Here is a 60,948-nt window from a genome sequence, read left to right as displayed (position 1 = left end):
AGATTAGGAATTTTAGATTTTCTTTTTCTTCTGATGGTTTGGAACTTTTTTTTTGTATTATTATTATTTTTAAATGTGACTTGACCGTTTCAATTTATTAAAAATTAATATAATTTAAATAGAAACACACGTGCATATGAATGTGTTTATGTGTTTATTTAGGTAGATCCTATATATCGCACAAACGTACATATACAAGACATCATTTTGTTCTCATAGCAATAGTAACTTCAGCAGATTATTGGGAAACCAGGCAGTGAAACTCGTCAGTAACAGAAAGCAGAGACCCATTCTATCCTCCTCTTAATGACTAATATCTGGCAAGCCACCTGAACTTTTTTTTTTTTTAATTATTATTATTTTTTAATTTCCTTTCACCTCCTGCTCTTTGTCTTGTTCGTCTTTTTTTAGGCCTTCTTCCTTCAGAGGCTTACAATGTTCTGTATACATAACCATGCATTTCAATATTTTCAGAGTAGGGATTTAGACTTGCCTACCAAGAGGGTATTATTCTGAATTAACTATACTGATTTAGAAACTGATTTAGTTAAATCAGTGCAACTCTCCTGAGCGCTTTATATAACTTCAGTTTAAGTCATGAGTCAGTGAATAACAAATCAATTCTGTTGGCAGAGAGTGAGAAAGATTAGACTGGATCTTCAGCCCTTCTATCTCAGTATTTATTAGGCTAAGGACTCTTCAGGGCTTTTTGCTGTTCTCTTTAATTTTCTCTGCCTAATGGACCTGATCCATCTCTTGATGGCGTAAATGAGGGTTTTTCCATGACCTCCAGCTGGGAGCTGAAGATGGCAATAACTTTATTAAAAACCTGGAGAAGCTTAGAATGACAAATAACTCAAAACTGCCTCCTTGCTGTGTATACAGTTCTCAGATTGAGGCTCATAGTGCAGAAATCACCTCTGCTCTGAAAAATGTAATGTTCTACATTCAGTTCAAGAGAATTCAGTCCCTAAGCATACCAGTCTCTCCTAACATTGTGCTGAGAATATCATCATGCAAAGAGCCATAATCTGATTCAATTTTCCTAACAACAGCTAACAGCTAAAATCTCACATACATTTTGAAATAGGATGAAAATAATCCCTGTGTCAATCTACAAAGATTTTGTGCATTCAGGCTGAATAGACTTGGGACTCAGGCTGTTCCTGGCTTTGTATCTGCTTAACCAGAACATAGACTGATGTTACACTTACAAATTAAAAAGCATGGCTTTTTCAAAACCTATTTGGTAAAGCATCTGCTTTTTTGTTGTTCTCTTTCTGCATTTTTCTTCACACTTCTACAGACTACTAAATAAGAAAGTTATCTGAGAATATGCTGATCAAGAATATTCTGAGTTCCACTAATTGAAAATTTTGCTTACTGTTACCAAGGTTTCTTACTGCTGGCTGTAGAGAGTACAGTGCAGAAACAGTTGTGCTTTTGGATGGTCTCACTAGTCCTGAAAAGAGTAACTAGGTTGTTTACAAACCTAATATTTTGGTTTATTGCAAAGCCTTTTTTCTCTTTCAGAACTGGATGTTCATAAAGCTCTACACTGTGTAACCAATAATGTTCTGACATGCTCTTACAATTCACCTGCAGTTAGTTCCTAGAAGCCTTTATATTGTAAGTAGTGGTGCCCCCTTCCATTTTCATCTGTGTTACAAGTGTGATTTCTTGCTCATTTTACAGGTTTATGATGGAACTCACATCTTTGCCTAAATTCCTGTGGACAAATGACAACAAACTTCTGCATCACCATTTTCCGGATGTATTGGCTACTGTTCACACCACACAAGACATTCCCAAAGAAGCTGTTTTTGGACCATGTATGCTCCAGAACACCCTAGTGGACACTGTAGCTTTTATTGCCCTCAAGTGTTCTGAAAGACGAAACATCCACTACGTATTCAAGGTAAGAGAACGCAGCATTTAATGCAAGTCATGTCAGACAGGGTCACACCATCTCTCAGGCGGTGGCTATGTCAGGGGGGAGATTTTTGTTCTGTTCAGCACAACTAACAGCTCCTCCAAAAGGGAGAAGTAGCCAGCATGTTTCTGATTATGAGCTGTAGACTGGAGGGACCTGAGTGAAAACTGGCTCCTTTGCAGGAAGAGTACAAAGTTCCACTTCTGTGCTGACTATTGATGACTTGGCTTTTAAGTTTAGTCCAAAAAGGGGCCCTGTATTTTTTCTCTCATCTTCCTGGGGACCCTAATTTGAGCTTCTTGGTCCATTTTGTATGCTTGGGCAAAGACAATGGCCACCATTGGCACAGGTGGTTCTTCCCAGCCAGCCGTTTACCCCAGCAAAGCAAACCTGCACCTTATAAAGCTGTCCTTCCCATTGAGTTCCTCTGAGCCTTACACCCTCTCGTGGGGTTAGCTTCCTGGATCCAAGGAACAGCCTTATCCTCACCCTTCTCCTCCGGCTCCTGTCAAGGAAGCCAGACCACGTCCATTGCACAGCTCTGACTGAGCCTGTTGGGCAGTAAAGCCCTTCCCTCATTTATGGATGCAAAAGATTCATCTGAGGGATTTCCATCCCAGGAAGAGGGTGGATTTGCATTACTTGTAGTGTCTCTGCATGTGTGGAAAAAGTGAAGCAGGCTCATGCTTGCAGTTGAGTGTACCCAGGTCTTCTGTTCTGCCCTGTATTCCTCCCCAGCTCCTCCAAACTCTCTCAGCTCCTTCCCTGCAGGCCTGGTTCCTGGAGAAGCTGTGTTCCCTTTGACTTTGCTTAGAGCTTCGGGTGGGTACTTGGTATTTCTGAAACACTGAAACTAATAAATGACAGCCTCTGTCAAAGCTATTAGTTGCAACCACTGTGTGTGTGGGTGGGTGTGCTTGTGTTTCTGTCAGACTTTTGGATTTCTCAATCATTGTTAATTACCATGGCGTTTAGAGAGAACCAGTTACAGGGCATGCTAATTTATTTTCTCCTTTATAATAATTGACTCTTATACTAATGGCCCCTTAATATTTTATTCTTTTATTCAAGCTCCTACCGTGGTCATACTTTTCATGGTAGGTAATAGTCAGACTGAGCTAAACACAGAGAAAGAAAACCAAAGTACTGTTTCTGATACAAAACACCAATGAATGGCTGCCCTGCAATTAGTGGAAGTGGAAAACAAAGAGCTATACATTGCTTGGGGTGAAATTTGGATCATACTTGTCATTAGACATTTTTCATTTCCAAATTTCTTCCTTTCAAAACAATGACTTAGTGCTTCAAAAATTAGTTGAGGCTTTTTATGTGTATAAGTGTTGCCCTTGATCGCCCTGTGTTTCAGCCTCCGAGCTATGAAAATCTTCCCCATCCTTCAAATACTGCCGAGGACATAGATCTGCTGTGGTAAACACCAAGGAAAAAACCTATAAATAAATAAATCATACCCTATTCAAAGCAAATGCAATCAATTAAATAAGATGGGAGCCACACACTGAATGAGGAAGACAAAACCAAATGTTTTACAGTTATATTATTTCCAGAGCATGGTCAACCTGTGACTAAATGACTCAGGAGTCCTGTGGAGAAAGGCATTTATGCGACTGAGGACTATGTTGTAACATGTACACAGAAGGGAGATTTAATCTGAGCAGCAGGCTGAATATTATGTTTTTAACTTTTGAGTGCCTGACCTTCCAACCTAAGTGAAATTTTTAAATTAAGCTGTTTGGTATTTCTGAATGCACACACTGAAAGTAAATCAATTCCTCACTACACTCAGAAGTAATTTAATGAAAAGTATTAATCAGATGAGTTTTTGTCTGTTCGTATACCCTGAAATGAATTTAAGCTATTTATCAAAGGGAGAAAGGGGAATATGTCACTTTATTTCTGAAAAAGGAAAGGGATAATATAAGCGCTTCCTAGCTGTACTTGTTAAAAACTTATATTTACATAATTTAGCTGCTAGTATATGCGGAAGTTGTCTCCTTGGGATTTTGACTCAAATAACCAATATTATTCCTAATTTACCCCTCTCCTGACACATCCCATTTTCCCATGGGATTGAGACCCCTACTTACAGAGGAGCACGCCATCTGTACCTCTGAGATCCACACCCAACGCAGCCTCAGGAGACAACCAGCGTCAGCAGAGGACAGCACCCTTGCCACGAGGGGGCCGGAGACGGGCCAAGGGACCAGCCCTGGCACTGCTGGCCCAGAGCAGGTTCACGTGAACAACGGTGTCCCCTTCTGGTCCCACTCAGTGCTCCCAGAGCTCTCAGCACTCACACCAGGGAAGCCTTCTCCCTCCCGTGACTTTGGGTTTGATCACAGCTGTGTGTGGTTTGGGCTCGCAGCTTTGGCATAGGCTCTGTGTGAGGCAGAAAATAGGCTTTTTCTTGAATTTCATGGAAATCTATTTGGGGTTGCAGGACTTTAAACTTCCCTTTTTGTGTGTCCTGTCTCACAGGTGGATGTTACGTCTGTGCACAGTCCTACAGGGCTGCCTTGGATGAGACTTGTACAAGCGGCTGTCAATAGCAAGGAGCAAAACTTGGAAGCTTACTTAGAAAATAGTCAGTTATATTATCGCTCTACCAGGAAAATCAACAAAAATGAGGAGCTGCTTGTCTGGTATGATGAGGAGCTTTCCAGACTCTTGGGTTTCAATGAGATAAAAGCTCAAAGTCCCCCAAATGGTAAGTACCAGACTGCTGGCTCTGCAGGAGTCACTGAGGACTGAAGTGAGTCTGCAACTTCTTTAGCATGGGTGATGCTGTAATGCAGGAAATAAAACCAGTCTAAATCCTTAGCAGTCAGCTAAGAAAAGAGACATTCTCTTTTGGGGATTGAGCTGGAGGCATACAGTGAGAAGAAATTTGTAGTTCTCAATGCCATTTTAGTTGTTACTGTCCAGCAGAGGACAGTGCACTAGGGAGCAGTGCTGAGGTTTTTAAGCTGTGCAATGGACATCTATGCACCTGACTACCTCGGACTCCTAAAAGCCTAAAATATCAATTTGAAATATGCCCTTAAAATAAAAAGATGCCTTTAAAATAACAATTTTATCTAATACAAGCATGGCTGGAGAGTCTAAATGAGAACATTTCTGCAAGGAGCACATGGAGGTAAATACAAGTGAACAATTTTCCATAACAGCAAAGGACCTGACTCTGCACTGGCATTAACTTTACCATGTATAGTCTTGTATGACATAAGAGATGTTTCTGGGTTTGTTTTTTGTTTGTTTGTTTGTGTCAACAGCAGGGTCAGGATCTGCATCCATCCATGATTCTGACTTTGCAAAACTCATCATTTGTTGTCTGTTTCTGCAGAGCTGAGATGCCAGGAATGCAACCGAGCCTTTAAATGTGAGCATTCGTATCTCTCCCATGTCCGCTTCCTATGCGTCCCAGAGAAGAGTGCCCTGCTATGGAGAAACTTCCAGGATGGCAAGACTGAAAAAGGCAACTTAGAGGACCAGACCACAAATTTCCACAGCCTGGCAAGGGATCTAGAGGTCAAAATGACAGCTCGTAAAGATGACGCACGTGGTCTCACTGGAGAAAAGAGAGCAAAATTAGAAGAGGCTGAGAACAACAGGAGCAGGAAAACAGTGTTGTTGGAGAAAACAAATAACCTGAGTGAGGGACATAACTGTGGGGGCAAGGAAGAGGTTGGGGGAGAGCATGCACTGGCAGGTTCTTTCTGGAAGCCTAGTTCAGGGAGGCAATCAGCTAGGAAGGATGCTTTCGAGCAGAAGCAGAGTGCTTTCACTGAGGTCAGGAGGGTAAAAGAGAAGCTGAGGAATGAGAAACCCAAGGAATCAGAAGAGGAGGATGACACGGTCCCAGCTGGTAAGGAGCAGGTATCAAAGGAAGTGTTGCTGAACTCCTCTGGCAGTGCATTCTCCTTCGTGTGGCCCACCAGAGCCCGAGGAGAGCAGAAGAGTGCTTTCAGCAAGCCCAGTAAATGTCTAGCAGAAAGAGCTGCAATAAACTCTTCTCATCCCATGAGTGAGTCACCAAAGAGCCTGGGGGAGCTGTCCGGCTTCATTGCCACCACAGACATCATGTGCTGCAGCACTCTTCTCAATTCCAAGTTCTTCGTCAGTGATTTGTGTAATGCTCAGATGCTGCAGACTAGCATCACTCGGAGCAATGTTTTCCCGTATTCCTCAGAACTGTGGCCCAAACAAGCAGGAGGACAGTTACAAAACACAAGTACCACTTCTTCCTCCTCCTCCTCCTCCTTGACTCTTCTTCCCCCTACCTTCACGTCATTTGGAGTGGCTGCCCAGAACTGGTGTGCCAAATGCAATCTGTCCTTTCGCATGACATCTGATTTAGTCTTCCACATGCGGTCACATCACAAAAAAGAATACTCCTCAACTGAATCCCAGAGCAAGAGGAGACGAGAGGAGAAGCTAACATGTCCAATTTGTCATGAGTACTTCCGAGAACGCCATCATTTATCCCGGCACATGACCTCTCACAATTAGAGCTGTGCAGATAGATCTCACCAAGGGACTGGGCAGGTTGGGTAAAGAAGGGAAATGTTATTCAATTGTATCAATTTCTTTTTGCAGTTACTTAATTTCTTACAGGAGATCACTGCTTACAGTAATTTATAATAGATGCTTTGCAAAAAATATAAAATGTTTACGAAAGTCTGAGTGGGTTGTAAGATCTGAAAACTCAGCCTAGCCCTTGTCAATCTATTTTTGAGGAAATAAAGTAGTGAAATTTATGCACATGCAGTACTAATTTGCAATGAGTTGGGAACAAAGGTATCATTTTGCAGATAGAGTTTGCTTTGCTTGTATCTGATTTGCTGGTTTATGTGCAGTACAATGTAAATACAGAAGTAACACACTCTTTACTGAATGTGGAATCTTTAAAGACTTAAAAAAAAAAAAAGCATTTATATGCTTAAAGAAAATAAGTTACTTTTCCTAGCAGCTTTGGTGGACTCACTCCTTTGTGTTAGCTGAATCAGCTCTCTTATCAGATTCATCTCACTGTCTCCTTGGCTTTGGAAGGGACTACTTAAAGTTAAGACTACCTGAAAATAGTGGTTGTCAAAAAGTGACCAACACACAGCCAAAGAGGATGTGAGTTGTAAATCAGTACACCTGAGTTCTGTTCTATGCTCTGCCACTTTTGAAATATCTTACACAAAACCAAGTCAAGCTGGATCTGCATCAGAATGTGACCTGTTGTCAACACGATCATGTAGACAGGGAGAGCAAATTCTTCCCTGGGTGTGCTTGCAGAATCTGTGTGACTTTGGTAGGCATATAGATCGGATAGGGGCAGAGTTTGGCCTGTGGTTTTCAGTTTTTGGATATACTAAAGAAAGTAGCTGGGATTTCTGAGTTACTGCTTCTGATAGACAGAACCTGCACCCTTTAAGTCTGGATGATAGGCTCCATTCTGCTGACAGCTAGAAGAGGAATGTCCTTCAGAAAATGACAGAGGCATTAATTGCATTGGATGAGACCATCTCTATCATCTGGTTTCTACATTGGCCAATCCATCCATTTTAAAGAAGATGCCAAAGTCTCTCTGTAGCCAGTCTATATGAGACAGTTTTCTGTTGCCTTCTTTGGTTTGTGCTCTGCTTAGTCTCAATCAGTTTGTATTGCTTGGAGAGGAGGGGAGGGAAAGCAAGAACCCTGCCTGTTGTTACTGCAGCTCATCTAATTAGCCTTTCATTACTTTCTAAATCCACTTAGGGACTTGCTCTTGATAGGTTATGACAACATGTTATTCAAGTGAGCATTTATGTCTCTCTTGAATGGGATTTTTTTAAGGTTGTCTCCTGTTTTTGTGGCCTGTCTCTGAGCCTTATCTGCAGTTATTCCCTTTCAGATAGAGAACTGTTAAAAAGTGCTTATTCCCCAGATAAGAGTACCCCTGAGATTTGTATAGAACATTGCAATATACTCCTTATTATTTAACTTCATGCTGATGATACAGTCCAGTATTTGTCTGGAGCACACTGGACAGAAGTTTTCATTGAGTTCCCATGATGATGCTTAGGTTGATAATGCAAGTATCGGACATCCAAGTGACAAGAGACAGCCCTAGAGTCTTAGGCTGTCAATTGGGATCAATATATTACCCTCATTGTCATCTCTTGGGAGATTTCTCTGAGTCAGAGACCATATTCTTACCAGTATATTGCTGTTTATTATTAATACATGGCTGTTTCCTGTTAGCATAAACATTTGACTTATTGTAGGCCAGCCACTGGCTCTGCACTCCAGCTTTATTTTCCCAACATAAAGTGATTAAACCTTTACATTATGCCTTTGAGTTTAGAGGACATAAATTGAGACTGGAGGTCTGATTGGACTGTAACACAGCTTTCCCAGGTCAGTTGTGCAACTTCTTTCATTGGAGTCATTAAAAACCAAAGTGAACAAAAGCTTTGATACATGCAGCACAGGGAACAACCTTGCATTGAGTAGGGGATGATGTGGTTTCCTCCTAATCTTTCCATCTCTATTTTGTGTCCAATAACATTTACTGTGTAAGGAATATATTTATGGCAAGGTTTTACAGGCCAAATTTCACTCCATCTGGTTTTATCTGGGTGCCAGCCAGTTTACTGTGAAGTCAGTGTCCATAAAGCATAATAAAGGACTCCATGGTGTAACTGCATTCATATGTGGTCAGGGTTATAGTTCCCATTAGTAGTTTAGGCCAGATTGTGATCTCACTTATTCCAGTGCAAATCCAGAATAATTCCATGTTGCTACTCCTGATTTACATCAATAATATTCAGATCAGTCTGGCCCTGTATGAATAAGACTAAAGATATTTTTTTTTTCGTACCATTACTGCCAAGTATTCTCCTCTATGCTTTCTATAATATGCTGTTTTCTTAACAGTTGTATGTTAGAAACTTAGTTTCAGATTTTTTCTGGAAAAAGACAGGAGCAGCTATGTAATGCTTCCCCGTATTATGTTGGTACATCGCTTCAACACTGTCTGCTCCAAGGGCCTGTTTTTCCAGTGCGCTACACTTGGTTATCATTTAGGTCAGAATGAAGCAGTATCTAACTGGCTACATGGTTTCGCTGATTTTGTGTTGGTGTAAGTGATACTGAGAAAGTGTGGAAAACCAGCCATGGATAAAAAGCTGCTAAATCTCCAGATTTCTTCCGATGGTGTGTTAGATCTACATCCTCAGAGCTCTCATCAGTAATTAAACTTCATTCTGCCCATCATACGAGGTTTCAGTAAGCAGCAAGACTACGGGGAGAGATAGCTTTCCTTTATATCATGAAGTCGTTTTCTTTGGTGAAAGAAAAAAAAAAAAAAACAAAAACAAACCCAAAAAAACCTCTAACCCAGTTTCTTTGTGGGCATACCTCAGCCACATCAACTTGGATACTGTGATGACAAGCCCTGTATAAATGCCTTCTGTGCATAGAAAGGCAAGAGAACCAGTTATGAAGAGTGTCAGAACTAATTCAAAATACAAAAATGAAGAGGAGAGATTTTTAATTAGCTTTCCCTATGACATTGTCCTTACCTCCTCCAGTTGCAGGAGCAGCACGGTTTTACGCTAGCATGTAAAGACTGGGGGGTTTCCTTGTGCAAAACAGAAATCCCACTGCAGGGAAGTGTGTGCTATGCTGTCCTTACCCCCTTTCAGATGGCCACCGGCACAAAGATTGAATGAACAAGTTGCTTTTTACACTGAAGACTACAGAGTTTTGTGAACTAAGACCTGTTTACTTACACTACTGTCCAGTATCACATTCTGTTGCCAGCTACACCTGTGCTGACATCAGAGCAAAATAGCATTGGTGCCAACAGAATCAGAACTTGATTCCCTATGTGTAAAATAAGCTTTTGTGCAAATCCCCTCATGCAGTTGGGGGGAATGTCTTTTATGTGTCTCATGTTTAACTGAGTGTCTCATCTAAGTTGGGTTACATAAACCCTTGGACTTAGCCAAAATTTTGGGAGATTTTATTTCTTTATATGAAAATATTCATATTAAAGCTGAGTGAACCAAGGCAGCACAGGCAGAAGGAAGCCTAACGAGACAAAGAAAAACAAACTTCCTGTAACTGAGTCATGCTGGAAGCTTTTTTTCCTTATGTCTGGAAGTCTGAACATTTAAATTGGTGCAGATGAAAGGAAATCCTGCTGTAAGAAAGGCACTCCACTAGATGAAGAAATTTCTTGAAGAAATTTCTTGAAGAAATGAAGGGACTTAAGGAATTCATGAAGGACTGCATCCAGTCCCAGCGCAATACTGTGATTTTACAGCAGGGATCTGTGTCTTTTTTATGACTAGAGATACTTGGAGGAAAAAAAATGAAGATGTGTTTCTCTATCAAAACCACACTCAGATTTTTGAAAAGTATGCATGTGCTTGTTTTTAAGAGTAAATTTTCACTAATTCCTTAGATACAGTCTGTGGGCTCCCTACAGACCATAGTTTGAAAATCACTGGACTAGGGCAGTTTTTGTGGTGTGATCAGGGAAGACTGCATTAGAAACACTCTCTAGACAGCAAGAATGCACCATTCTGTAGAAAAAAAAAAAAAAAAAAACACAAGTAAGCTGGCTGCCATTTCTTGGTCGGAGTCCTGTGAACTCTAAAAGGAGAAGGATCATACTGCTAGGAGGGCTGGTACACCAACTTCTTTCTTCCTTTCTTCGAAAGGAACATTATTAGAATTAACCATTAGGAAGTTGTTCTAAGTTGGAAGGTAAGGAAATTGTGCTACAAACTGTTGAATGTCCATGTCAGCTCTGGAACCAGAAGAGAGAAGGGTGATGGTTTCAATGTGTTTCCTGTTGTATAAAGAGCTGGAAAGGCACTTCAGTATTTACTAAGTCCATCCCTAAGACAACATCTGTCTAACTTTCTCATTTAAACCATAAATCATGGATTGTCCATAACTGATTTTCATTTGTAATTTGGTGATGTTCTAGTCTTTCACTGCAGTGTAATTTTCTAAACAATTACTCTCTATTGAGAGAGTATTACAGCACTATTGATATCAAATGGACTCACCAGCAAATGCATTTTCTTTTTTGTTTTTTGTTTTTCTGACTGTATCCCAACTGTTAAACATTTATTATTCATAAGTACTTATCATATTACTCAGGCGAAGAAATTATTTATTATTTGTGCCCATTTGGCATAGTTTTTGGTCCTTGAATGGATGGCTGAAGTTTTTAAATGTTGGGTTTGACAACCACTGTTGTTTGTACATGACAGCACAACAGACTGTGTTTAGAAAAAAGGAAGAAGTATATCTGGTCATTTAGATATTAAAGACGCTTAAAAGACATTAGAAGAAATACATTAGTGTTGTTTACTCATTCATGACTAACCCAGTCTTTTCCATATTAAGTATCTTTAATATTCTTCATACATATATCACTTTACACAATATACTGTATGAGTTTTAATCCATTTAAATGGTTCTGCAAAACTGAGAAATTCAACAACTGGCTACTGCATAAAAATCAGAATACGAAAATGACTCAAAAGAGCCCAGGTTAGTGATCACACCAAACGTAACTGGAAAGATAAACAAGTAGTAAAAAAGATGGAAAGTCTACTTTGTTGTTAATGTTATTTCCTGTAAATACTGAAAGAGATTCTCTGCAGCTAGATGTTTAAACATGATTTATAAAAAATGGCGGTTACTTACAAATGAACAAGCAAACAGCAATGTGTAACTACTACAGTCTCTAACTGACAAAATTTGGGGGGACCATTTTCCTAAGCTTAATGCCTTACAGCTGGTATTTTGCTGAGACAAAGAATGTTGAGATCTAGATTAGAATTATATGTATTTCTAAATCATTACAAAGACATATGGTTAGATAAGAATTGTAAGGATGACAAGGAATGTAGGGCATTGATTAGGTTCATGTGAATAATATGAACTGTTAGTTCACATTATCAACTCTGTTATTTGCCCTGAAATACACTATCAGTTAATAACTATCTTGTTATCATGGTGCAAAGGATATTTCTTTGCTTTCCTCTGGTCTGTGGAGTAGGGCATACAACCATCCGTTTTTAGCCTTAAGTAAAAACATGATTCTTTTTCCTGAGTGTTGATCTGAGCACTGGGTTAGTCAATGTACTGCCCTTTCCTTCCTAATTTCCCATCCCTCTGCCAGATACCAGGGGAGAAACAGACATGCACCAGGAATCTGGTCAACCCTGACAAACTGGGAAAGATTATTTTTGGTACATCTAATGATGAAATGGAGAAGACACTTAGCTCTTGCAGTTTGGAAAACAGACCCTCACAACTACTGTTAATTCTGCTTTAAGATGTGTAAATGGGAATGTGCACATTTTCCAGAGGAGCAGATGTGCATTTTCTGTCTTTGCATGAATGCTTTGAGGTGGCCCACATGCCTTCAATACTGAGCTGGGATTTTCTAAGGAACCAAAGGAAATCTCTGTGATCTGGAGCTAAATCTAAGACAGACAGTGCAACAACTAACATTTACATTTCAAGCCAGGAGAGAAATCCAGAAACCCCACTGAATTATCCAAGTATCTCAACCATGCTGAGAAGGAGTTGGATTGCTCAGAATGGGGTGAAAATGCAACATGTTGAAAAGGGAGTCACTTAGAGCTATGTACAGGGAACCACTGACTATAGAGACTGAACCCAAGTTCCTACTCCTTTTTGTCTGGGGAGGTGGCTTTCTTCTCCAAGACACTTGGTTACTAGAAAATTAACACACAAAAAATGAGACTTTGGTGTGAAGCCTCCCTTCTCTGTTAAGAACTCAAATCCACTTCTACTACCCAGAACAGTGCCATTCCTGAGGCTTGGGAATTATTCTGTGTAGCAGAAGGGCCTTAAAATAATTTCTCCTGTTGGAACTGAGCTCTTGTGCAGTAAACAACCCATCATTTATTAAGCCAGACAGATAACGCATAGAAAAACACCCATACCCTGCACATTCCCTCACATGGAAATGCACACACACACACACACAGTGAGATTTTTGGGATCTTGTTTTTGCATTAGTTACCTAAATTATGGCTAAATACTCTTCTGGGCTCCCCAAACCGTTATTGGTTCAGCTCCTGGGAGTGTAAGTCCCTCAGGCTTCTTTGAAAATTACAGCCTACCTTTTTTCTAGGAGCACATGCCCCTGCTGGGCTATCTAGAGCTGTGCAGGTGAGCACTGAGCATCTCCTTTGCTTTGATGAGTGCTGTTACAGCTGGTGTTTCCACGTGAGGAGGCACCCCTTTCCCTTCCCAAGAAGTGCTCTCTGCAGAGATGACTGATCTGGAGGTGGGGATGATGATGTAGAAGTTGGTATCATCTACTTGGTATGTCTGTGGGGAATGGGAGCCACCACTCGTCTGTTCCCCAATGATGAGAGCTCTGCCCAGCCTCTTCATTATGGATACAAACTCCTCAGCAGCTCCAGATGTCACAGCACTGGTGAGGATTATCAGACCTTTCTGAGACCCATACCTCTCCCCTGCCAGAAAGGACAAAAAACATCACAAAATGCGTCCATTTTCAGAGATTCATTTGCATAACTGAGCCAAGATACAATTCTTTCCTTACTTGCTATTATAAACCAAACAGATTTTTAAATATACTTTGCAACTATGATGTTATTAGAGCACTTCTTTTTTTTTTTTTTCTCCCTAGCCCAGCCTTTGTACTGTAAAAAAGACTGTCACCCTATGCAGTACTCTTGAGCCATCAGTTTCTGGATATGAGTTCCAACAGCTGATGGTTACTACTGCTGGATCTCTGTGGCTTTTACTTCTACAGCAGCTCCTGGAGCAGTAGGATAGACAGGTGAGGAAAGCAACCTTTTCCATTGCTCCAGCAGGGTTACTCAAAGCTCAGCCAGCAGCACCTTCAGTTTCATTCTCATCCCTGCTCTAGGAACATGGCTGTCATAGTACTTGGCCTGCAGACTATGCAGGCGGCATATTATGAAATTATAATTGTAGTGGTTTCCCACAGGCTTTTTGTAGTCTATAAATGGAAGATGTTGTATGGCCTTTGTCCCAAGCCCTTCAACAAATACCCTCATATTTTTGGGATGCCATCCAAGTTATCTCATTCTCTTACATAAACCAGCTGACAGGAGTAGGAGTTTTCTTGCACCTTATTTTCAGTATATCTGAACACACTGGATACTTTTGAGGGCTTAGTTCCCTTGAAAATGAAGCCAGTGTGTCATAACTGGGACCTGATAACATGAAAGATACTCTAAACTGCTTTAAAAATGCCATTCTTTAAGTAAGTTGCAGGATGACATCTAATTCTCATACTAAATCATAAGAGAGGGGCCAATAGCATGGTAATTAATTTTCACACCATCTTTGGTCTTCTCAGTTCATTGTAGATGTAATATCCATTAGAAGACCCTTTTCACAGTAGATATATGTAATACAGGACCAGATCCAACTCCTTTGAAGTTAATATGAGTCTGCCTGTTCTCTTTGATGGGAACTGGAATGTGTCCATAGTAATCATACTCCCTTAGCACAGCCCACCTCTAACTGCTTGGGAAAATAGATGGACCCTGCAGCCTGCCACTGAGTTTAACCATTTCAGCATGCTCCAAGCCAATAACTGCAGACACCACGGTGGCACCTCTTTCAGTAGCTTTAAAGGGGAGAAGAATTAAAACCATTGTTTAAGGCTGTTTAGTACTCCTTCTGCACTTTATGAGCACCAAAGAGCTTTGTTTCTGCATGTTTGCAGCATCTCTTCAACTTCCATGGACAGCAGGGTAGGGAGTGACACACTGCCAAGTGCTCCAAACTCACTCAGATGTGCAGAATTTAGTGCTTCCCTTTGCTTTTGCATTCTCTGGACAAACTGGGCTATTGAGGGTGTTTTCATTTATTGAAATAGCATCTGATGGATTGCACAGGTAGGAAGTGAAGTGCTACATGTAAAACTATAAGTGAGTTTTGGAAGAGGTGTTACTAGAGTTTTAAGCAGCATGGGATTTATTTCTAATCTTAGCAACTTCTATAAGCAGTCATAATTGCTGTGTACTGTATTCAGCTAAACTTCTGGGAACCAGTTTACAAACCTGTGTGCCCAGTCTACCCCATTCCTAGGAGTTATTTATAAATGGCATTAAGGACAGGGCTGAGATGCACATTTTTGTTTTTATATTCTCTGCACAGCTTGAGCTAATTGTGGCAGGCGCTTTCACCAAATGAGTTATGGTGTCTAATGGTTCACTTTAAAATACACAAAGAGGAACCTCTGAAATGAAAAACTATTCTCAAAAGAAATTGTCTTTTTACCTTTGAGCTGGGGCTGGGTCCATATTTCCTTTACTGAGTCACTGGGTCTGTCGTAAACTTTGTCCAGGAGAATTTGTTGTCCTTCATCAAAGAAGTATGAGCATAGGATTGGTATTGAAGTGGTGTAGCCTCCAATATTGTACCTTTTCAGAAATTTAAGGTATTAATAAAACAAGTAAAAATTTGTGGCAGATGACAAATCTTCCTTCCAAATGTTTTTTCTTAACATCACTGCTGAAAGGGCTTAAAGCTACATTTTGATGCATTTACATTCATTCTCCCCTATCAATATTGGCACATCTATCAGAGAAACAAAATCCCATCTAACAGGCTGGGACTGTTATTGCCCACAGTTGGCTACAAAAGCAAACAGAACTCTGAATGGAATGTTTTTCTCTTGATTCAACCTGAAAAAAAAAAATCAGAAAGTACACAAAGGCTTTTATTTGTAGAGAAACATCAGATTCTTTTTCTTCTTCTGATTTGAATATTGTTATATATTTGAATATTAGGGTTACATATGTACTCATACTTCCTACGTCATTAGTGATATTTAAAGGTAGACCCCAGTTTAAGCAACATCCATCTGTAGAGCTGACATGGGTTCTCATTTCCTGCTGCACACAGTAAGAACAACTGGAATTTGGCACCTTATAAGAGGAGGCATTTGTTTTTGTGCCTAAAGACTTTTTTTAGCTGCTTCATTTAGGGCCATCATGTTTGAAAACGTTGGTTGTAATTTTATTTCATATCCATGTCTGAAGATTGAAGTCACAGAAGTGCCTAAATGTCAAGGGAGAACCCCTGCTATGTATACACACAGTGGAGTACCAAATTATTTTTTGTCTGTCACTTCTCTCTGATAATAGAGCACATATGACACTGAAGTATTTGCACTTTGTTGACTATTGGGAGATAGCATGCAGTGATCTCCTGTGGTTGATGTTAGGAGTGCCTGGCACAGACATTCCAGCACAGACCTACTAGAAAAGGGTGTTTTGTCCAGTCCATAATTAAGTTCTTTTCATCTCTAAGAAAGGATTAGCAACCCAGGAGATCTCTGTCCCAAACAGTGAAGATCCCTCATTTTTCTGCAGCATTTGGGAGCTGTGTGCTGGACTCACACTGTGACTGCCCAGAGCTGCAATGAGCCTCTTTAGTGTGTCCCAGGGAGCGCTGTGCTGCAATGAGGTGCTGCTGCTGCAGGGCCCAGGAGGCAGCTGGAGCCAGCAGAGCCCAGTTCCTGCAGCTGCCATCCCAGCTGGAGAGAGTGGCCAGCAGCCAGCCAGCTAGCTGGTTGGCTGAGGACAAAGCAGCTGTCTCTGCACAAGGGTAAGAGGCAGTGTTCTGCTGAGTTGTTGCCAAAAAAGCTGAGTCCTTCCACCTCTGTTGGTGGCATCAGACAGGGCAAGGTGGATGAGCACTGAAATTCGTTGTGTTCTTGCTGCAGTCACCCATCTCCAGGAGGATTTATTTGTCTGCTAGATGTAGCCTAGAACACAATATCTCCTCATGCACTTGGAAGAAAGGAAGGAGGTCTTTAAGGTACATTCCTGGGTCCCCATCTAGCCCCAGTTATGTTGCAGTGCCAATCTCAGACAGCTGGCTAGGCAGCAGAGAGACAAAACTATGCAGCAGGAGTGAAGCCAGGCAGCAAGATGGCAGAGCAGCTGCCTGCCCTACAGTGCGTGTCTCACACAGACTTGAGCTGAAGAAGTCTACAAGATTTTGAGGGAAAAGCAAACATCAAATATCTCCCTCCTTTGTGAACATCAATTTAGAGGCTTCTCTGATTATCAAACTTCTTGTCAAGAGAAAGAGACAGGGCGGATGACAAAGACAAGAAACATTTTGACAAGACAATAGAAATAGAGCAATGCTGGAGAGCTCTTCCTGGGACTCTCTAGGGCAGGGAAACTGCAGAAACTTTATTCAGTAATAACAACGGAGCAATTGTTAGAATTTTAGCTTAACCCTTGGAGGCAAGTTCTTCATTCACTACAGACTTCTTGTGTGACATTAGGGAAGCTGTTTAGTTTACCAATGTCTCTCTTCTCTAAACTGTGATATTTAAAAATAAGAAGTTTGTGATTGGCCAGGGAAGGGAACTTGTAAGGTGAGAGACATTATGCATTATGGTTAGTCCAAGCAAAATGGAAGTTATCAGCCTCCCCTTAAAATCATTGGATTGGTTCAGGTAGAATTTGAAAACATAAAATGCTTATGTTTCTTTTTACATGACTTCAGAGACTGAGTCTTTTAAGTGCTCTCAACTCTGCTTTCTCAAAGGGCTAGAAATAAGAAAAAGATTAAAGAAAAAAAAGAAGCAAGGAAAGGACTATAATGACACCATTTGGTACCTAGGGCATGATGTTACCTTTGCTGCTTTGTTACCCTGGCCCTGGTTTGAGTTCTGACTTGAGAGAAAACTAGGGCAAGAAAGAGGAAAGTGCTGGTGCCATCTCAAGTGTATTGGAAGATGGCGGTGTTAAGAGCAGGCATATGGTGCTGCAGCTTGCTGCAGCAGGAGTGCCACAGTATCTTGAGGCAATAGTGCCTTTAAGCCACCTTCATGTTCTGCACAAGGACCATTCTGTACAGGGCTGATTGCCCAGCATAATTTGGCACCAAGGATATGGCAGACTAGATGCTGTAACACAGACTTACGCATGGTCTGTTCTTTGGACCATTCAATCACTTGACCACTGCCAGCAGTGAAGGAATTAATTAAAACAAACATATAATTAATACAAGACACATGCAGAGTCAGATTAGAAAGAAATCAGAAAAAGAAAACAGATGTGATGTCCAGGATTGCGTCCTGCAGTGTAAACCCTAAATTTGCTTATTTAGTTTTAAACATGTCAAGTGATGGTACAATTTCTCTTGAGATATATTTCCCGACTGTTATTGTTTTCCTTGGCTGTTTTCCTTTTCTCATTTAATCCCAGCAATGTTAGGCTGTAAACAGGATAGCAAGCCATGTAAAGATAATTCACTGTTACAAATAAAATGCTGTTTTGAAAGAGGTTTGGTTATTTGCCATTCAAAGGTTTACCTCATGTCTATGATTAATGCATCTGTACGAATAATTTTCTTCCAAACATGCTCTACCAGTAGGTCGGACACCTGGGTTAGAAGTTCGCAGTCTCCAAACATATCAAATCTCAGATAGCCGATGTTGTTTTCAAATACGTTTGTGTGGAATGAAAATTTAATCAGATCTTCAAATACTTCTGGAGAACGGATCTGAAAGAGTTTGGAAAAAACAGAACAAATCATTTGCTGGCACCGACAGCTTGGCACAAGTTTTAAAAGGAATTATGTGGGTCAAGTTTAGTTCAGGTGGGACATATGTGAGAAATATGACCAAGTCTGAAGTACAATAATGTAATGATATTAAGACTTCTGCATACTAAACTTAGGTTAGCATGGGCTGCCGACCAGTACTGTTTGCCCAGTATTGGATGCTTTAATAGCATGCTCAGAATCCAGATCAGGCCCCCATTTGTCAAGGCTTAGCTTATTTATCAAAAATACAAGGGAAATCCTTGTGCCAGAGAGACTGAGAAGGCTACAAGAACAAGCCCAAGCCTGTAGCACAAGTCATTATTCCAGATCTGCCACCCAAAACTGCTTACATCCTTTCTAAAAGAGGCACTTGAGGCTTTTATAGTCTCATTGATTGGGTTTAGCTGACAAACAGCTGCTGGCTACAGGTGAGGCTGGTCTCAGCCGGTTAATGGGCCAGTCCCTGTGACAAGGAGGAATCTCCTGTGTTGGGTATGTGCTGAGATACTCATGAAGTAAACGTGTTAGATCTCTTATATGGTGGCTATGTGCCTGGAATTTCATGTGTTAAGCTGTGATTAATTTCATTTTGTTTATCTGGATGTTAGCAGACATTTTTTCATAGCAATGTGTAGCCAAATAATAAAGTTGTCCTAATAACCCCTATATGCTTTGGAGACAGAATCTGCTCCCTTTGCCAAACTTATGTTTTGCATGCATATGTCTGAAAATGGAAGACCTTCCAGCTTAAGGAGATAAGGCTTTCAGATATAAGGGTGACCTAGAAGGGTGACCTTCTGCAATGTGGGCTTTTCTCCTCAAGGTTGCTGTGAAACTGATTTTATACTTGCATTTTAATCAATTTCCCTCTGCCATATCTCAGCCCCAGACAATCCACGGTTTAATAGTGAAAAGAACAAAGAATCAGCAGTGTCATGTGCTAAAAGGTGCTCTCCCAATCCACAGTATGACCCAGAACTTGGGAGACATCTGTATCTTCTGCAGCTGAAGGACGTCAGGCAACCTCCTGCCCTTCAGGCAGTGCCCTGGCCTGGGGTCTGTGCTCCTGCCAAAAGCACCTCTGTCGCTGCAGGCAGAGGGTTTCCAAGCTGTGTGAATGCAATTGTACTTGACATAGCTCAAGCACATTCCCTTTACCTGAGGGAATATTAGCTACCATATCACACTTCTGGCTGCCCTGGGCTTCTTCATCATTCAGTGCCATCTGTATGCCAAAATTTCAAGAATTAATTCAAAAGCTCTGTTGGCCAGTAGTTGTTGATCTAGCGGTGAGAGCAAACTTGCCTCGGCCCTTTCCTGTACTTTCTTTCTCACTGTACCTTGTGAAAATAACCACTGTATCTGGACTGTAAACATAACAGTCCAAGCTGCTGAGTTTGTCATTTCCAATCCACTTCCCAGTGACAGCAATGCTACTTGATCTGCCCACTGTACTTTGATTAACAAATCGCAGTTTTGAAGAATACATCCAGCATGCATTGCGTTGTTCTGACAGAGCTTATTTCTAGTTCAGAGGTACTGGTCCCCCCAGGAGAAAAACTCATCACTCATTTGTAACATACAAATAAAACTGATGTGGTACTTTCAGCCACTTACCAATGATATTTTAATTAAACGCGCACATTTCTTTCCTCTTTCTCATACAATAATTGCTAGATGCACACCCAGAAGCATGTTGATTAGCAATAACCTCTCGGTCTATGCCTGGTAATATTTTTTTTTCTACTTTTTTTTTTACTGTGCTGTATCACATCTTGCGTTGCTAACTCTCACAAATTCATTACAGATTTCAAGGTGAGTAGGTTTCCCTTAGAGCTTCACATCTCCTGGGCTAAAATGAATATGCAATGATCTCAAAAAAAAAAAAAAGAGAGAATAAAAGGAGAAAGTATGAAAATACATCTATTCCAAAGGCTCTGACTGAAAGTCAGACAAGAAGCGCTCACAAAGCTGTTTCCTTAAAAAATAAAAAACACAAAACAACAAAAACAACCACCACAACAACAACAACAAAAACCATTTTAAGTAAAAGAGGGGAGGAGGCTGGGACTGACAGTAGAGAGTAATGGTCCTGGAAAACCCCAGGTTCATGACACTGGCTGATGGGCCACGTGCTGCTGGTACTTACGGAGGTGAGTCTAGCTTCAGAGACCAACCGCGTACTCCCCTTTGGAAGGCAAGGCTCTGCTTGCAGGTCAAGAACAAGCTGGGACAGGATGCAGCTGAGACTAAGATCCTGCTGGTCAGTTAGGCAGTGTTTACATACAAATGGCTTGATGGCTAAATATAAACCCTCAGGTGCCTTAGTAAGAACACTATAAGCAATGTGGCTAGACTAAAGGACCTCCAAGCTAACACCACTTAAGCCAAGAAGAATTTCTTTTGGTTAACTATATAGAGTCTCCAGCTCTGTTCTGCAATTGCCTTCCACATGTGTGTGGCCTAACTGTAACAAGTAGTGGGACACAGAATAGGACTTAGATTGCTGCCCTGCGACTCGTGCATGGAGTTTTATCACTGGCTCTGCTGCAGATACATACCCCAGCCATGGGCAAACTACTTTTCCAGACGCACCTCTTTCCCCTCTTTTCTCCCCTTTCACCTCTCCCCTAAATTGTTTTGTTTGTTTTGATGGAAACTGTATTTTCACAGCTAATTATATACTGACCACTGTAGTGTAACTCTTCTCTGTTACGGTTGCTAGTGCTGTCAGCCTCCCGGTTAGAATACCATCAGCCAACACACCTGGGCCATTGCAAATCCGGAGGCTGGTTTAAGAACCACGAGATTTTGGGGAAGTAGGGGGGTGTTGCTCCTTTCTTTCTCAGAATAGCAATGGGTATCTTTGTTCACCCCCACAGGCTGAAATGGTACCATCCATTTTAGTAGGTTCCCTAGCAAAAGTGCTGAGCAGGACCACCAATATCCCTGACAGCTGCCTCTCAGTTGCTCTTAAAAACAACCAGTGATTGAGATTACATGTTCTTCTCCAGGCAATCCAGTCTAGCACGTCACTAGCCTCACTATTATAAAGATGTTCCTAACATCTTGTGTAAACAGTGTAAGTTTGCTACTTTCTACAGTTTAAGTGCATTACTTCTTGGCCTATTCAACATGGGTAAGGAAACAGATTATTCTCTTCATATTTGAAACAGCCTCTTATGTATCTGAAAACTGTTTTCATATATCCTCTCAGTTTTCTTTTCTCCTGAATAAACAACTCAAATCCTTTAAGCTTTTTCAAGATAACTGTTACTCAACTCTTCTCTTTACTCCTTTTCCTCTTCCCTGGGCCTTCCCCACCAGAGACACAACTTTCCAAAAAAGCATTGCCCAAGACTGGGCACAGTGCACTCCAGCTGAGCCTTCTTTAGAGCTGAATGTAGCAGAAGACTTCATGCATCTCACTGATTATATTCCTGCTTATCCAACCCATTTTGATGATCATTATTTTTTACTGTGACAACTTGACTCTGTGAACTTGTGTTCACATTGTGAACTCTGAAGGACCCATATACTTTTGTACAGGACTCCTCCTAAACAAGCCATTTTCCTCCCAGAGTTGTGCAGTCAATTATTCCCACTCTAGAATCTGTGCAAAAACCTTGCTTGTGCTCCTCATCCTGCTTTTCACAGATAATTTATCCAGTTTTTCCAGAACCATAGCTTTGAATCCTTATTCTGTTCTCTGTTGCACCCGGACAGCCAGGATGGAGAGGTTACCGTAAGCAAAAGCTGAAATGCTCTGGGAAGGATTAAATGAGGTTATTTAAGGCTCTCAGTCCACACTGAGGAGCTCAGGGCAGAGGGAAAAGCTCTCACAGCAGACGGCGCTGCACAGCGACATGTCAGCCTGCTCTGACAACATACGGCTCCTAACAAACTCATTGCAAGTCAGTGACCAAGAGTGTAAAGCCTTGTTTTCTTGCCTGGAATAACCTGGAAGATTACATTGTAAAACATGATTCATGGATAAGTTTTGATTTTTCATCTAAAGCGCATTGAAAATCCATAAAACTAATGGGCAAATCTACTGTAACACTGATGGCAATGGCAAAAAATGAGCATAAACAGGTCTCTTTGGTGGGATTATTGTAACTGCAAATGTAGCTGTATTGAGCTTTATTATCAGGGTCAAAAGATGAAAGGTGCTAGAAAAAGAACAAAAATGATTAACAAAATGCCATTTTCTTCTCTGCACCAAATATAAGAGGCAAGCAAAAGGTGAAAAGTCAAGGAGAGTTAAACAGGAGACTTTTTTTTTGGCTTATATAAACTTCTTTAGTTCCACTGACTTTACTGTGGTTATGTTATAAATCAGCATCAGAAAGGCCCACAACATTTTTTTCTACCTGTTAGTGACAGATGTAGCAATTTGTTTACCTATCTTGACACTCTGAGGCTATTTTGTTTTACTTGTTAATAGAGGCATATAAGCAAGCATACTCATTTCTGGGGGAATGTCTGTAACTATTACCTCCATCAGCAAAGCAGAATCTCTGCTATAGGTATTATTTATCCATGAAAAGTGATTCTTCAAATGAAGGAACAGCTTCTCCTTATAAAAGATTCCCTTTTTTTATATATATATATATATAAGATTCCTTTTTATCTTTTACTAGGGATGTACAGTGCAGTGGGGAGACTTTCTTCATCAATTTCATCTGCATATCTAAAACATTAGCACAGAAATTCCCTTAAGTGTGAAGACTACATTAAAAAGATTTGGGCATCATCAAGGGGCCACAAGAGTCACTCAGTGAGGGGCTTGTCACTTGAAGCTGACTTAACACATTTGCCAAAATCAGGCAGCAATTCCTCTACAGGTAATCTACAATACTCAGATATTCATGAGTACATGGAAATGAAGGTGTGATAAGAGAGAGGCAAACAGAGGAATAAGAAGCGAAGATTACAGAAGTGTTCATCACCGTGTTTACAGAATTCATCCTTACAAGCAAAAGGCTATTTTCTGTTTCACAAACAGTATACGCAGCATTTGCCTCTGGGAGGTTTGACTTCGGAAAGTGGCGTTTATGCAGCAGAGTGCTCCAGCTAGTATAGACCTTGCTGCTGTCACAGAGGAGACATATTCACTACCCAGTATTATGCTTCAGCTGCTATTCTACTACAGCAGATGCAAAGGTCTATGTGCATTTCACTTGTCTGTCTACTATGTCCCATCCCATCCCTCCTGCAGTTATTCATCTTCACTTTCATTTAATTGTGTTGGATCCGCTTCACTGTCAAGGTCACTATCTAGAAAATCCAACTGTCAAGGGAAAGGTTGGTTTGGAAGGCTGGCAGCACAAGAGAAAAAATACCTCTTAGATTGTTAAAGTATAAGCATAGTACAGATTAAATAGCCACTGTGTCCTGTTTGAGACTGTCAAAAAGAAAAAGAAAAAGAAAAAGAAAAAGAAAAAGAAAAAGAAAAAGAAAAAGAAAAAGAAAAAGAAAAAGAAAAAGAAAAAGAAAAAGAAAAAGAAAAAGAAAAAGAAAAAGAAAAAGAAAAAGAAAAAGAGAAAGAGAAAGAAAAAGAAAAGATGAATTTATAAATGCATTTAGTGCCATAATCTAAGCTTCACTGTAATCTTAAGGCGTTTGTTTTCTAGAGTATTGGTATGGGGGAATATCTGAAATGATTCATAGAAAACATTCCTCTTGGCTCTGCAAAAGCAAGACAGAAGCAATTATCCTGTAAGGTGAGTCAAGAAGATACAGGGACACTGTAGGAAAAAAAAAAAAAAAAAAGAAAGGTACTTTTGCAGCCTAAAGCTCTGTGGAATAGGTGAATTTTCTACTATCTCCATCACAGGGAAAAAAACCTATATGTTAAGTCTTAGTTCACTCACTGTCTTCTGCCTTGAAATATTTTAACACCACTTTCTTGCCTCTCTCCCTCCCAGTTTCCTCAAGCACTGTGAAGGGATGCATACTTCCTTGGTAGCTATTCTAGTTCCATAAGAGACCCATGCTTTTCCTCTGCTGTTTATATATTATTCCTCCTTAAAGAATTCTTAGTTTTGTCCTAATTTGCATCCACACTGCTGTGATTTCTTTCTGGTGGATGTATATCGTGACCTTTTCTTATCATTTTTCTTGACAAAGAGTTGAGATAAACAGTGGCATTAATTAGCATAATGACATTTGCTCATTAGATCATTAGCTCTATCAGGATCAGAATTTTATATCGTGTAAAAAATAAGATTTTTGTCCTGTACATTCTGTTCTCAACTTTCAAGATCTGAATAAAGTAAGTAAGGTCTAAATAAGTAAAAATACACAGCAATATCCATTAACAGCCTTCAGCAAATATGGTGACTAAGTTGCAGGATAGGTCCACTTTGTAGGATGGAGAGAAATTCATATCAGAGCTAATATGCTGCTAAAAATTTAATAGGAGGGGGAGAGCAATGGAATTTATAAAAGAAAAAAACTTAAATTAATTATTTTATTTATTTATTTATTTATTTTTGCTTAGAGGCATGAATGAAGCCAGCATCTCTTGATTATCAAACTTGAATTGAAAAAATGTCCTCCCCTGGAAATACTTAGACTTTGTCCTTGACATTAGTGTTGGAGATAATACCACAAAGGTCATGCCCACCTTAATTCATGCATGCCAAAGACTTCAGAGGGTGGAAGCCCACAGATTTCCTCCCCCAGGAAACATTTAATAGTTACCTGACACTTGGTATACTCTGGTTCATTGCAAAGGCAAATGCATTCTCTTCAAAAAGTAATTTTATGAGTCCCTTGGGAAAAGTCTCTGATAGCCGCGCTGGAGCAGTAGCCAGAAAGGAGCTAACTCCATCCAAGAAAGGGATCGGGTTATCCTAACCCTCCTTTTAATTTGAATGTGGAATTTTAACAAGTGCTCCTGGGAGCTCCCTCTAGCACAACAATGAACAAGAAAGATTGCCAAGACAGACCAATGTATAAATAGCCAGGCTCAGAACAAAGCGCAGACTGTTATGCAAACCACGCAGCAAAGGCAAAAGTAGATTATTAAAAATCAATTTCTCCCTGGGGCCACCTAACTTCCACCCAGATACTTCTTCCAAAGTATTTCTAGGTCACTGGGAAACCGTCTGATGTTGAGCATGAGATACAATCAGAACAAGTTTCCACTGTCACTACAAAAGGAGTTGCTTGTTGTTCTAGTGTAATAGAATTAGAAATCAGGTATGGCAATCTTATATATAAAAATCCATTGCAAAGTATGGGGCTGTATGTTTTGCAGGTCTATGCATTTACTCTGGACCAACCTCATTTTTCTCAGATTACAAACTCAGTTTGTAACCAGTGGGTTTCTGCATTAATTTATTACAGCTTGAAAAGCTGTCATACTCTTCTATGATCACAGAGATGAGATATTTTCACTGTAATAGGGAAGTCCTGCATCAGCATCTTTTCTTGTGGTAGATGGCCACTGAAAGAGATCTACAACCTGAAGGCTGTTGTCCCCAGAAAGTATGCATCCAGAACTACCATCTACTAACACAAGCTACTACCCTGGCTTGCCTTAGTATCAGAGAAAATTCAGTCTCCAAAACCCACTGAGGGACAGGCTTCTTTAATGGATACAGGTAAATCCTGATGGGTTGATGATATGGGCTAGAAACAAAGTAAGATGTCTGACTCAGTGCTCCCATTCTAACTGGCATCAGTATAGCTGGCTACAGGAGAACTGTACCTGTTTTGGCATGATTCCTGGGATGCTGTCCTTGGCGTGTTCAGGGATGTAGAGTATTTTGAGGTGCTCATCATCAGAAAGAGCTTGCAAGTTGGCAGTCACCTTCCTGGCCAGCTCCTCTTCTGAATTAATCCTTTTGTAATTTCCGTTGTTGATATTCTTGGTGAGACTGGATGCTATAACAGCCCCAATGTCCACAAAGGCATAATTATCTGCCACAAGCTTACCTACAGTTTGCAGTGTCTGTGGCACCTGGGCACGCAGGTTGGCAATGTGCTGGGCTACAGCCATGGCTTCACTGGCTTGGATGGTGATATGTGGCTCCACTCCAGACACACTCCACACTTTGCCAGTGACTGGGCTGAGCACCACTTGGCTGGGGATGGAGGCGTACAGGGAGCTATTACCAACACGATAAATGCCCACTGAGAGGGAACCACCTACTGTGGGCTCACCAATAACTGTGGCCCGGTATAGATCCTTCATAGAGCGAGTAAAAGCTTCAGCTGCTGAGCCACTCATATGGCTTGTTAGGATGTAGACGTCCTTGAGGGAGCCATATCTCTTGCCAGTGACGTGAGGGAGAGTCCATACCTCCGTGCTGCGGGAGGTACTACGATCGAAGACAGTGTAGAGGTGTTGCCGAGGCTCAGGCTCAAAGAAGTAGGAACAAAGTATTGGGACAGCAGTGGAGTAGCCACCCGCGTTGTACCTCATGTCAATAATCATGGCATCCGTGTCAACCAGCTTGTTCCATACCATCTGCACCAGCTGAGGCCCAATGGCCTTCACTGTTTCTGCCTCAGCCATCATATCAAAGCGAAGGTAGCCCAGGTTGCCTGGCAATACCTCGATTTTGAAGAGCGCCTCAATGATATAGCTGAGCTCCTCAGGGCTGGGAATCATGTTGGGAAGCTGTTCTTCTGCTGTTGGTTCCACATGGCTGTGGAAAACATGAAGCCGATGGTCCCCTGAGGCCTCCTGCAAGTCACTGGTAAGCTGGGAAGCCAAGGTCTCAAAGTCTACAGCTGATCGATAACCTCCTTGGGCCCGTTTGGTGCTGAGCATGGCACTGGCCTTCCCAGCCACTTCTGGGATGGCATAGTGAGCTTCTAGGAGTTGCCCAGTACTTTCCAAAAGCACCCCCATGTTCCTGTGAAAAGCTAGCACCTCTTCAGCCTTCTCCAGCGCGTCCTCAGCCAATACTATGGCATCAGGCACAACTCCTCCGCCCATCCAGCTTTCTCCATGGTTGTCAATGAAGGTGATAACTGGTACTGTGATAGTTAGGCCACGGGTTATTCCCTGCTCAGGCTGCAGCAGAGGGAAGGTATAGGTGTGTGAGAGGCTGCCTGCTGTGATCTCCCCAATCAGTGTGGCGCGGCCCAGGGACTGCATGAGGTAAGCAAACTCCTCAGCAGCTGTAGCAGTGTGGTGGCTGGTGAGCAGGTAGATGCCACGCTGAGCTCCGTAGGGCTGGGCCAGCAGTTCTGCCTGGCTGTTGTGCTCCTGCGTGTGGTTGGTGCGCCTGTCGTAAGTTGTGAAGAGATGGACAGGACCTACAGCAGGGTCTTGGAAATAGGAGAGTAGCACAGGCACAGCAGAGGAGGAAGGGCCCCCAGGGTTGTAGCGTAGGTCCATGATCAGGTTCTCTGTATTTTGGAGGGGCTCCCACACTTTTTTTACGATGTAAGGTCCCAGTTTAGCAAGCACAGAGGCATCAGCAAACTCATCGAAGCGCATGTAGCCCACATTGCCTGGCAACACTGACACCTTGAAGACAGTGTCCACCAAGGCATGCAGCAGTTGCTCATTGTCAGGCAAGTTGGCTGCCACTGCAATTGGCGTCTCAGCAGGGGGGGCAGCAGTTTCACCTGGCATCATGACTCGGACCAACAGGCGAGGGTCCTCGGATAAGGTCTGCATCTCAGTGTTGAGCTTGGTGGCCAGGTCCTCTGCTGACTGCACAGAAGAGAAATCAGAAGTGGCGAGGTGCCGCAGCAGCACTGGCACCCGCTCCACTAAGCCGTAATAGTCCTTTAATATGTCTATGAGGTGGGTTAGGGTGCCAGGCACTGCTCTGCGCACTGCCAGGATGTCCAAGGATTTCTGTAAGGCTTGTTCTGCCTCAGTAGCCACACATGGCATCACCCCATTAACCTCCCAGCTCTGCCCACCCCCACTCAAGGGGCTCACGGACCGTGATACAGGAACCATTAGATAAAAATCAGAGAGGCCAATACGCAGCTTCTGGATATCCAGTGAGCCCCCAGCTGTCTTCTCCCCGACAGTGATAGCCCTGTTCATGTGCTTGAGGATGTAAGCCACATCTTCAGCCACTCCTGTGGTGTGGCGGCTGATCAAAACAATGACATCCTTTTCTTTGCTGTACCTCTCTCCCAACACTTTTGGCAATGTCCATATCTCTGTGGTGGTGTTGGAGGGCCGATTGTATACGGTCTCAACATGCAGCATCTTGTCTGCTTCATGCAAGTATGAGATGATGAAGGGAAGTCCAGAGATCTGTCCTCCAGTGCTGTGACGAAGATCTATCACCAGGGCAGATGTATTTATCAGCGTCTTCCACACCTTGTCCACCAGAAAAGCTCCAACTTTCTGCACAACGTCCTGTCCTATGACATAATCAATCCTCAGGTAGCCAACATTGCCCTCCAGCTTGTCATACACAATCACACGCTCAATAAGACTCAGGAGTTGTTCACGAGTGGGGGAAGCCTCAGTTTCTTTTTTGGGAGCTTCATGTGGTGATGGCTCATAGGAAATCACCAGTCTTGGGTCGTTCAGAGCACCTTGCACTCCAGCTGTCAAGACGCTGGCCAGCAGTTTTGGATCTGAGATGTCCAGGATCTCCCCACTCTTGATGGCTTGTTCAATGGCTTCTTGCATTCCCACTAGGTTTTCAGGATAGCAGTAGTTATCCAGTAGGACTTTAGCCATGTCCAGCACTAGAGTTGGTTGAAAAATTTCCTCAGCAGATATGCTGCACATAATCAGAGAATAAAACAGGAAAAAATGTGTCCTGAACATTTTGTATTTGTACGGAATAAAAAAAAAAAAAAAAATTGTATTTAGGAAAGAAGTCAGAAGCTCTTATCTGTCAGGATGAGCATAGCTCTCCGCTGACTCTCTGTGAATCACACTGAAATCCCTGTGTTGAATCCAGGTGCACTGAACAGATAAAAATCTTTTATCTGCATTAAACCTTTAATCTCATTAAAATGGAGTGCATCATCCAAAGTGCACCAATAGATGAAGTTCAGCTTCTTGCTACGTTACAGACCTCTTATGAAACAGCAACAAACTTCAGTCATCAAGGAACATTTTTCTGGCAGTTAATTGTTTTCAAAAAATAATGTATTGCCTGTTATAAACTGGACCTGGCTTATCCTGACAGTGAATTGCTTAAATCCAAAACTTTGATTTTAACCACAATTAGAACAGCAGTCATCCAGTCTTTTAGCATTATTTATGAAAAGCTTATACCAGAAGATTTTTCAGTGACTTAGTTGTATCAATATTTAATATTTTTTTCAAAAGTTGTTGACAATACATTGTCTTTGGTGTTTTCCAGTCTGTGCTGCAAAGGACTGTTTTTTCATTCTCACTAAAGACTCCAAACAAGGAACTCCAGACATTTGGAACAGCTCATAAAATCCAAGGTAATGACAGCCTGTTAATTTCTGTGCTGAGAATTGCCAGCATTTTAAACAGGACTTTGAAATACATTTGCTTCAACATAATGCAGCTAAATGTGAGGTGACTTTAATCTTCATAATTTGCACTCAATTAGGATTTACTTGTAATACCATTGAGTAACATATGGTCATGTCTGATGACAGCTCCCAGCCAATGGACTTTAGGCTCAACATACTAAAATAGAACGTGGGGGGTTGTTTTCTTCTGCTCACAATGTATTTGAGACCCTATTGTGCTAAGAGTTTGAAAGAGGATCAGAATATGCGGGATGCAGCCGCAGGCTGTACCCATGTGAATTGTCAACACTCTGAGCTCCAGTATGACATGCCAAAGGCATACAAGAACAGATTCTTGGCTTTAAGTCTCAAAAGAGCTGCTACCCCAGCCACTCTGCTTGCTGGAGGTGGCTGTAGGAATAGACTAGGGCATGTGGGAAGGGCATATTTTTGCATTGCTTTCAAAATGTCACTTGCTGCTACATATGAATACTTGTGGAGGGGACAGTTTTAGAGATGGTCTGCCCCAGCTGGGCACACTCTGTTCGTGTCTTGAGCAATGCCTGCCTGAAACAAAAATCAGCCACTCACATGAACAAAATTTAGTACAGTCCTCTTTCTGGGTCATTCAGTAGTACGAATGAAAGAATTTTGGGAAGCTCCTTCCTTTAACATGTCTGTATAGGGATAGCCTAGTCTATATACGCAGGTGCTATTTCATCTCATGCTTGATTTGTGCCTGTGTGTATGTAAATGTACAAATGATGGAAAATTAAACATATCCGTGTGACTTTTTTCTACCTTTTCTTCTTCATTTCATATAATGAGTTTTCAGAAAATGTTAAGCACTATATAAACTTTCAGGGTAAGAAAAATATTTAATTTTTTTTTAAACCTTAACCATAGTTGATCTGTACAGTGGTGAATATAAGCGTTGGAGCCCTGAAAAACAGTTTAAGCAGTTTAGCCTGTTGTTTTCATTTGAGTCTGCTTAAAATTTCAGGGCCTGTGGTATTTGTCGAAACTGACAGGAAATTCTCTATTTTTAATGAGGAATAAGATAGTATGACATTTAAATATTATTAAGATTTCCATATCTGTGTGCACTGCCTTTGTTGGCATTATACTAAAGATTAAAAAAAAAAAATCCAACAAAGGGAACAATTAAATTGTTCTAAGAGTCCATTAGAGAAAGGACTGCTCTATGATAAAAGCTGTAGAACATGATGCTATAATCATAGGTATCTGTGATAACTAGGCTGTGCTCTCATCTTCAAAAATTAAACCCTAGTTTAAAAATTGTAGCCAATTACCTTGTCAAAAGAGAGGACTGGTATATAGCTGAAATTTTTGCTGATAATGTAGAAATAAGTAATTAAGCTCCAAGTTTGCCATGGCAATGTTTTGTATGCCTGATTAGTAGTGAAACAGTGAGATTCAGACTTGTTGCATCTTCTTAGTCTGGCGTGTGTGTATATACGTGTGTGTGTTGGCTGCTCTATGTTGTGACAATGTGTGATACCCACCACAGAGCTGACTCCAGGACATTATCACTAGCTTGAATTGCTCTTCTCGCTTTCTCTTTGCAAAGGATAATCCAGTATTCCAGGGCAAAAGTAGCTGGGATAAAAATGCTCCAGCAAAACCACACTTTGTCCAGAAATTGACATTTGAGCTCAAGGATTTATTGCCAGAGCTGAATTAATTTCTCACGTGGACAATACAGTGGACAGGGCCTCAAAAAAATGGGCTTCTGTTTCTAGCTCTGCCACTACCCTACTAAAATGACTTTGGGCAAATTGATTTCTATTGCTTTTCTAATCCAAGACTCTTCTATCTGTTTAGTTTGTAAAGTCTGGGGGCAAAGAATCTCTCTTGCTACATTAATGTCTACCACATACCCTGCCCTTACTTCCAACCTCAGACTGTGCCTCTAAAGGCTGTTAACACAGGAATAATTGTGCACACTCCAGTGTATGTTAAGACAATTAGTTCAACAGGCAAGATATTGTATTTCATAAATCCCCAACTTAATTCTTAAGCCCCACGCACTCTGCACACTGTCTGAAGCAGGGACTTTCAAAATAAAACCACTAGGAGCTGTGGTACGTAGTTGTATCACGTGATCTTGATTCTGACACTTCACTTTGGAATGCTTAACTCTTTAACCTTAATTCACTATTAGCATTTTTTTCTGCATTCCACCATCTTTCAATTAACTTGAAAGTGAAGATATAGGTTAACTAATTTTGTTTTGATGGAAAACAAAGCATAACAATTAAAAAAAAAGTGAGATCTAAAACAATGACATAAAAATGTGTAAACATGAAGGAGTTAGATATTTTGCCTGCTGGGCTAGGGGGTTGGGTTGTTTCATGGGTCCCCTTTTCTTCTTTCTTCTTTCTTCCTTTACTCCCACTGGGTGCTGGAGGAGGGCATGCCCAGGAGCCAAGGAGCAGGGTTGCAAAATGGATCCATTGTGACAGGAATTGGGAAAACAAGTACAATAATCCATGTCCCTAAGAATATGTCAGGATGGATTTCTATTTCTGTCTGTCTGTGCAGTAGCTTTAAGCATACAGCTTTCTATCCCACAAAAAAAGAATGACATTGCATGTTTAGAGAGTATACATAGTACTTTCCTTTTCAATCCTTCAGTACATAGTACATAATGGCCACCAATAATTATATAAAAATATTTACCAAGTATGAGTTAATGGTGCAAAAAGTTAAAGTATTTACTATTAAAACTGGAGAAACTCAAAGTTTCTGAATTCCATGTAAGTAACTTCATTCTGCTAAGTAAATCACAGTAAATCTTCAAAAACCTTATTTTTTCTAGAAGGGCCTTCTTTTACACTGTATTCTTCTCCATGACTTTCTGCTTTTAGAATAGACATAAATATAACTTGAAAGGACAAAGGATTACTCAAATTATCTCATTTTCAACCTTCTGTGCACAGGGTGACTTAGAATGTTATGGGTGTTATATATGAGGTGTTAATAGCGACCTCATCTTACTCTGAATATAACAGATATAGATGAACAGCCATGAGAATCATACTCAGAAAGGAGACAGCAACAAACACTGATCAATTTTGATCAAGATATGTGCCAGATAATTATCTTCCAGAGCTAAACAGGTTCTATATATCCTAAATTAAATTCATTATATGATTTTTTTCCTAGCATTTAAGAAATTAATTCCATAGATTTACAATATTCTTCTCTACTGTAGCCATATTAAGAGGTTAAAAATCTTGAAATAACCCTTTCCTGCCTGTGATTTTTGTAGAATCATAAGATTAAAACAGGAACTTTTTTCTGTTTTTCAAATATATATTGTGCATTTTATCATGTTCTAAAGATTTTCATATCAGAAAGAGTGGAAAATGAAGCTGAGGTTTTAACAAAGCTAGGATTTTGAGAAATATTCATAAGATTATGATTAGTTTCACCCAGTAAAAGCCAAGATATGGCAACACTCCACAACGCATTGTATTCCTCAAGTTCAGATGTGTATTCTCCCTCATGTTTTTTGCTATTGTCCTTTATCTCTAGCACACTGAAACAAGCCTTGTTTCACATTATAAATGTAAAATCAATGCTTCCTCAACATGTATAAATTAAAAGCCAGGGCAGTGGAAAAGAGTAGTTTTCACACTGGATCTTTTCAGTGATCTCTGCTTTCTTGTGCATTGAATTCGATGTGATATGTATCACTCATTTCTACCTTTGTAATTTTTCATAGATAGTGTTAGAAGGTGAGAATCCTTCCTTATGTGGTGTGGATACTTCAGGCTTTGGAGAATAACAATTTACTTACCCCTTTTCTTCCTTCATAGAACTTATATTTTTTATCAAATATGTTGTGTAATGCAATTCCGCTCATTGAACTCTCAGTATCTGGAATGTAATTCTACCATCAAGTCTAATTGATAACATAACCCAAACCAAATTCCTATTTTGATTTTAGTTTTGATCTGAACTCAACAGCTCAGGTCTAGCTCTTGCTTTTATATCTCATAAACTTTTATGACCCTTTAAAATCTGTCCATGAGTATTTCATTTTCTGACTTCCTCTAGCTATGAACTTCCCACATGCTCAGAGAAGAGGCTTTTTTTTTTTTTTTTTTTTTTTTTAATCTGTCCCAGATTAGTCTGCCTGCATGGTCTGCATCATTCAGATAACATGCTAAAAAGCTTCCACAAGAGACAGAGTAAATATTTTGCTTCTTTTTTGATACTCCCTGTTTGTCATCTGCAGCTCACCATTCCTTCAGAGGACCATTATAGATCATTTGGTCACTGACAAACTGCAGTAGCAGGAGACTCATCTAAAGGTGGCAGCAAAAGCAGCTTTCTCTCTGGGAGAAATAAATTTTTGAACCTAGAAGCTATGCCAATCGGGTAATGGTGAAATTTGGACACAAACTACTTTTCGTTTTAATAGAGCCTCCTAATATAGACATATTTCAAATTATATGTAAGAAATAGAATTAAGGTAAAGGTGATATTGGGCTCCTAAATACTGAGAGGCAGGTTTTATTAGCTCAGTCATGGGACTATGGTAATGAGAATGTTAATGTTTCCAGGACTTTGGTAAGTATTTCTAGACAAACCTCCCCTGCCTTTTATAGATGTACAAGTCTGGGTCAGTACTACTTCATGGCTGTCTGGGTCGGGCATACCTGAATTGCATAGGTATGGTCTATGACTGTCTTTTCTGTTCTGTTCTTGCAATGTCTGGTACAAAGGGAACCTTGTACCTGAGAAGGCTTTCTAGGCTGCTTGGTAGTACAAACAACAAATAACATCACCTTAAGATTCCTTTATAACTTCTAGACTAAAAGAAGTAATGTTAGGTTTTTGTTCCTAAGTCTTGAAGCTTTTATACTGTACAAACCTGTAGAGATTAAAATTGAAGCTGGTGGAAGGGTTTTTTTTACTTTTTTCTTTTTCTTTCTTAATATTGAAAACTTTGCATTTTATGAAAATAACACTTAAAATGAATAATGATTACATTTGTAACAGTAATACCTTAAATCCAAATTATGTTGGATATTAATTTTCTTCCCTTCCCTTCCCTTCCCTTCCCTTCCCTTCCCTTCCCTTCCCTTCCCTTCCCTTCCCTTCCCTTCCCTTCCCTTCCCTTCCCTTCCCTTCCCTTCCCTTCCCTTCCCTTCCCTTCCCTTCCCTTCCCTTCCCTTCCCTTCTTTAGTGTCCAAGAAAGAGAAAAGCAAAGGAATAAAAGAATGAGAAGACAATTTATATTTTTACTGAAAGATTGGGGAAGGGTAGAGAATATATATTCCTATTTTGAAACATCTCTAATTTCAGCCAGGATTCATGGTACAATCAGGAACAGGTGGAGAGTAATGGCACAGTTGTAATATGCTCACATCGACAGCTCTGCCTAACTGCCGTATTCTAGATAAGCAGAAAATTCAGGAGGGTTTCAGATAAATGTATTGCAGCTATCCAGCCTGAGCTAATCTAGGCACACAGTTTTGCATTTTTGGCAAGTAATTTGTCAACAAAAATAGGAAATTGATGTGCAGTCCTTGGAGAACTGGTGTATTGTGTGCTTGCACTGTACTGCCTGTATCCTGTAGATCCTGCATTTCTAATGGACTTGCCTGTCCAGCATGGTGAACCAAAACAGAGTTAATACTAAAGAGTGAATATTAAATATACAATCTGGAGCCCTCCTACGCTTAATATTCGAAAAAGTGAGAACTCCAATAAGGCCTTTGTTTAGCTACCAGGTACTGCAAACAGCTGCCACCAAACTAAATCCTACAGACTGTGCTGCTGATGCCTCTCCAGCTCTGAGGCCAGATGAAAGCCATCCTGCTGCAGGTGTCCACTTCACTGACACAAGACGAATGTGCTCAGTATGTCCAGGCAGATGAGCCATTGCTGTCTTTAGCCATATGGTTTGCTGTAAAGAAGTATTTTCTCCACCACTTCCAGCTCAGAAGTTTTGATTATCAAGGCTGAGACTGCCAGGCCATTGCTTGCTCAGCTCTTCTGGTGCACTGGGCCTGTGTCAGGACGTGTGAGGGCTACCAGAGGCACAGCAGGGCTCTGGCCAAAGCTTATGTCTTGGTGAGGGGACAGACTCAGGGTATACCATTTTCTAGGGCTACACTGTGGCCTTTCTCCTGCGAGTCTTTCAGCTGATTTAAGACTGACTATCCAGCATAAGCTTTGTGATAAGGTACAAAAGGGAAACAGGGCCATCTTGGCATCAGCAGGCCACACAAAGGCTCTGAGGCAGGTTGGCAGGATGATATGGTGCTGAGGCAGCCTGGTGGCAGCAGTCAGTGCACAGATGGCAGCAGGGCAGTTCAGAGACGTGATGAGAGCAGAAAAGGCTGTGTCCAGCCCAAAGGGAGACAGACTTTGCACAGACATTAGATTTGAATGCACCACTGCATGGGGAATAAGAAAGGGCCATGGCAGCCCAGAGCTGGCGCTGAGGCAGCGCGTGGGCCTCTCACAGCCCAAACATGACACTGAGACAGTGTGTGGGCCCCTCACAGCCCAGAGATGGCATGGAGACAGCACATGGGCCCTTCACAGCTCAGAGATGGCACTGAGGCAACGTGGGGATGGGACAGAAATTAGAGAAAGTGATGAATGCTGAAGAGGGCCCAAAAATGGCTTGAGGCATTTTGTAGGCCTCAGTCAGCCCTGGGGCTGCACTGAGGAGATTTGCATCTCAGGCACATCCAGCTCCACTCTCCTGCCCCGCAGACCGGCAAGAAGAGCTCTTCGAGCAACTTGCTCTCCAAAGACTGCAGAAGGATCTGCCCTCGTTTTCCCTGTGCTAAACATGACAAATGGTAAGTTGGGGAGTTCAAATGGTTAGAAGGGAGGTGGTTAGCTCTAAGATGCAGCTAGAGGGGAAGCAGAGCTTTTGTTAAGCTGTTTGAGGATGGGACCTTGCCTCACACAGATTGCTCATTTACTACATGTTGTCTTTGCCAGATTGTTCTGTGTGCCCTTCTGTACCTTTCCGGTCTTCCCTGCATTAACAAACATCAATTCAGTGCTGCATATGGGCAGCTACAGTCAGGTGTTAATACCTCCTGGAGTGCGGGCCTATGTGGACCTATGTGTTGCATGATTACTGTGACCAGGCACAGAGGGAGGCTGGAGGAGACTCAGCTGTGGTCTGGGAGCTGTGTTAGAGCACAATTGTGTCTGAAATTATATGCCTCCTTGAGAGAAAGTCTAAAACCTATTAATATGAATTTCAGGAACTGCCAGTTCTGGGTTAACATTTCTGTATGGTCAAGGATATTTCCAGCATAAAGGTATCTGAGCAGATGCCAGCTGACCACCTCCAGATTCCTATGAGGCTATTGGCTCTTAATCAGTAATCATGAAAATGGAGATCTTTTTGGCTTTTAGTGATCACTGGTGCTGTGTTGTTGTTAAGTGATAAGTTGCATCTGCTGTTCTTCTGCGTTGAGACATGACACAGGATATTTTGCCTGCTGCATACACAGAAAAGGTAGGAAGATATGTAAAAATAGTAAAAGTTTTATCTCCTGAACAGCTTCCACCACCTCATCATGGTATCTATTAAGAATGGAGTGCTGCTCAGTAGCCTTAAAATTGTCTGTGGCATCAGCTGGTGATTTTGATGTTAAAAGGGTCGTTGTTATACAGCTAATGGGTCTGAATATGAGGACGTACTTCAGCCACATGTTTATGTTAAGCAAGTATGTTTTGTTTTTAACTGTACATCTGCTGGACATTGCACAAGCCCCAGCCTGCTCCTCAGTAGCAGCAAGCTGCTGGTCAACATCCACAGTTTGGTGGCGAGGGGTGCTTTTCTCAGTGTCTGATGGGGCCTGGCTTGATGCAGGTGGCAGGGTGCTTTGCCTGCTCGTGCAACCTGTATATTTTCTAGTGCTTTTTGGTCACCTGGCTGATTCTTTGCACCCCAAGGAAACTGAGAAGTGAACATGAGCAATTGTTTAAAATCAAATTTTCAAAACTACCTAAATTGGGCTGCTAAATTTACACTGTAAAACCAAACACCAATTTGACACATACTTCAGCCATGCTGTAGGTAGCATCTGTAGTCACTACTGGTTTCTCATTCCTTCTTGACCCTGATCATCACCCTGTGGAAAGATTCATGTTTCAATTTACTGCTATACCAACCAAAATGTTAAGCCTTTGGGAACATGATCATTAGAGCTGGCTGGAGGAGGAATTGATTTTTTTTTTGTTGAAATACAAAAGAGACTTGTACTACAGTTTTGGGAAAAAGTCTGTAGAGCTTCACTGGAATTCTGATAGCATAGCTAGGATCTGAATTTTTGAGCCAAAAAAATGGCTTTAAATCTTTTTATTTTTATTTTTTCTTCAAGTAAGTTCGGAAAACAAAGATCGATATTTGACTTCAGAGTGTGAAAAAAAAAGAATAATTGATTGTAGAGAATTTCTCTCTGTGGGGACTGGTCTTTCCCCTTCCCTACTATTTCATTTGATTATGGATGAAGTCCTGTATTCAGTGAACTTGGAATTATAACAAGGACCTTGTATTTAGATGACTTAAGAGCAGCACACAGTTGCAATTACCTTAACACATGGGTGAATAAGTTTTCTAATGTGTTCACACCACATGCTTGTTCAGTGGTTTGTTTTACTTTAAGAAGAGAAGTACAAAATATCATGAGCTTAGGAGACATCAACAAAACAAGGAGAGAATATGGGGCGTTCTGAAAGGAATAAGACATAACAACTGTAAGATGACAGAAGCCAGTGGGGAGTGGTAAAATGAGAGGATGTCACAGGAAACCTAAGAGTTTAATGACATGCATCTATGGATGGATGGAGTTCGCATGGACCCAGACCTCAGATCTGATCCAATTGCAGCCCAGTTCTAATGAAAAAGGCTATAAATCAGTCCCAGGATTCTGATGAATCGTGCTTTGTGCTCATGGTCTGTGATATAACCATCAGTTCTTGATGGAATTATAACCATCCTGCTCACACTCACCTGCTATTTTCTCTGTATTAGGTTAACAATAGTAAATAAACTGCATATTAGATTTCAAGCTGAGCTGTTCGTGCCGAATGAATTCGTCTTGCCCACAGGCTGCCTTAATTTAAAACATATGTATTCATTTAAACCATGTTGCTTCCATACATTAAGCTTCTGTTGAGACAATATTCAATATTTTGTACAGACATATAGTTTGCTATGAGTTTGAATCAAAAATGTTCTCTGATAGATTTATTTATTTTTTGTGGAAGGTGGAGTGATAGAAATGAGGTGGACCATGATGGCTTTGTACAGCACTTAAAATTAGCACCTGAAAACAACACAAGACACTGTCTTTTCTTGTATGGGCAAAACCTTCACTAAAATCAAAGAAAGTTTTCTTTAATTGCAGGAAAGATGGGATTCTTGTTTAGTGAAAATACAAGTGAAGTCAGGAGGACCATTGTATGATAGTATATTTATCTCATGCAATTGCATGTGTCCCAGAACACAGACAGGTATTTTCAATTGATCCCAGTTCTAAGGCATGAAAGAATTTTGTATGACGGGGCAACCCTGGCTATATGTACAGACTGGGCGACGAGACACTGGAGAGCAGCCCCGCAGAGAGGGATCTGGGGGTTGTGGTTGACAGCAAGTTGAATATGAGCCAGCAGTGTGCCCTGGCAGCCAGGAGGGCCAACCGTATCCTGGGGTGCATCAAGCACGGCACTGCTAGTCGGTCGAGGGAAGTGACTGTCCCGCTCTACTCTGCGCTGGTGCGGCCTCACCTCGAGTACTGTGTGCAGTTCTGGGCACCACAGTACAGAAAGGACATTAAACTGTTGGAGAGTGTCCAGAGGAGGGCGACGAAGATGGCGAAGATGTCTTCCCTAGAGGGGAAGACACACGAGGAGCGGCTGAGGTCACTGGGCCTGTTCAGCCTGGAGAAGAGGAGGCTGAGGGAGGACCTCATCGCAGTCTACAACTTCCTCGCGAGGGGGAGTGGAGAGGCAGGTGACCTATTCTCCATTATCACCAGTGACAGGACCCGTGGGAACGGTGTGAAGCTGAGGCAGGGGAAGTTTAGACTAGACATCAGGAAGAGGTTCTTCACCAAAAGGGTGCTTGCACACTGGAACAGGCTCCCCAGTGAAGTAGTCACTGCACCAAGCCTGTCTGAATTTAAGAAGAGATTGGACTGTGCACTTAGTCACATGGTCTAAACTTTTGGGCAGACCTGTGCGGTGCCAGGAGTTGGACTTGATGATCCTTATGGGTCCCTTCCAACTCGGGATATTCTATGATTCTATGATTCTATGTAAAATAGAGTTTCTCCTAAGAAGAAATAAAGAAAAAGAAACACAGCCTGGTGGCAGACTCCAAAGAAATTATTTAGACCCCTAAAAATGAGTTCTTTTCACAAGTGCTGAGTACTGCCAACCCCCACTGTTGTTACGATACAGCTCCTAAGACTGGACATTGTTTGACTGCATGTTCTTGCAAAGAAATACTAAGAATATGCAGTAGGTCAAAGTGGCTCTTTATCTTTGTGCAGAGATAAGGGCTGCTGTTCCTCCTAGGAAACAGTGTCTTAGAAGCGGAAGGCTGTGCTTCTTATCATTCAAGTATGTGCCATAAAGGGGTAAAAATAGGGACATTGAGGATAAGAAAGATGAAACCAAGGCACCTGCTACCCACAGAAGGAAACTTGGGAATGAGACGAGATGGAGAGTCTCGTCTGTTTTGGAAACTGCAAAACTTCACTTAGAGGAGTAAATAATTTGCATTAAAGTGATCTGCAAAAGCCTCTGAGATTACTGACGTGAGAAAAGGCTTGCAGAATTTAGACTCCTGACTTTACCATGCAGACCAAATTCAGCTCACTGAGTTTTACAAAAGTTGAAAATGTCAGAATTGGATGACAGAGTTATATGTCTGTATCTATTAAACGTATACAGGACATCCTCAATCCCATAGGCTGCTTTGAAGATGCTTTGGTTTGTGACCTGAACTGATTTAAGAGAAAAGTTCAAATAAGGTATTCAGATTATATCACTGTTAGAAATAATGCATGGTTCTTTCAATCTCACAAAATTTTAATTCATGATACATAATGCAGACTATTTACAGTGATTGCCATTTTTTAAATGCCAGCTTTCCTTCAAAAGAAACAGCACCAACAGCTAGCCCAATGCTGTGCTCCAAACCTTGTTTGCAAGGATTTTCATTTGCATTACTAATGTACAGATTTACAGAGAGCAGAAAGGGGTGTATTCTTAGAGCTTCTGCCTTGTATACTACCTGCAGCCACATTCCGCCACTTTCATCCCTTCATAGTTATATATCAACGTGGGTACCCCAGCATCATCCTTATACAGAATAGAGATGGAATCCAATTTGGTTGGTACACAGCAGGCCTTAGAAGCTTTCTTCGGGTTTTGGAGGTGCACCAGAGTTTGGACAATAGCGTGTTTTGTTGGGGTAACGTTATCTGTCAGAGGGAAGAAGCAACCTCCTTTGCACTCAAAAGCCTCATAGTCTTTGGGAGCGATGATCCAGGAATCCCAGCCAATCTCCTCGAAGTTCACATGGAGGGAAGTTCTCCGGCAGTGGTTGGCTACGATGCTTCTCTTGCTTCTGGAGGAATGCCGGCGGGGCCCAGTGACGGCCTTTCCCTCTCGTGGTTCTTCTTCAGACGAAGTGTTGTTCTTTCCTAATTTATTTAGTACATTTTCTTGTTCATGAACAATCATCTCCCGGAGCTCCACTTTGGTCTCTTTTGTCCCATTGCTGCGGTCATTGGAGAACACTATTAACAGGGGCAGATTTTTTTTGTCAGGAGTAACACTGATATCCAGCTTCCCACAAGTGAAACCACCCAGAGCCTTACTCTCTATAACAACCTCTAGCTTGTTTTTAGTCTTCAGTTTGTCTGCCCTGACCCATCTTTTCACAGCGCTGGACACTTCAAACATCTCCCAGCCACACTCCTGGATACTGTGGGAAACAAGGAAAGATTTTGTGCTTTCTGGGTTTTCCCAGTGGTCTCCATCTAGAACATCATAAATGACCATGTTGCCTTCCAGTCTAGACAGAGACCCAACTTCCCTGTGACAGGAGATAAAAATTCTCAGTTCAGCTCTGGTGATTTCCTCATATCGTGGAATCGAGATGTTGAAGAGCAAGATGTGTTTCTGAAATGGATTTTCTTCTGGTGAAGCTAAAGAAACAACATCTGCAATAGGAAATTAAAACATGTGGTTACAGTGCTTCTGACTGTCCAAATAACTTGCTTTTCAAAGATGCAGGGTATATTTTGGGCGTGAAATAAGAACATGGTTACCTAGCAATAAAAAAATAATACTGTCTTCTGGCCAGGTTTCAGGGGCAGAGAGCGAAAAGTCAAAATGGAGGTCCCTGATGGTGGTGGTATTTTCACCAAGATTTCATGGTCAGGTGAGTATGGGGAGGAATGGAGGGGTAGCATCAAGAGTCTGCCTAGAAGAAGGTGTGGGTAGTGCTGGTCAATAGTAGGTGTGTAAATAAAGCATCTAAAGTGTTTAGATTTAGCATTTTCCTGAAGAGATTTTTACAGAAAGGATTCTCAAAAAAGCTGTGGGAATTTACCACTGATCATCGTGCAATGGGATGAACTGCTCGCCTAGTATGGAGAAGTATAGTACGTACTTGTCTCTTTCTAAGAATTAGTTGTGCTGAGGCTTTTGCCTCAGCTGTCTTCAGATAGCTTTGAAAGCAGCTTGGGTGACTGAGAGTTAGGGGAAATAGAAAAGCATTTGAAAAACCTGAATCAAAGCTTGAGGGTCTGTCTAATTTGGCACTTGGTGATAAACAGCCTTTCATGTCTGGGTCTGTTCCAGGCAGGACTCACCGAGCTTGTGTGATATATATATATATTTTTCCTGCAAATGTATGTGCAGTACCAGCAATCTGCCTTGGGAGGGGCAGATATTTGGCTGGAAGATCATATTGGTAATGGTTTAAAGTGATCACTGACTGATGTCTATTTAATGGTCAATGTAAGATAATTACTCAAGCATCATTTAGGGCAATTTTAATTGGTTACTTTTGACACTTGGCTACTTTTTACACTTTTTCAGCATTTACCCTCTAAAGCAGTCTGAGAGGAAAGTGGGATGTGGGAACTGTAATCTAGCTGTTATACTGTCTAGCTGTAATCTGGCTGTCATACTGTTAAGGTTTCTTTCCATTTCAGGACTAGGGTCACTGATTTGAGAGAGATCCCTATAGTGCTGTTACCTGCATATGTCTATTTTTTATATAAACAGATTCTCCCTGTTGCATTTCTGTCCCAAGAATTGCATTTACTTATAACTATTTTTTACTGCTTCTTGAGGTAGAGCTTTCAAAAATCTATTTATTGTTACACAGATCTTGATCTTTTGTTGTTGTTGTTGAGACAAGCTTGACTACCACTTTCGCTGTAAATCTGCCTGCCTAAACCAGAATCTGTGGGGAGCACTGCTGTTCCTTGCTTGGATCCAGAGACAAATTTCTCAGCTGGCTACTGTGTTTTTAAGGATGATAGGAGCCTGCCAGAAAGAAGAGCTTTCTTGCATGGATGTCTCAGTTATAGATGATCAAAAGTATTCTAACACAGAAGATCAGTGACAAATCTCTAGCTTGGAGAAATGTGGTTCATGTAAATGCTGTATTCAGGACATTGTCTCAGTTGATGCATTTGAGAAGAGAATATTGTACAATAAGAACATCAAAGAAGAAAACTTAAGGTAATGGTATTTTTTAAAGATGAATGAAATGATGGAGCAAGACTACAGTCCAAAATTTTAACCTGCTTAGTTTCTAAATAATCTGTAGAAGTTAGACACTCAGTTTCCTCAGAAATTCAAAATAATCTGAGTAACTGCTGTCCATATACTTCTTTAAAAATTCTAGTCCACATATTCAGGACTTCTCCTACCTTCAGTACTGAAGCTCCTCACAATGTTGGATGCGGGGATGGAGGACTTGTCCGCAGTGTATCTGTTGTATAAATCAATCATGAACTGTGGTGGTTCTTCCTTGGTCTTCACTTGTGAGGGGACCCTTGATAAATTCAAACTCCTTAGTAAATCCGTCTTCATATTCTCCAGGAAAGATTTAAAGTCAAAATGGGTCTCATCTTCCACTTCCCCAGGATCATGAATGGGTGCGTCAGACTTTCCCATAGCTGATAACTTGTCCCAGTTTTCCAAAGGCTTGCCTCTTGTCAGACAGGCAATGATATTGAAAACAGACAGTGCAGCTAATACTCCAAAATAATGCATTTCTTATATATTTACTTTCTGATGGAGAGACGAGAGGACAGGGGTATTTTAGCTGATTAAAAATATTGTACCATTACAGACAGAGGAAAGGAGATGGAAGTCAAACAACTGGAATGCCCTTTGCAAATAACTTTCTTGTGTTCTTTTCACAGTCTGCTTCAAACCCCAGCCTCTTGTCAGTTGTCAAGCAGATTGGTTGTACACTTGCCCTTATCTGAGTCATTGATGCCATGCTTCAGCTTCTGTTATCTAGCAAAGCTCTTAGTTAATGAAGATTCTGTAAACATCTGACAAACACATATGGCTGGTGGGAAGGACATTGTATATTGTAAAGAATCCACATTTCACTTAAGGGTCATCATTGCTTAATTACACTCTTTTGTCATTTCCTTTCCAACACAGACAGAAGCTTTCTTAGGGACGTTGAGAATTACACAGTTTTCATCAAGACTAGAAAACAGAGATCTAGAACAAAAATCCTCTATTGACTGTTAGTAAACAACATCTCACAAATCTCTGTCACAGTCCCTTAACCTGCCATCAGAAAATCTCCAGTAATTTGATGGAGACCTGCGATTCTGCAAGACATGATCTCATGGCAGTGCAAACAACCTTAAAACTTCTTCCGTTTATCAGCCAAGAGCTATTATTTGTACACAGTGAAATATCTGTTTTGTGTCAAGTTTGCTTCATGCTGTTTGCAGGCCTGTCCATTTGGAGTTTGATTCCTTTGGTAGATGGAAATTAATTATTGTTTTTATAGTATCTTACGTAATATATTTCTTAGATTCTTGATGGTCAGTCCAGTCCCAGAGCAACCAGTCATTATTTCAGTGACCTCAGAATAAAGACAGAACTAAGCCTTCTAAGGCTATGTGGAAAGTAAGAGGTCTCTGTGAAGATAAGGAAGATTATCTATGCAGATAATGTTACCCATGAAAAGAAGTGGCCAAGAGAAAAATACAAGTCTGATGATATCATTTCTCCTGATACAGAGGAAAACAAAAAGTGTATTTATAAGCAAAAATGGCACTTGTTATTTATCTGAATGAATCTCATTATCTAATCTAGTGATACATGTTCTGTCAGTATTATTAATGCATCATTTTTTCTAAGCACAGTTTAATCCACACTGCACATGTGCCACAAAGTCTGAATAGCATTAGGAGATCTTACATTGAAAAAAAAAATCGCAAAGATACAGACAAGATTTTGTCCTTTCTTCTCTAGTTTTGTAGCAGGGCATACACGGTGTTTAAAGTGAGCCCAGACTTCTCAAATGCTCACTTATGTATCTGTTCAATTGACAATTGGGATCCGAGAGTCTGGTTAACTATGTTCGTAAGCTGTAAAGTGAGAAAGGATTGCTTTGCACTGATCCTGTTCTCCTGAATTAGCAAGATTGGTTTGTTTTACTCAAGGCCCTTGTATCTTCTACCTGTGTGCAAGAGCCTGATGGCTTGTGTTTGGCTAAAGCATAACTTTTCAAGGGTCTCCAGAATCTATCTGAAAATGTCAAAAAATTTTTTTTTTTTTCTTTTCACTTTTTGTAGCACTTTTTCCAGAAGATTATCACTCACACTTAAAAAAAAATCCGGGTACTTCATTTATTGTTTCATTGTGTCTGCCTTTACCTTCTAGACACTAGTTCTTTCCTGCTGGCTTAAGGAGCCCCACAGTGCAGGCATTTCCCCCCCATCAAAGTACCTGCACAGTGTAATCGAGTTACTTCTCAGTTTGCTTTCTGATAAAATAAACAGTTAGAGAATGTATCTTACAGAACGTGTCTAAAAATGCACCAACTCTTCTTGTTTCTCTGTTTGTGTCTGAATTTCAGTGCCTTTTTGAAAAGGTGAACACTGGGGCTACACATGGTTTTCTAGTGGCAGTCCATCAGTACCACATGCAAAAATAAAATCTCCTTTTCTTCTGGGGTTTGCTCCACTGTGCATCTTTTAAGGCTTTCATGTAGCTCTTTTTACGTAGCATCACTGTGGATGCTCATATAATGCTGTAAGACCATGACAACCACCAAAACTGTTTTAAAAGTCATGATTTTCAAGGGTGCAATCTTCTGCTCAGTAGGAACAGCCTCCATTTCTTGTGCCTAGGTACAATGTTCTGCATCTGTCTACCTTGAAATGAGTTTTGATTATATAGAGTGCAGCTAAATCAAGATGTCTATACAAATACCTCTATCCTAAACGCTCCTATGCAAATGCTGTGGATGTTGTCATATACAGAATTGCAGTTCATATACAAAGATGTCACATAGTGTCAGGCCAAGTGTCATCTTTGCAGAAACTTTACAATGAACAGTTTTATTCAGTGACAATTGCTTTTGAAAGCTGCTCTTTGAGGTTTGGCAGTGAGACAGTTGTTAATTCATTTGGTAAACAAATACATTTATATTGTCCAGTGGTTCCTTCTAACTGTGCTGCCTTGTAAAAGTGAAGTGAAACAGTCCACAAAAAGCTAAGTACATTCTACCTGTTGCTTTTACCTCTGACAATTAAACTGTGATCTCAAAGAATGAAATGAATTTTGTTTTAGAAAAAAAATGTCCTTTAAGCTTCGCTGACTAGTATCAGCTGTTTTCCTGGCTTATCTGTCTTTAATCATCCAATATTACCATATCCTCAATTCTTTCAAGATTAATTAGTGGGATTATTTTAACCTGCTATTTTAAGTGTTTGTCAATGTAACTTTCTCAAGAAATTTAGACATTGAGTAGAATGGTTTATAGGATGGTCATAGAGACCGAAAAGACTGTTGGAAGAGAAGAACCAAGAGAGCAGTGATGCTGGTGTTTTCCAACAGCAGCCGACTGCATTTGTGCCATTTTAAAAATATTTTAAAGTGTTTAATGCAAAGCTTCCTTTTCTGAAGGAAGATTAGATGTCTAAATACCAAAGACACAGAAAGTAGTAGCCACTTCTAAACAAATAGTGGTTAAAGGCCTTGGTAACATATGAGAATTGACCGATACAGCTAAACCAGAAAATGCATTGTGACAAACATGGGTTTCTACTCGAAGTTACACTATTCCCCTAAATGAAACAAATTTTACTAATAAGAGAATTGTCTTGTTTGTGTAGTAAGGGAATGCCTTGATAGCTATGTCACTTATGGGTGTAATTTTTGTTTGCCTGTGCTAAATTGTAAAGTTATGCCAACAAACCTTTAAATGCATATTAGATCTTTAAAGGTTTTCTAGGTATCCTAAAGAGTGTAGGAGTAGTGTTTTCCCTTATATCCTATAGACCTTACAACAGATTGTACGATGGTATCTCTATTTTGTAATTGCTTGCATGGCACATCTTGGAAAGCAAATTTGTACTCAGTGACTAACTCAAGATACAGAAAAGATTCCCAGAGGAGAACAAAATGCAAAAGACCATACCATAAATACACTACACTAACATGTCATTCTGTTCACAGTTGATGCTAAATGGGATCAAGACGACCTACAAAGAAGGATAAATCTTCATGTAGAACAGAAATGGCAATGGCTTAACGTACTTTGAAAAGTGTTATGCTTATGGGTGTTCTGTGGGAACAAATGATGGATTTCTGAGAAGTTTCTCATTTTTCTTTATGCATCAGCATTACTCTGTCAACATTAGTTGAGTGTCTCTTGATTTATAAAGACACAAGACCCTACATTTTTAAGGGAGGTCTTTAATAGCAACAGTATGCAAAGGTTTGTCCTGGTAGTACCCGTGTAAATCCCTGTAATGCTTTTGGAGAAGAAATGCCTAGCAGGATCCTTGACCTTTTGGCAATTACTAGAAGGTCTTAGAGGTAACTACTACTTAATGAGAGCTGTTGGGAGGAACTGGGAAGAACTGTTGATAGAGTAACCTTGCAGACACTCCCACGTACGCAGAATCTTAGTTTGGTGTAGGTTAGCAGGAAGGGCCACATTTACACACTCCTGTTGTCTGGGAATCTGCACCCCATGAATATGGAATATTTATGGTAGAAATTACCTAGTGCCTTAGCTGGAGAGGAGCCTTCCAGGTCAAGTCATTCATCTGAGGGTAGTGCGCGTTTTGTCCTTTCTGTGAGCAATACCGCTCTAATAGGATAAGCTGGTACAGAAGGTTGGACTGTCCCTTGAGTAAGAAAGGCTCCACAGCTCGCTCTCTGTGCTACCTCACAGACCTCCGAAGTTTGTTCTGCTCCTGCTCTGCCCAGGTGGTCATACAGCAGGTGGGTGAAAGCAGAGCACATCACCAGCACATCCTGGCATGCAGGGATGCAGAGGAAGAGAATTGAGTGGCTCAGTAAGGGAACAGCAGGTCTTAGAGGAGTGCTGCAGTTACAGGGGCTACCACAGATGCATCAACAGAGGATTATGCAGGAGTTAGAGGGAAGCAGAGTTATTTCTGTTAAGACTTTTAATGGAACAACTGCCAAAGATTGTGTCCCATTTTGAAGTTCACTGTTGGAAAAAGAATTTAATGAAAGTTCTGGAAAGACTTCAGAAAAGAGCCATGAGAAATTGTTTTGAGACTTGGAATAATAAGAAAGTATCTATTTAAATCTTAGCCAAAATGTAATTTGACCTTGCTCTATATACTAAAAATACACAGTGAAAGTATTTTGGATAATAGACAAAAGGGATCTAATAAAAATAGGTTACAGTAAAATCCAGTGAATTGAAGCTTAAAGCTTAATAAATTCAGACTAGGATTAAGCCACTGCACTTGAACAAAGAGCACTAACTTTTGGAACAACTACTCATAGTCCAGTAGAAATAGTCCATCACTTGAAATCGTTAAAGCCAAATTTATGCAGGTTTTTCAAAGGTATTTCCAAGCTCAAAACAGAAGAACCATAATACATGGTACAGCAACTACTGAGCAAAGCTCTTCGAACTGTGCTGTGCAGGAGGTCAGTCTAGATGATCAGGGTATTCCATTCGTGCTTTAATCTATTGAAGCACATTATGACAAGCTTAACATGCATTTACGTGTTTCCATCTAATTACCACAATGTAGCAGAGTGGATTTATAGAAAGACAATTCAACTATTTTTAGATACTACTGTACCTTTAATTTATTAGCTTTTGTTAAAAGCATGTAACAATCTAGAGGATATAAAGTATAATTTACAAAAATATAAATCTTGGTTATTTTATTTTTAGTATTTCAACATATTATTATATAGTAGGTATTACTCAGAGCATATGTTTAACAACCTGAAATTATATCCAGCAAACCAAAATTGTGGGATATTATATATGTCTTTTGTAGAACAAATTATATATTAGGGAAGGGTAACCCAAAATGGCTGTATTATCATACTGTATATATGAAAGCTTATACAGTGCACTATACTTGCATCCTGAAGAAAATATACATATTAAGCCCTTTATTACAGCATTTTTCAGTATAAATATGCAGATTAAGAGAATGAGTGTTTTAGGCAAAAAGTTTCAATCTGTTTACAAAAGTGATATTCTAAAACAAGCCTGCCTTTGCAAATTCACTTCCCATCTCCTTGGTTAACTGAAGAGATAAAATAGTCAGTAAAAACAGTGTATAAAAACATATTTTAGTCCATTGATTATGGAAAACTTTACATTTAAATTTCTTACTAAATATCATGTTTCTTGGCTAGGTGGGTTAGGAAGATACTTGTAAAAGTACTGAACTCCTGGAAGGTAAATATATAAGACAGATGATGATCGTAAGACATATCCTTCCAGGTGAGCACGGGTATCGTTTTAACCTCTCCGCATGCTTTCTGTGGAGGAATTGCAGGGATCGTAGAGGAATTGTAAGTATCAACACAAGTGGATTCATCTCCCATTCACAACTTTCCCAGTGTGGTCAGGCAGGACCGGTAGGTAGGTCTTGTTAGAGATGTGTCTGTATGAACTTATCGGCAGGCACAGGTTTCCACCGACATATTGGGATATACCTTCAAAACAACGTTTTTATTCTCATCTAAGAACAGGACACTGAGGGAGCTCATTTTGTCAGGAACGCAGCAGGGCTCTGGGATGCCAGGAATGATTCCCACTGCTTTTACGATGCTCTGGATTGTAGCATGGTTTGATGGTCGGACAACCTGGAACAGAGAAGGAAATGGTTATTGCTTCATTTATGAGAAGCTGCTTTCCCAAAGCAGCTTGGAAAATGACACAATTATGTTATTTTTCTTGAAAAAATTAATATATGTGGTTGAGTCACAGGGCCATGCAACATAGCCATGCCCTCACATTTTCAGCTTTTCTGCAGAGCATGTATCCAAGTTTGTACTTCCTATGCTGCCTTCATAAATACCAGAGGAGGGCACTGGTGGCACAGCCAACAGTCAAGAGCTTAGAAAAAGAGCAATGTCCATGGCTGCACCTATTAAATGCTGGAGACAGGCATGCAGGGAAAAGGGCTAAGGTGGGGCAGACTTCTCAGTTGCAAGATGTGCTCTCGTGTTCTTAACCTCTTGTCTGACTGAGAAAATTGGCTACTGTATTTCCAAAGTAAATATGTTCCAGTACTGTTTCTCCTCACGTACACTGACCTGGAACTAGTTACTTTTTCCCTATACTAATTACTCTGATTTAAAAGAGCGCTCCAGAAACAGCCTCAACAGAGGGAAGTTGCTCTAGAATAGACAACCTCACAGAGACTTTTCAGATCATAAGCCCTTGCAAACTAGTACTGTTACCTACAGTTTCAGTAGTTTTCAGCAGATTTGGTGTACATGGCATCTGGGGGACAACAAAGAAGGACTTCACAAATCTCAACATGGAAGCAGATACTTTAAGTGAAAAGAATTTAATTAAATTAAAGCTTTCAGCTGTTCCTTAACTTAAGTGACATCATTTAAGTCATTACAAGGATGGACTGTGAAATCATCCTTTCTGCTTTGGTGTTTCAAGACAGCATACATATCAAGACAGTCCCAACAAGTGACCAATCTTGGAAAGAGCCTTTCTGTAATTAGCATGTGTTGACATAATTAGCAACAGTTGCTCTCTTAGATTTCAAAGCTGTCCAAAACCAAACAGCAGTGAATTAGCCTTGCAGCTGCTGCATGAAGTAGAAATAAGCTTCTATCCACATTGGCCATGCCTGCAAACCTGGACAGCAAGAGAGACAGAAGTAGCCTTCATGTATATAAGCAACTGCAGAGTTTAGAAATTCAAAGAACTGGAGCTTCTAGAATCTTAACTCTTGCATTAACCTTTACGAAAAAGCTCCTCAAGTACTCCTAGCTCCTTTATTATTTTATAGTGTTACTTGAAAGAATCACAGATCTTAATGGGCTACTGAAAGAATTTGTTGACCCCATGCAACGCACAACCATCACTGCCCTCAGTGCCAGTAGCTGTCATGTAGAACTCCTTTTTATGAACCTGCAGAAGATCCTACTAGGACCTTCTCCAGCCATACAGTCTCTAGGATCTGCAGGGAACAAACAGATGTGAGCCAAGTCTAGTGAGAGCAGCTGTCACCCCTGAAACCAGTTAGAAACAATTCAGCCTGAGTAAATCAAGCTACCAAGACGACAGCACTAATTAGGTTTCTAATGCCTGCAAGCATACACATTATGAGCAACAATGCTTAAAGAGAAAGCTGCTTATTATGGACTATTACTTTATAGAAAATCTGGATGCCTGAGCCCTACATCCACAGTGGAGCCAAGCAGCACACCCATCCCACATCCAGCCAGGCTCCAAATTTTCCAGCCCTTCTGGAAATCTGGCCCAAGTGCTTCGTGATCTTGGGTTAGGCTTCACATTAGCCTTTGTACCAATGTGCTAAAGTGGAAAGCTTGAAAGGCTTGAAAGACCGAGCTGAATGCCCAATAGTGATGGTACTGCGCAAGCACTTGATGAGTGAAATGCTGGCTACAAGTTAAATACAGCAGGCTAGGTTCTGCTCTTTCTTAACCTCTAGGACAGTCCTAGCTGGGGGAAATTCTGAACCTCAGAAAACAGGAGGGTGGTGATGTAGTTGAAAAGCAAGTCTGAAATACTTCAGCTCACCTTCTTCATGGTTTGTACCCCTTCTAAAGTCCGCTTTATCATGAATTTACCCATCAGAAAACACCCTCTGCCACATCTTAATAAGCAGTACTTCTTAGCTTCAGGAAAGTTCTGTTTTCATTTCAAGAATGGAATTCAAACCTGAAACTCATATAATAATTCTCTTACAAGGATAAAATCGAGTATTCTGATTACTGTAGATCAGGGAGAAGGTTTGTCCAAACACTTGTTTCTGACATTAAATAAGCCACCAATATGAACTTATTACACTGTTCCAGCTAAAAACACGTCCATTCTGTGTTAGTTCTGTTTCCTCTTCCATCATACTCATTTGCTATCAGGAAGCCAGGTGTGTTAATTTGTTTTCTTTTGTACGTATGTATTGTGCATTAGATTATGGCTGAGGACCCATATTCCCAGGCTGGGTTTTGCATTGGATAAGTTAAATGGTCATTGTGCTGCATAATCGTCCTATACTACAACAGAAGAGTGAAATTGTATATGAGCCTCTGCAAGCTTTAATTTTTACCAGACCATGTATGAATTTATGTGTACCTGGTTCAGCATTGGCCAGCAACACAAGAACATGTGGTCTGGGCAGATTTCCGCACCCCACCCTGAAATCTGGATTTCTACTGCTCCTGGACTTAAACGAGCCTGCATATCCTCTCTTCCTGCAGTCATACTACTGATTTCAACGCAAACACTCAGACTCCCTGTAGGGCAGATTCCTGTCTCAGATCTTTGATATTCTTTGTTGTAAAACACTATCAATTATTCATGGGCAGATTGACCATGTACAAAATTGGCAGTTAAATGAATAATCAGACCATTTGTAGGTAGAAATGTAAAATTATTAGTTTTTGAACATGCACATTATGCAGTGCTTCGACCCTTCCCCCTTTATTTGAAAACTCTGTAAAACGAGAGAATTTTTGTATTTCATGGGACTGCCAGAATTTCTACTTTTTGCTGAAGGGCAAGTGAGTTGGGAGTAGGCCAAATCAGAATTCCACTAGAATTCAAGAACTCTTTGCCTCTTTATTAGGAAATTTCACAGTGCTTCTCAAGGAGGAATTCAAAACACCAGAGTTAGAGTGTTACAGACAGCTACTTGGCATTTTCACCCACATATGGAAAAGCAACTTTTTTTCTAGTTTGAGCAGGATTTTCTCAATTTTAAGACTTTAACAAATTAAAGAAGCACCAGAGAATTTTGAGACAAATAACTGTAAATAGCATTCTTATTTTCAAAGTGACAGGCAGTTTCTTAAAGTATGTGTCACTACTCTGCATTTTTCTCCTAAGGTATTACCAGTAGAATTCAGAAATACTCTGATAGAGTAGCTTGTTTTATTAGCTTTAATACTGTCTACTTCTGCTGCCACACAGGAGTAGTTTGATGCTTTAGTGTGCATAACCATATTTTAATGGAACTGCATAAGTCTCTGCTGTGGTTTCAAGATACAAAATAAGAATTTCTAAGAGAAGTTATCTTACCTGAGACATTTTTCTTATGAAGTTGTTAAAAACAATACTACTTATTTTCTTCAGTCTAAACAGAGCATGGGGAGATGGGTAGAAGTCTAAAGGTAAAAATCTAGCTAATGAAGTAGCTGGAAAGGCAGAACAGTACTATTTTCAAGCTAACGAGTGAAAAGGCATACTACCTTAGGCATTGGAAATTCACATGTCCCTGCACAGTAGTAGGCATCAAATGATTTGGGAGATATGATCCATTCATTCCAGCCAATGTCAGCAAAGTCAACTTTCATGTATCTTCTTGAACAAATCCGTGGCTCATTCCATTGTTTTCGCCTTGCCTTCTTCATTGTTTTCTCATCAAAATTTAGCACCTGAGACTTTGCAAGTGTTTCTGTGTTTTCTTGCCCTTTTCTCCTTCTGTCTTTGCGTGAGCCTTTTGGTTTCAAGGACTTGTAGGCATTCTCCCATATGTCATGTTTGTTGTATTTGTTGTTGTTATACTCTACCTCTGGCAACTCATTGTTCTGAATAGAGCTAGAGAGGTATGTGTCCCTTCTCACTCGGGTATCAGTAGAAACATTAGGTGACAGATTTTGGTCCCCATCACTGGAAGGGAATGGGTCATAACGCTGTAGGGTGACGGCCACACTGTTGGGTTCAGAGATTGCAAGGTCATTGGCATAAACTAGAATATAAGGCAAATGGCTGGTGACCTGTTCGGGGAAGCCGTGGTGCTCCTCCCCAGAATCAAGCTCAGCGCAGAGGATGAGCTCTGCAGCCCGTTTTGATTCTTTTATGATGTGTGAAATGTCCTTTGCATGCCAAGCCCCTCGCCTTTGAAGAAACACGGTGATGTTCCCTTTCACTAGTCCATAAGCAGAATTCTGGGGGATGGTTTGGAAAATGAGGTTGAGGCGCAGGATGGGAGGCAGGTGAAGGAGGCGGCAGGATGAGTTCTTGGACCGTTTACAAAACACTTCCCGGTGCCGAGGGCGTTTGTCAGCATAGAAGTGAAATGTGGCAGCAAGGATCATCTCTGAGTCCTGCATGGATGTCAGGTTGAAGCAGTACAGCGGCTTCTGGGCCAGAAATTCTGCAAGAGAGCAAGGAAAACATGGATAAATATGAGACAAAAAAACGGTAGTCAAACCACTTATTCCTGAAAGCAGATTAGCAAAGTTTGTTTTTTGCTTGCTCACTTCAAACCAGAGAGTATAGGGAGCTTGTTGGACTCACTTCAGCTTAAAACTGTAGTGAATGGGAGGAGGAAAAAAAACTAACAATATTTAGCAGCAATATTAAATTTCAGAGGTGAAAAGAAACACTACTTATCCCATTATTCACAGATCAATAAGATCACAAGAAAAAAAAAATATGACCATCTGAAGAACATACTGCTCTCTTTAAGCTCAGACCGGTACTAAGAATGCATTAAGGGACTGTAATGGGTAACCATTAAGTTGGTGCTTGCTGCCTTCCAGTTCAGACATATGCTAGCTAGAGCCATCATTTGGATGAAACCACAGCAGGTTAGGATGTTCATCAGTTCCAGGACCACATACATAGTCTGGGAGTACTGATTGATATTCAAATAGTCAAATTCCATCCACACCATCTGTATTTCTTCTCATGCAGTGAAGTGGACCAGCCTGTCCTGATACCTGTATAACATTTCCATAGGTGGCAGAGCAGCTGACAAAGTGTTCTGTGATGACAGCCTGTTTGTTTCAGTCAGTTCAGGACAGGATTCCTATCACTAAACTTTTTAATCAATGCTAGCCATATTCACAGGTGCTCAGACTATGAAAAAAGTTGAGAGTTCAAATTCGGCTCAAGTCCTTGGAGTAGTACACTGCCAGTACTATCAGTTCTATACATAGAACTTGAATTCTTGCATCAGTGGGATAAAAGTGTTTCAAACACCAGAGCTCCCAGGGTTTCTGATGAATTGGGAATTTGGAATGAGTGCTCAGAGAAAAGAGATTTTATTTTTTCTAAATTTCTAATTTCTGCATTCCAAAGTGAAACAAATCCTTCAAAAGTCAACATTCTTTGTAGAAACAGTGAATCAATAGCTACTGAAGATCCAGAAACCTGGAAGTGTGGGCTTTTTAGGAATTGAGGAAGCTTGAGTTTTGGATGGAGCGTAGCCATATTTATTGTAATTCATCAGATCGCTCATGCTTTTACCAACCTATCAGCCAAGAATTGTTATGTTTTCCAGGCCTACTCTGAATTGAGCTGTATGAATTAAAGCTATGAATATTTTACTGACCGCATCTACCTCTGATCACTGTAGGCAGCTTCAAGTTCAGAATACAGGCAAGACGTATGGACGGTACATGCAAGAGATGAGTATAGAAAAAACAGACAAGTGGCCAAGGAAAAACACTTGCTGTTAGTAGGCAAGCCACCTACTAGGAGAACATTGCATTGCAGTAAGCGAAGATTAGCAATGCAGATTTACTGATAACATATTTGTGTTAAAACCAATATGCAGAGAATCTAGTTTAAAATATTTTAAGCTATGAAATTATGTTAGAGCAACTGTAAGCCTCTAGAGGCCAGAGTTACAGTTCCTGAGAAATCTTGATTTGCTTTTCTTGCACATTGGCATTATGATACTGTCTTAATTAAACTGCTGTTATTTTCTACTCTTCCCTGAGGCCTGGACTTCATTTGGAGGATGGGTGGCATTCAGTGAAAGAGCCTGAGCTGGAAGAGGCAATTTTTGCAGGAGGGCTTCATGGCTTAGGCAGCTGTTTGCTGCCATGAAGACCAATTCCCATATCTCAGCAACCTAGATGAAGTTGGACAATAACTTGGTATTTCACATTTGGTCACAAGCTACACTCCAAAGCCACTCATGACTTAACTGTGCAACTAACTGTGGTCAATTGTTGCCATTTTCTAAAGCTAAAAAGTTCCCTGAAAACAAGAAAAAAGTCTATGAACTAATTTGCATTGAACTAAGGCAAAACTTGAACTGCATGCCCATCTCCCAGCTCCTTCCCAGAGAAATAACCAACTCCTGTGAACACAGGTGGAGGCAATCAGATGTTTGTGAAGCATTTCTCCTGAAGTTATTAGTACTGCTAAAGAAACATGAAGTTATATTTGGAACATGTGCAAAATTCATATGCTATATAGCAATTACTTTGCATTAATACCTAATGCTTCTCCATATTCAGCAACCCCAGTCAACATCACCCATACCCTGTAAGTGATGTGTGGTTTCTCAGGGCTGTGGTAATACAACTGTGTAATTGAGGAGACCTCGGTAGCATGACAAAGGAGCAATGTCAATCCAAAATCCAGTGAGAGGCCTCATCTTGGCAACCCTATCTTGAACACTGACGCTAGAATGTGCCCAGAGAGCTTTAAGCTGCAGCGCAGGAACGGAGGGTTACAGGTTTTCTGAAGAGTATCTTTTTTTTAATAAAGTAAATCCATTGCTTGGGATAACAAGAGGGAAGTTATTGTAGGTGTAGTCTGTTTTGCTTGTCTAGATAAGATCAGAAATATCATCTGTATTTCATAAGGAACAGATGTTCCACATGTCTTGTTAGAAGACCATGCTGATTTCTTCTCTCAGAAGAATGCTAGAATTTCTTTGAGGAGATAAAGAAAACACTCTGCAAAACAAGCTTCTCCCTGCCCTTGGTCTTGTGTCATTCCATGGTTGATTTCAGACTGCTCATCACTAGGTTGATGAATCACAAAGAAATAACATTTATTGTCATAAAAAGCATTGCAGAGGAGCTTTGGCTTTCATGCCATGTTACTAGGGAGAGACAAGATCCCACAGAGAAGGGATACAGATGGAACACAGGAGACAGGAGGTTTGGACACAGGTGTGCATGATGCTAGGCAAGTTACCGTGCTAGCATCTCTCTGCCTTAGTTTTGTGATCTGACAGATGAGCAAAATACCAGTGTGTAGTATACATGGGTAGGAAACACTACTCTGGTGTTTTAAAACTAAATTTAACCACTTGGATGCAAATTGCTTGTTCAGCAGAATAGCTAAAAAAGAATATGGAAATGCAAGAACTGTCCCACCAAAAGGGGCTTGTGGCCCAGGACCTTGCTTGGGTAGCAGCCAGCATCAGCTGCTCGGTTCATTGAGAAGGAAGAGCAGCAGTACGAGGTCACGGAGCAACCATCCACCATGGCAGCTTCTTCCTAACCCTGTTAGTTAGTGGCTGGCTACAGGTCTAATGCATGGAGATTTCCCTCCCAAATGGCTGCAGTTGCCTTACATCCTAACTCCTAGGGGTCTGTGTGTTTTAACAGCCACAGCCTTCTGTAGGATCTCCTCCTCCTAGCAGGAGGACTTGTAATATTGCATCTAACATAGGAAAGATTTAATTCATGCATTACAGATAAGAGTTACCGTGTGATATTCTAGTAACCACTCACTACTAATTCATCAGATGTGCCTATAAAATCGGTACTTAAGTGTAACAAGTGCTGTTCTGGAAGCTGATCTAATTCTTATTTCAGAACCGAGATGCTAGCTATAACCTGTAAGAGCTAACCAAAGAAGGAAGAGACATTTTCCAGAAACGTTATTTTAAGTATCCTTGGCAAAGGATAACAAACGTAGAGAACATTAACTGAGCAAACAACTGATTTTAAAGAGAGGGGGCGACAACGAAAGCGCAGTTCCGACCCGGTACGCGCTGTTGCACCCTCGTAACGAAGCCGAGCAGAGCTGGGGAGCGGGAGAGAAACCCCCCTTCTGCTCGGGGTGAGGCAGCGCAGCGAGCTCAGTGCCCCAGCTGCGAGCTGCCCGAGCCGGTCCCACGGGCGGCACCGCTCCCGCTCGGGAGCCGCGGGGAAGGTTTTGGTCCTCGGGGGAGGCGCAGGTCCTCCCCGCGGTGCCCCGGGCACCTCCCGTGTGCTCGCCCCTAGCAGCGGCAGCTCGCCAGGGTGACCCCCTCGGGGCAGATGCTTTCGGTTGAGGGCAAGGGGCAGCGGGACCCGGCCGGGTGGCACCGGGGACCCCGGGACTCGCCCCGGCGGCGCCGCGAAGCCCACGCAACCCCCGGGCAGGCTCCGGCCGCCTCCCCGAGCCCCCCTTACCTGGCGTAGCTTTGAAGCTGCGCACCGTGTTGCCGTCCCCGGGCCGGCTCCCGTGCCGGTTGTACTTCTCGTAGAGCTTAAGCATGTGGACAGCGACCATGTCCTGGGCGAGGCCGCCCAGCGCGGGGGGCGGCGGCGGGGAGCCCCCGCGGGGGGCTCTGCCGGCGGGGCAGGCGGGGGGCCGGCCGGCGGCGCTTCCCCCGGCGGCGGGGGGAAGGCGCAGGGCCCAGAGCAGGAGGCAGCAGCAGCAGGTCAGGCGGCCGGCCATCGGGGGCTGCTGCTGGGGGCCCGCGGGGACCGAGCCGCTGTGTCCCGGGGCGGGGGGGGGGGGGGCGGCCCCCCGCTGTTAACGCCGCTGCCGAGCCAATCCCCGGGGCTGGGGAGCCCTCGGGAGGGGCCGCCGCGATCCTGGCGAGCGGCGCGGCCCCGCTCTTTTAAGCGGAGCGGGGCGAGGCCCCCCGGAATTAGCGGCCGGCCGCTGATTGGAGACGCGCGGCCCGCCGGGGGCACGGCGAGCGGCGGGGAAATCGCGCCCCGAGGCGGAGAGCGGGCGGCGGTGGGTGGAAGGGAGGAAGGAAAAGGGGAAGGGAGAAGAGGAGAAGGGAGGAAGGGCCCCGCTGTAACCGCGGTCGCTTCCCGGGGGCCGGGGAAAAGGCAAATCCCCGGCAAGAGCCAGCGCGAAGCAACCGGAGCGCAGCGGGGCACTGCTCGCTCCGGGCAGGCGCTCACGCAGTTGGGTGAAGGGGGCAGTGCCCGGGCAAACTTTCCTCGCTGGGCCGTTTCCACGGGGGATGTGAAGGAGGAGAGCACCCGGGCGAAGTTCTGCAGGGCTGCCACGGCTTAGGTCGGAGAGCGGCGGTTTAGAAGTGGATGGTGCGCGGTGTGCTCATCCATCAGGTGACAGCAGCTCGGAGCCAGGCTTAGAGTCACCCAGCGGGCGCACCAGCCGTCCTAGGGCAGGCAGCCTCCGAGGGAGAGGGCTATATTCCTAGGGAGTTTGTTCATTCCGCCTCTTTTTAAATCTTGTCCTCCCGTAGCCAAGACAGTTACTTTTCTTGGAGAGTATACAATGCAATAATTGAAAAATTGTTGGAAAAAGCTACTGTTGCTGTGTATAACACAACTCTTTTGTGATTTTTTTAACCTTGGAGTGTCAAATCTGAGCAGATACTATTGAAAGCCTCTGAACCACAAGTTTGTAGCTTTTGGATCATCGCAAAGAAAGGTACGATTCATTTTTAAAATTAGCACCAGGCCACATCTCTCTGTGCCCCTTCAACGTCTGAAATGAACAATTTGCAAATACAAATTTGTCCAAATGTATGTTGCTAAAATATCAAACCTCCCATTAATTACTCTTTGCTTATAAATAAGCCAAACCATCCTTTGATGCTTTTTTTTTTTTTTTTTCTCCATGGTAGCATGCTCATGACCTCCACTGGGGGTGTGAGCGAACCTTTTGTTGTTTGTGGTTTTTGTCTGTACTGTTTCTATACAATCAAGGTCCTGTGAAAAGGAGGAAGAGGCAGCAGGAGGTAGGAACAAGCTGGGCTATTTTGGACCAATGTCCCATTAAAACGTTCTCTCTCTCCTTAACTCACTCCAAACTCCTATTCAGGCATACACTTTGTATCAGTCTTTAACCTGCACTAAAACCTGTAGGACACTGATACTTTGACATTGTTGGGAAAGAATTAAAGAATCAACCAGGGATGGCTAATATTTCTTGCCTTATTTTATTGCAGAACAGCAGGAATTCTAAGTCTTTAAAGCTCTGGTACTTTGACTCTTTTATGCAGCTGAGATGATGAAATAAAAATGTGTTTGGTAAAGGAATTCAAATTAGCACTGGGTCACATAATTCCCCTGTTCTGAATATGGCCAATCAATGGCATCTCTAAGGCATCTAGCGGCAAGAGCTATGCAATTTCTGCTCATGCAGAATAATATTCCTAGCGTGGAAATTTCTGCTAATTAAAGCTCTTGCCAAGTAGAGTCTTTTTCTTTTTTTTTTTTTTTTTTTTTTCTTCTTCTTCTTAAATAGCTCAACTCAAAGCTTTGCA

General features: G+C 41.5%; 4 protein-coding genes across 4 annotated transcripts; 1 reads left to right on the top strand and 3 right to left on the bottom strand.

The window, feature by feature from the left end:
• Positions 1–1,702: 1,702 nt before the first annotated feature.
• On the top strand, positions 1,703–6,552 carry ZNF488 (zinc finger protein 488). The gene is made up of 3 exons (XM_035537973.1): positions 1,703–1,918; positions 4,430–4,658; positions 5,295–6,552. Exons 1-3 carry the CDS (start codon positions 1,703–1,705, stop codon positions 6,458–6,460), a joined length of 1,611 nt encoding a protein of 536 aa, XP_035393866.1. The 3' UTR covers positions 6,461–6,552.
• Positions 6,553–13,132: 6,580 nt separating this feature from the next.
• On the bottom strand, positions 13,133–29,312 carry RBP3 (retinol binding protein 3; the record flags this gene model as incomplete). The annotated part of the gene is made up of 4 exons (XM_035538099.1): positions 13,133–13,461; positions 15,266–15,408; positions 18,324–18,514; positions 26,277–29,312. Coding segments are annotated over 4 exons (3,699 nt in total), but the record flags the coding sequence as incomplete, so codon positions are not given.
• An 11,987-nt stretch (positions 29,313–41,299) lies between these two features.
• GDF2 (growth differentiation factor 2) lies at positions 41,300–44,308 on the bottom strand. Its single transcript, XM_035538231.1, has 2 exons — positions 43,963–44,308; positions 41,300–42,237 (listed from the first exon to the last, which is right to left on the bottom strand). Exons 1-2 carry the CDS (start codon positions 44,306–44,308, stop codon positions 41,300–41,302), a joined length of 1,284 nt encoding a protein of 427 aa, XP_035394124.1.
• Positions 44,309–50,197: 5,889 nt separating this feature from the next.
• GDF10 (growth differentiation factor 10) lies at positions 50,198–59,153 on the bottom strand. The gene is made up of 3 exons (XM_035538347.1): positions 58,886–59,153; positions 53,984–54,891; positions 50,198–50,389 (listed from the first exon to the last, which is right to left on the bottom strand). The coding sequence occupies exons 1-3, from the start codon at positions 59,151–59,153 to the stop codon at positions 50,198–50,200; spliced, it is 1,368 nt and encodes a 455-aa protein (XP_035394240.1).
• Between the last annotated feature and the right edge of the window lie 1,795 nt (positions 59,154–60,948).

Source organism: Cygnus atratus, chromosome 7, assembly GCF_013377495.2.
Source record: "Cygnus atratus isolate AKBS03 ecotype Queensland, Australia chromosome 7, CAtr_DNAZoo_HiC_assembly, whole genome shotgun sequence".
NCBI lineage: Eukaryota > Metazoa > Chordata > Aves > Anseriformes > Anatidae > Cygnus > Cygnus atratus.
This window is presented reverse-complemented; position numbering and strand designations above follow the sequence as displayed.

Bases quoted from the DNA above. Each gene is read 5' to 3' on its own strand.
- GDF2 (XM_035538231.1), bottom strand. From the start codon at position 44,308: ATGCATTATTTTGGAGTATTAGCTGCACTGTCTGTTTTCAATATCATT. The intron at 42,238-43,962 runs GTAGGAGAAGTC...TTCCTATTGCAG, and splicing joins GAGGAGCTTCAGTACTGAAG to ATGTTGTTTCTTTAGCTTCA.
- ZNF488 (XM_035537973.1), top strand. From the start codon at position 1,703: ATGGAACTCACATCTTTGCCTAAATTCCTGTGGACAAATGACAACAAA. The intron at 1,919-4,429 runs GTAAGAGAACGC...CCTGTCTCACAG, and splicing joins ACATCCACTACGTATTCAAG to GTGGATGTTACGTCTGTGCA. The intron at 4,659-5,294 runs GTAAGTACCAGA...CTGTTTCTGCAG, and splicing joins AGCTCAAAGTCCCCCAAATG to AGCTGAGATGCCAGGAATGC.
- GDF10 (XM_035538347.1), bottom strand. From the start codon at position 59,153: ATGGCCGGCCGCCTGACCTGCTGCTGCTGCCTCCTGCTCTGGGCCCTG. The intron at 54,892-58,885 runs GTAAGGGGGGCT...GCTCTCTTGCAG, and splicing joins CAGCTTCAAAGCTACGCCAG to AATTTCTGGCCCAGAAGCCG. The intron at 50,390-53,983 runs GTAGTATGCCTT...TCTCTGTTCCAG, and splicing joins GTGAATTTCCAATGCCTAAG to GTTGTCCGACCATCAAACCA.